We start from the raw sequence: 71694 nt of genomic DNA on the forward strand, positions 1-71694 counted from the left end.
TATGGGTCTGATGAACCGAGTATTTCAATCGTATATGGATTAGTTCGTCCTAGTCTTCATCGATGACATTTTGGTTTGCTCTAAGACTGAGGATGAACATGATGAGCATCTTAGAGTAGTGCTTCAGATTCTGCGAGAGAAGTAGTTTTATGCTAAGTTAAGCAAGTGTGAGTTTTGGTTACGTGAAGTAACTTTTCTGGGGCACGTGGTTTCTGCTGAGAGGGTTTGTGTTGATCCTCGAAAGGTTGAAGCTGTGTTAGATTGGAAACAGCATAAGAATGTGTCTGAAATTTGTAGTTTTCTAGGTCAGGCGGGATATTATCGGTATTTCATTGAGGGGTTTTCTTTGATTGCAGCTCCTTTTACTAAGATTTTTCGTAATGGTATCCCTTATGTCTGGACTGATGCACAGCAATCAAGCTTTGAGAAACTCAAATCTGTTCTGACTCAGGCTCTTGTTTTGATACAGCCTGAATCTGGAAAGGAGTTTGTAGTATATAGTGATGCGTCACATGTTAGATTGGGTTGCGTTTTGATGCAGGATGGTAAAGTTGTGGCTTATGCATCCTATCAACTTAAAACACACGAAGGGAACTATTCGACACACAACCTCGAATTGGTCTCTGTGGTCTTTGCACTAAAAATTTAGAGACACTATCTGTATGGTGAGAGGTGTATCATCTACACCGATCACAAAAGCCTCAAGTATCTCCTTACTCAGAAGGAGTTGAATCTTGGCAGCATCGATGGATTGAGCTGCTCAAGGATTATGATTGCACCATTGAGTATCATCTTGGTAAGGCCAATATGGTGGCCGACATTCTAACCTGAAGAACGATGTTTGATTTGAGGGTGATGTTTGCTTGCCTTAGTCTGTTTGATGATAGGACCCTGTTAGCCGAGCTACAGGTTAAGCCGATTTGGATTGAACAGATTCAAGAAAAATAATTAGTGGATAAGATTCTTGGTGTTCGATTCCGTCAGGTTGAGAGTGGTACTACTGCAGACTTTGGTATGAACAGTGACGGTGTTTTGTGTTTTTGAAGATGGATATATGTGCCGAATGATTCTGATCTGAGGCAGTCTATTCTAAGAGAGACACATAGTAGCCCTTATGCTATGCATCCCAACGATAATAAGATGTGTCACGACCTTCGTGAGTTATATTGGTGGCCAGGTTTGAAGCGTGAGGTTATTGACTTTGTTACTTGATGTTTGACGTGTCAGCAGGTTAAGGCTGAGCACCAGTGGCCTTCGAGTTTGTTGCAGCCAGTTAAGATTCCTTTGTAGAAATGGAAGCGAGTAACGATGGACTTTGTTAGTAGGTTGCCTTCAACACCCACTAAGAAGGATTCTATCTAGGTTGTCGTAGATCGATTAACCAAGTCTGCACACTTCATTCTGGTTCGAAATGATTATTTTATGCAGAAGCTAGCAAAGTTGTACATCTATGAAATAGTAAGACTACATGGGGTTCCAGTCTTGATCATTTCTGATAGAGATCCTCACTTCAGTTTTCGGTTCTGGAAGAAACTACATAAGGCTCTGGGTTCAAGGTTGGACTTCAGTACTGTGTTCCATCCTCAGACCGATGGTCAATTTGAGAAGGTGATTCAGATACTAGAAGATATGCTTCGGAGTTGTGTGATTGATTTTCGAGGTAGTTGGGAGGATTATCTGCCGCTAGTTGAGTTCGCTTACAATAATAGTTTCTAAGCTAATATTCAGATGGCACCTTACGAAGCTTTGTATGGTCGTAAGTGTCATACTCCTCTGTGTTGAACTGAGTTGGGCGAACGTCGAGTTTTAGGTTATGAATTGGTTTCTGAGATTGAGAATAAGGTTTGACTAATTCGGGACCGTCTGAAAGTGGCTTCTAATAGACAGAAGTCTTATACAGATTTGAAAAGACGTGAGATTGAGTACTTTGTAGGGGACTTTTTGTTTCTGACGGTTTCTCCGTGGAAGAAGATTTTTAGGTTTGGTTATAAGGGCAAGCTAAGCCCTAGATTTATTGGGCCGTATCAGATTCTAAAACGTGTGAGACTAGTTGCCTATCAGTTGAGTTGCCCTTTGAACTGGATCATATTTATGACGTGTTCCACGTCTCGATGTTGAGGTCATACCATTCCGATCCATCCCATTTTGTCTCAGTGGAGGAGATTGGGGTTGGGCCAGACTTGACCTTTGAGAAGGAGCTGGTTCAGATTCTTGATCGAGATGTTAAGGTTCTAAAGAGGAAATCCATTCTGTTAGTGAAGGTGCTGTGGTGGAATCATAACAATGAGGAAGCTACGAGAGATTTTGAGGACTCGATGCGTTAGCAATATCCTCATCTGTTCAGATCAAGTAAATTTCGGGGTCGAAATTTCTTTTAGGGGGTAGAGTTGTAACTATAACACCTTTAACCTGTAACCGCTGCCGAAATAGGTTAAGAGGCATTACCAGACTTGTAACTCAGTTCAGAATAGTTATATATCAGATAACGTTTATTCTCAGTCAATATCATTCATTCACATTCACTATGTACTTAAAACAAGCATTTCAAGCTTTAATCATGCATTCGGGACTAAATTGATAACATATAAAAATTTTCACTTTTCAAGTGTCACACGCCCGTATGAACAAGCCGTGTGCTTCACACGGTTAATAGACATGCCCGTGTCTTAAACCGTATGGAAATAGGATATATATACTGACTTGCACCACACGGCCAAAGACACGCCTGTGTGCCTTGGCCGTGGTCAAAACTGACTTGGGTCACGCGGCCGACCCGTGTGCCCTTCGAAATGGCCTTACATGCCTGTGTGCTAGGCCATGTGAAATTTAGGGGGTGTACTGACCTATGTTACACGGTCAGTCATACACCCATGTGTGAGTCAGCGTGACACACACGGTAAATAGACACACCCATGTGTCTAAGCTATGTCAAACCTGTAGGGTATACTGAATTAATTCGTAGGGTACCCTAGGGGATGCACGGCAGTGTAACTTAACTGTGTGTCACACACGGCTGAGACACACGTCCGTGTGTTTGCCCGTGTGGACAAAAATAAGTCATTTGAAAAGCCATTTTACCACCCTATAACACAAGCATTTGCAATCATATTTGACAACATTTATGCAACCCAATTGACAACCAAAATAACCATTTCATTACACAATATTTGCCATATCAAAATATAAAAAATTCATACCCAAATACCTATCCATCATTATGCATAATCTATTCATCTATCAATTACATATCAATACCTCACTTATATATTTCCATTCAAACATTACCATACCAAAACATACCATCCTTAGGCAGATATATGCAATCAAAACATGACACCACAAATAAGTCAAATCACATGGCTTAACTTATACATAAAATCATTCTCAAATCGTGATACCAAAACATAACTAGTTCCTTCAAACTAGCCTATACATGCCATATTTACAAATTAACAAGTTCAAAAGTACCAATCGGAAATTGGATAGTGTAATGAGCAACTCCGATTTGTCCAAAACGAGCGAGCTAATGAACCTCTATAAAACATAGTAAAAGAAACAGAGTAAGCTTATAGCTTAGTAAGCTCGTATAATACATAAGCTTAACAATAGTCCATAATCAAAGCAACATTTAAATTGCCAACAATAGTCATTGACAAATACATAAAATCATCCATTGATACCATACTTTACATCATTCCAAAATTCACATATCATATATATATAACACTAGTAATATTTGTAATCCGTAACTTATCCGTATAAATAGTATTTAGGCCTGTTGAACTTATTAGAACTTCAAAGGATAGTCAAGTGAACAATGACAGTAATCCGTCAATTCATCATCATACATGCTCTTTAGAGTCATGGTCAGTAAGCTCCTCTTGAGCTGATAACAGTAAGCTCTAATGAGCTAAAACGGTAAGCTCTATCGAGCTAAACCAAAATAGTAATCTTAGTATCATGTCACTCGTATCCAATGAATTCATGTAGTCCAACAGGGCTCGATAACAAGTACATTTTATCATTAAAGCATTCATACTTCAAGTATTTCAATTATACATATTCATTACATTAAATATAAGTATAGAAAAGTTTGATTCTCATTATACGAACTTACCTCGTATTTGCTTGTATAACCGTCATCTACTCGTCTACCTTTCGTTTCCCCCGATCTAATTCCAGTAATTGTTTATCTTGATCTATATATTATCAAATTCAATATTTTCAGTAACCATTTAATTCAGTTCACATATATTTGGTAAATTACACATTTGCCCTTATACTTTTGAAATTTATGAAATTTACCCTTAACCCATCATAGCCAAATTTCACATAACCTCATAACAGCCCATATTTACATTTTATTCACATTTTCAACCACAATATTTCTATCTTTCACAATTTAATCCCTAATTCTCATTTTCATCAAAAATCACATTATAAAACTTGTATATCTATTAACAACCATCAATAATCTAACAAGAAACTTAAAAATACCCAAGTATTCAACAATGGCATGTCCCAAAATCTTTAGACATTTCAAAATCTAAGGTACGAGTTAGCTAGATTGAGCTGCAACGAGCTCAAAAACGTAGAAATCATTAAAAATTGAGTTAAAACCGTACCTTAATCAAAAATTGAAGTTCCCGAAACCATGGAAGCTTCAAAACCCTTATTTCTTTCTCAATTTTTGGCAAGAAGATGGATAGAATAATATGATTTTGATTTTTTTTATTATTATTATGAACTTAATACATAAATTACCATTATAACCTTATAATTAGACTTAATATATCATGTAATTCATGGGAATAAAAGTCCATTAACCCTTAATCATGGTCAAATAACATTATAAGGACTTCCATATTAATAAACCATAGCTATTTAGTACTTTTAATCAATAGAACTCTACTTTTACGCGTTAAGCGATTTAGTTCTTTTTACCAAATTAAGCATTTAAATAGTAAAATTTCTTTACGAAACTTTTACATAATTAATCTATCATGTTTTAAATGTTATTAAAATAATAAAATAAATATTTTGGCTTCGAATTTGTGGTCCCGAAACCAGTGTTCCGACTTGACCCAAAAACGAGCTGTTACAGTAACGCCCCAAAATTCTTATTTTAGCTTTTGTAAAAATGTGTCATAAATCTGTATCTGTTTTAGTGGTTAAGTGTTTTGGGTGTGTGTGTGAGGTCCTATGTTCAAGCCCTACCTTTGAGAAATTTTGATATTTTTCTGATCCAAGCCTTGTGTTTGGGGAGTGGGCTTATATTTAATTATTGGTAGAGTCACATCAGAATGGGCCTGTTGGTTTGGTGGTTAAATTGAGTGTTAGTTTGCTGAAGCTCTTGAGTTCAAATCCCTATGTGAGCGTGGGTATTTTTTTGCTTGGTTATCAGATAGAATTTCGGTTGAACTAAAAATCTGAGAAGTGGATTAGTGGGAGAAAATCAAGGGATGTGATCATATTTTATTTAGATTTTTATTTTAATTGTTTTTTCAAAATTTTCTCTCTCATCTTCCAAATTTTCAATCTAATGTTCTCTTCAATTTTCTTGCTAGGTTTTGGCATTTTTCTCTTCCGGTAAAACTTCTTTTTCGTTCTTCTTCATTTTCGATTGTGCTGGTGGTGTTATAGTTGGATTGTGCCTTGGTTCATGGGTTTCTAAATTGACTGGTAAGTGAATTTTGTGTTCCTATGATTGTTGGTTTCAGCTTTTGAGAAATGGAAATTTATAGTAATCAATAAGTGTTAATTCCATTTAGGAGCAAATTGTGGGGCTGGGAATTGCGCCTCTTCGGTTTAGTGCACTTTTGGCAGTTTGTCATCAGGGGTAAGTCAGTTCTATTTTGATTTGAATAGTGAATTTGTTAAAGTAAGTTACTAAATCGAGGTTGGGTACTCTGTTTATAGGTTTTGAAAGGCTCGGGAGTGGTTTTACGTCGAATCGATTCCAGGTGTGTACCTGAAACGCAGAAATCGAGCTTTCAGCATAAGTTAAAAAAGGCCATTATCGCCGCCACATGGGTGTATGGTCACCCGTGTGGTAGGCCGTATACGTCAACACGGCTGAGTGATCGATGAAGGCCAGGCCGTCTACAAGACACGGCCTTGTGATGGCCAGGGTGTGGCCGTGTGAGCCACATGGGCTACACTGAATTGGGAGTGTGGGTCCACACGGGCATGTAAGCCCATTATACTAAAGCTTTCTGTAGGGTCGCACAGGTTGTCCTAATCGATTGTGGCACACCATAGGGTCGGTAAGGGCTTACTAAACTTTAAAACCTATGTCTCTGATAGACTGAGATGTGATTGTGAGCATGCCTATGATTGTATATCTATAATCTGTTTATACAAACATGTTAAGCATGACGTGTTTAATAATTCTGTATGTATGATATGATACTGTGATTGGGGTGGGATGATATATATGATGGAGGAAGTGTTCTGAAAGGCAGATTATGCCTTATATCTGGCATTATATCTTATATGTGCCGCTTCGGTACAGCATAATGTGTAGGGCTGAATGGGTGTTTTAAACCCCATATGGTGTGTAGGGATGGTCGGAGATGTTGTGTAGATGCTGAGGGTAGGATTCTATTATCTGATTGCATGTCTAAAACTGTATCTGTATCTGAAATGGGCTCCAGCCCAAATTTGTATCTGATTCTGACATGGGCTTAGGACCGATTGTGAATCTGTTTGATTTTTGATATTCTGTATGTATACATGCTTAACTCTGCTGGGTTATACACTGAGTTTACGTAAACTCACCCCTTCTCTGTTATTCTGTACAAGTAATTCACAAAGTTAGGTGATCAGTGCTGCGGAGGACTCGACTGTGACCATTCGCCAAAACTATTTTATTTGTTTTAGTCTTTATTTAAGTTTGGCGTTAAGATTTGAAAGTTTGTATTCTTTGGGACTCTCTAGATTGTTTTTAAACTGTTTGGCTTTGGTTCGGGTTTTTGATTTTAACTACTTATTACTTGAACGGTTTTCTAAAAACAATGTTTTTACAAACTTCCATTACAAACATGTTTTATCACTAAACGATTAAATGAAAGTGAGTTTTGAAATTAATAATTGCGATTAAGGCTAAATGAACTGGAAAGGGTTTTTAATTTAACGACAACGTTTTTCTTTTCAACTCATTTCATGTGTCACCTCCTAATTCGACCATAATGTCTAGGCTGGGTTTGGGGTGTTACACCTAAACCAACAAAGAAATCAAAGCAAACCATTTAAATCACAAAAGAGACTATACTTACTCTAAACCATTCCAACACTATGACAAGCGAATAAATCGAAGAACTACTGAAAGCTAGAGAGATGACACAAAACTACCAAAAGCGCAAGTAAAACAATAGAGAAAATAAAAGAAGAAACCAAAAACAAATTTACAAATGGGAAAAAAAATGGATGCAAAAACAAGAAAGATCCCAAAAATCCGAAATTGATAGAATAACACTAAAACTATTGTGAGAAGGAGAGAAAGAACGTGAGAGAAAGAAAGTAAGTGAGAAAAACGTGGAAACAAATTTTGGGATATATATATTTTTATTTTTAATTTAAAACTTAACTAACAAATAGATAAAAGCAAGGAATTAATAATTTAGTTAATATCTAACAAAACAAAACTAATTTATCTATTATTACTATTAAAATAGATTTCAAAACAAAAAAATCAATATCCAACTTTTCAAAACCCGTTTCAAAATTTAACTACCAAAAATACAAAAAAAAATCCCACAATGCATACACGTACAATCAAACCCGAGACCAAAGATAAGCTACCAAAGAGTTAGCTATTGAACCAACAGACTCATTTTTCTACTAAAGCGCGAAAACAAACATAACAGTTCCACTGAACCATTGATCCAACCAACTAACCTGAATAATTCTAACCCCAATTTCGGGCATTACAAAATAATAATTATTAAAATATATAGTAGTCTTAACTTACAATATTAATATATAACTTATATATAATTTTATATAAATATTATTTTAATACTTATAATATAATACTAGTTTTAAATGTATTTAAGCCTTAATATAACATTTGATACTTGAAATTGACACTTTTTTTTTTAATTTGGTATCTAGACTTTTTTTTGTCCAATTTAGTTCTTGGACTACACTTTTTCCTAATTTGGTACCTAATATTTAGTTTTGGTCCAATTAGATATCTGAACTTGTTAAACGTTATGCAAATTACACCAATATACTAACAATGTTTTTTTATGAAGTAACAAAAATAATTAATGTATGACTTACATGTGGCAAATCACATGTACTTTTTGTATTTTAAATATTCAATTACTTTTATTTTAATTTATTTTATTAATTTAAAATAATAAATTTTTTATTTTGAGTTTTAGAAATTTTTTATTATTCAATATTAATATGTTAAGTAGAGCTCAATGCATAATTTTTTAACACAAATTTCCTCCAATTAGATGATATTTTTTGTGGGATTGAGGGCTTTGTAAAAATCAAACTATGTTTTAAGCATGCAGTTTCATTTAAATCATTCTTGCTATTAACAGTTAAAATAATTTCAACCTCAATGAAAAATAAAATTTGAGCATATTGTTTTGTGAAACATAGGAAACTCCAAATAAATGCAAGAATTAATATATACAGCGATTCCTAAGCTTGACAACTTGGTACCTAAACTTTTTTTTTTGACCTAACTAGTACTTAAATTTGGAAATTGTAAGTCACTTAGGGTACATTTGGTTCAATATAATGGAATAGAGCTGTAATGGAGTAGAACTGTAATGGAATAGAGTTGTAATAAAATAGAACTGTAATAGCAATTCAATGGTTTGGTTGAATGGAATGGAATAGAACTGTAATAGTATTCTTGTGTTTGGTTGAATGGAATAGAGTTGGAATATCATAAGAAAAAAAGCTGAAATGGCCATAGTACCCTTAGCAGAAATTTTGTTAAAAGGATTATTATTGTTATTAAATTTTAATAGGATTATTATTAAATATAATTTAATAAAAATAATAATACATAATTTAATCCTATTTTGATAAATTTATTGTTAAATATAATTTAACAATAGTAATATATAATTTAATAATATTCATAATATAACAATTAATAAAATATGAATTAATGAAAATAATATATAATATTACACAAAATAATATACAACCTACTTTATTATTTTTAAAATATAATGCATATTTAATGTGTTAGAATATTATTAGCAAAACAAATAATTTAGCATATATATCATAATCTATATGTTGCTTAAAGAATAATTTAAAAGAGTCATTTAAAGAATATCTTGTCTCAAATATTTTCTCACAGACAGATGTTGAAATACAACAAAAGAACTAATGAAATTGTTATGTTGTATATATATATATATATATATATATATATATATATATATATAACATATTTTCATTAATTTATTTATGCTGCTAGACATGTATAATATAAGAATATCATGTAAAAGTAAAACGAATAATATAGATTTAATATTTGTAATCACAAACTCTCATGCAACTTCATTTTTACATGTGCCAAACTTCATAAAGAATATTGATTGAAAGTATCTATTCACAAAAAATAGCATTAAGGTTCCTTTAAAATATTGACCGAGAGTATTCTATAGAATCAAATATGATAATACAAGGCTATTTTAATATAATATATATTAATGGAAAATTATTGAACATATAAAGCTTTCCTACATCAATGAATGTATTTTAGAAGCTGGAAAATAGAAAGCAAGAATACTAGTGGACTGAATATACTTGAATAACATACAACCATTGGCTTTTCTTCTTGAAAATTTGTAAAGCTTTTACAGTTGCCCAAGCTACCCATTTGTCCAATGCTCCATAAATTGTCTCTTTTTCATTGGGAAGCTGAGGAACCTACTTTTACATATAGAATCAGTGTATATCTTTATCTTTAAATACTAAATACAGACTATAACTAAAAATTATACCCAAAATTGAGAATTGCATACAATTAGTACTAAGAGAAAAAAAAACATAGAAAACGGGTGAGGGTTTCAAGCTGAGAAGCATGCAAGTAAAATCAGACTCATTTTTTTTTTCAAAAAAAAAAAGAAGGATAGTTCTTTATTGTCACTGATATGAGCAATCATAAAGGTTTCTAGAAGGTTAATTATATCATAATCATAGCAAGAGTTTATTCCAAGTTTGGACGAATATAATAGACGTCTTGTGTGTTGGCTTGATTTTAGCAAATTGCAAACGTTTGTGATTAAGATGGTAAAAAATTCAACCTGAATCATATTTGAGATTGCATGTATTTTTGTTTGTAATCACGCCTTCTAAGCCAGGATCTAAGTTATCAATAAGAGAAGCATTGGATGTTTTAATTTAAGTAAAGAACACAACATTGAACTAAAAATAAAAATAAACAGAGCAACAAGTTTGCAGGTTAGATAGTATGCATTTACAGATGGAAATATACCTATTGAAAGAATAAGCTGAAGAATTATTGCAGAGACAAATCAAATAGACTAAACCATACTTCAAACCCATGAAAAGAACCTTAAACAACAAATATTCATATACCAAATGAAAAATAAAACAATAAAACTTCAGACCAATGTCAACAGTTACCAAATTTTTCTTTGATTCAACAGATGTGGTGGGTGACCTCAACCTAGCAAACAATTCCTGAATGAAGGTGATATCATTCTTGCTAAATATGACTCTTATTTTCAGTCAAATTTGAAAAATAGTCTTTCAGTTAAACTCTGTTTACTTGTTTCAATCAAACACAGATTAGTTTAGATTATTTTATTATTATTTGATCTATGAATTTAGCCTATAAATAGGCTCTTTTACAACCTTAGAAAATACACCCATTAGAGATTAGAACTCATAACACATTTAGAGAATTTTGTGTTTACGTTTTGTGGGTTCTTTGTTTTCGGGTTTTCGGGGTTTAGTTTTTATCTCCATCTTTTGTACTCTTCGTTCTTTTGCCATTATAGTAAAATTATCTTTGCCCGTAGTTTTTTATCCTCTTTGTAGGGGTTTTTCCACGTTAAATTTGTGTTTAATTTCTCAATTTATTCTGCTATTTTCTTGTTCGTTACTTAATCGGGCTAAAATCCTAACAATTGGTATCAGAGCTAGTTTAATTTTCATAGATCAGCCCGTTCAGAGATGGCAACAACAAGGTTTGAAATTGAGAAGTTCGATGGTGAGACAAATTTCAATCTGTGGCAAGTTCGGATGATGGCAATTCTAGTTCAATCAGGCTTGAAAAAGGTTGTTATCGGGAAAAAGCCTGAGAATCTAAATAAAACAGAATGGGAAGAGCTTGATGAAAAGGCTTTATCTGCAATCCAGTTGTGCCTCACGAATACGGTATTGCAGGAGGTATTGATGGAGAAGACCTCATCTGCCTTGTAGAAAAGGTTAGAAACTCTTTATGCGACTAATTCTCTAGCTAACCGTTTAGTGTTGAAACAACGTCTATTTACGTTTTGCATGAACGAATGTGAGCTTCTTAGAGATCACATCAGTCAATTCATTACTCTTTTAAATGATTTAAAGAATGTTGAGGTTCATATTGACGATGAAGATCAGGCTATGCTATTATTGTGCTCTTTACCCCCTTCATACAAGTCTTTCAGGGAGACACTGATTTATGGCAGAGACAAACTCTCATTCGAAGATGTGAAGGGTCATTTGTTGAGTAGAGACAAACTCGACAATGAGCTTCATTTGGATAGTAAGACAGATAGGCAAGCTTCCGTTTTGGTAGCATCAAAGAAACGAGATAAAAGGTATCGCTATTGTAAAAAGTTAGGTCACGTCAAAGCAGATTGTTATAAACTGCGAAATAAAAAAATTGCTGAGAGTAACGAGGAAGATGTAGCTGGTGCTAATTTGACCGATGAAAATGGGGATGATTTCTTTGCTAGTGTCAACAAGTGATAACACCAAGCTCACGTCCGAGTGGATCCTAAATTCAGGATGTTCTTTCCACATGTGTCCCAATAGAGAATGGTTCTCCACATACAGTTCGATTGAAGGAGGAGTTGTGCGCATGGGAAACGATTCATCTAGTAAGGTAATTGGTATTGGTACTATTAAAATTAAGATGCATGATGGGACGATTAGGACACTCTCAGATGTCAGATATGTACCTGATTTACGAAAGAATCTCATATCCTTAAGTATTTTAGACTTGAAAGGATGCAAATCTCGTGGAGCTCTCATTTTGTTAAAAGGTAAAAGAACCGGCAGTCTTTATATTCTGGAAAGTTATACAGTGACCGGTGAAATCGGACGTCCTCAATGCGTTCTGGAGTTGAAGTCAACTTGTTTGGAGCGGAGGCAACTTGGTCATAGGAGGGAAAAAGGTATGACTGTTTCATTGAAGAGAGGTTCTCTTTTAGATGCAGGTTTTGAAAAGTTAGGGCACTGTGTTCGTGAAAATCAGACCCGGGTTAGTTTTGATTTGGCAGTGTACAAGTCGAAGGCTAGAAGTCTTCCAGTTTCTAAGTACAAATTTGACTCAATTAATTCCCTGCATAGTTCAAGATAGGCTCGTGGCGGGCTTTGGCAAAGATGGCGTTGTGAAAATATGAGTCAATGTGGAGATTTGTTAAATATGACTCCTATTTTCAGTCAAATTTGAAAAATAGTCTTTCAGTTAAACTCTGTTTACTTATTTCAATCAAACACTGATTAGTTTAGATTATTTTATTATTATTTGATCTATGAATTTAGCCTATAAATAGGCTCTTTTACAACCTTAGAAAATACACCCATTAGAGATTAGAACTCATAACACATTTAGAGAATTTTGTGTTTACATTTTGTGGGTTCTTTGTTTTTGGGTTTTCGGGGTTTAGTTTTTATCTCCATCTTTTGTACTCTTCGTTCTTTTGCCATTATAGTTATCTTTGCCCGTAGTTTTTTATCCTCTTTGGAGGGGTTTTTCCACGTTAAATTTGTGTTCAATTTCTCAATTTATTCTTCTATTTTCTTGTTCGTTACTTAATCGGGCTAAAATCCTAACAATTCTTCAATATAGAAATAACCTACAACACATTATTGCAATTAGTGCAAAAGAAAACAAAAGGGCACATGTGTTTAACAACAGACATTAAAAATCTTACAATAGCATTGTTTGAATGAATTATAGAATTAAGACTGTCAGCTGTGACCTCATCTAATACCCTTTCCAAAACAACATCCTGAAAGAAACAATCAAAAGCAAGAGTTACATGATTAAAGACGAGTTTGAGACTCATAAATAAAGTTTTTAACATGCATACCTTCAAATAACCAACCCTGTCATAATAGAATTTCAACAAGTTGATTAGAGACTGCATTTATCAACCTTAATTATTAAAAGTACAACAACTGAAATAGCATTTTGGAGATGCATGAAGATGCCAAGCCTCTTACTGGTATCATAAAATAAGCAAAGCTGATCTAATTTTAAACCTTACAAATGGTTATACGAACATAACCCCCCAAGTGGATAATTCTTCTAACAGTAAATCACCCAAAAAGTAGTATTTTTGGCTCCTTTTCTGAGCTTCAAACTTTTGAAATGATGTTTAATCCAGCTCCTATGCTAAATTCACAATCCAATAACAAAAGCAAACTATCTGTCAGTGAAATAAAAGGCTTCTTCAACACCATCACCATGATGTACATCTATATCAATATATAATACACGAGCATGATACTTCAGAAGCTCCAAGATTCCCAAAACCAAGTCATTGATGTAACAAAAGCCAAATGCCTCACACTTCTTGGCATGATGTAAACCACCAGCCCAATTTATAGCAATATCACATAATTGATTGTTTAATCTTCTTGCAGCATCTGCCAGCCATGACAATCAATTACAACTGAAAATGCACAAATCAAATTAAGAGAAACAGCTTACCATATCAGAATTTACCTATTGTCCCACTAGTATAAATTTGACAAAATTCAAACAAGTTTTCAAACACAGGGCAGTATTCTCCAAGATTGTCTAGGAAGAAGAAAATAGAAAAAGATGGAAATCAAACTCCAATCCCATATACATCAGAAAAAGCATAACCTAATCCTTTCTCCATATGATATTTGTATGTTCATTGGAACGGGTAAAATACAAATGACAATTTTGATAGAGAATTTCTAAGAGGGGAAAGAATAAAAAAATAGACAGCGAAATGAAGAAGACTAGCAACAATCACTGATAATTGATCGGAGCCTCGCTGTTCCCACAATCGCTGGGCTGCACGGTGGGAGACGTGCACATTTCTTTGGAAAGCTCCGCCTTCAATATCGATTTCTCCATATTCTCCACCACACGGAAATCTGCCACACTCAAAATCCAAAAGCAGAGAGTATTCTATGCATTTTATGGAAAACCCAAGAAGATTTTCATCTGAATGATAGTGGAAGTGAGAGGAGATTTTTGTCTGAAATAAAAAAAAAAAGCTATTACGAGAGGCATTGAAAAGACATTCAGAGCCCGACCCTCTGAATGGTAATGAAGCGTTTACGCGTAATAGAGCCGGCATGGAATAGCGATTCGGCGGTCAAATTTCAACCAAACAAACGTGTCACTGTAGCGCGTGGAATAGGGGCGGAATGGGATGGCTATTCTGTCGAACCAAACAAGCCCTTAGTACTTCTTTTGGTACTTGACTAGCACTGTTAAAATACATTGACGTGGCATTGACGGTCAATAGCATGGTAACATGTGGCAAAAATAATTTATATTATTATTTTGAAATTTAAAATATAAAAAAATACATACATTTATAAAAAATAATATTAGAATTATTATTTGGCACTAAAATGAATCTGGACAAGAAGTTATCTAGATACTTTTAAACATGAAAAACGATTTGTCTAGATGTATTACAGACATGTTTTGTTAATAATTTTATATATTTTAATTTCTCACAAATCATCATATTTTTATATTGTTAATCATTAAAAATACATAAAATTTGATATTTTATAAAGTCATATGTTTTATACCTTTTAAATCTTATATATATATTTTATATATTTGGATAAATATATTTTACAAAGTTTAATATTTTATATATTTTCATAAAATCTGATTTGAAATAATATATTTTATAAGTATAATATTTTATATATTTTTAATTCTATGATAAAAATTAGAGTATAATATTTTATGAAAATAAAAATACAAAATGACTCGAAAACATGTTTGGAATGAATCTAGACAAATGGTTGTTTGATTTAAATGTTGGACAACCAATTGTCCGTGTTCCTTCTACGTCAAATAATAATTTTAATATTTTTATAAATTTATAAATTTTGTTTTTCAAATTTTGTATTTTATAAATTTCAAAATAATAATAACATAAAAATATGATATGCTATAAAAATTTAAAATATATAAAAATACTAAAAAAAGTATGTCTAGAATGAACCTAGTCAAAAAGTTGTCCAGATTCAAATGAGCCTAGACATCCATTTGCCTGGTTCATTCTCTAATGTAAAAAAATTATAATTATTTTATAAATTCTAAATATTTTTATTTTTACCATGTATCAAAATGTGAGACTGCCACATGTCACTATGCTATTGGTAGTCAGTGCCACTTTAGCGTATTTAAATGTTGTTAGTTAAGTACCTAAAAAAAATACAAGTTGGCTTAGAGCTAGTTCTTCATTGTTGTTAGAATTGAAAATTCCTTTTCAAAAGTGCTTTTAAAAAGTGTGATAGAAAAGTGTTGTGAAAAAGTGTGATCTATTAATTTTTAGTATTCTCCATTGCCACCAAAAGTTGTGGTTGAAGTTTAAAATGTCTTTTTTGGACATGATAGTGGAAAGTTAAAAATTAGTTAATTTATATGATATTTAAATAATTTAATATCATGGTATATGAAATATAAATTTTAAATACTTTTAAGTAATTAATATAAATTATTTCAAAATTAATGATACATAAAATATTTTAAAACTTAAATATAATAATAAATTATATTTAAACAATTTAATATAATGATAAATGTTTAAATAATTTAATATAATGTTACATAAAATATAAATCAATCTAATTTTTGTATACTTCTAAATAGTTAATATAAATAATGATATTTTAATAATTTTTGCTTTCAAATGCAAAAGCTAAATGCAACACTCCTTACCTAGTCCGATTGCTGGACCTGAGCTACAGAATGCTACAACAGTTAACAAGATCAATCACATACACTTAACATAAAAAAATAGTCAATAAATCAACAAACACAAGTCATGAATCATATTTATTATGAATTAAAGAAATTTCAAGTCTTAATTGAGCTTACGAAAGCTCTAAAGTTAACCCCGAATACAAATAATGACTAAATTACAAACTTGTATACAACTAGGGAAAAATCATAAAACAGGGTCACACAGTAGTGTGGCCAAGCCGTGTGACAGGCTAAGGCTGTGTAGTGCTAGGTCACATGGTCGTGTACCCAAACCATGTCACAAATTGAAATCGTGCAAAATAGAGTTACATGACCGTGTCACCAAGCCGTGTAACAATCTGATCCCGTGTGGACCTAAATGTAAAATCTTGCAAATATTTACATGGTCGAGTAACCAAGCCGTGTAAGAGACTGAGATTGTGTCTAACCAAAACCACCATGGTCATACAGAGCACACGGTTGTGTCACTTGCCTGTCTGTGACACAGGACTGTGTGTTAGCTCATTTGCACAAAAATAAACATTTTCAATCGAGTTATTTAACTCAAACTTTTACCTAGGTCTTATGCATACAACAATAAATTCTTACCTAAGCCATATACATGCAACTATCGATTCTTACCTAGGTCATATACATGCAACAATCTATTTATACCTATAACAATTGATTCTTATACTTGTTCCAAATGCACCAAAAAAACTAATACATATAACATATTTATAACTTCCACATCAAACATCAAACCATTATGCCTTATGCTTCAACCAAAATCTCATCTATCCAATTGTTCCATAACATAATCCAACTTACCAAATACTTATCTCATTTCATCACATACCAAACTCAAATACCACATTCAAGGCTCATATCATGATCAACTGCATTAATATACCAAAATAACCACAACTTTGAGTAATCACAAATACACTTTACATTTACGAAGCACATACATATATATATATATATATATATATATATATATATATGCACAATTCAACTCCTATTACATACCACATAATTGAAATAAAATATCTTCAAGATCTACCAAAAAGGTGGCTGGATAGTGTGATATTCAAATTGATCCGATCATTGAGTTCCTCAAAACGATAACTACATGAAATAAGAAAATGAAACAGAGTAAGCTTCAGTTGAGCTTAGTAAGTTTATATGAAAATTAATTTAACATACGTTATTGTTATAACAATTTAAGTATTGAAAACAAAAAGGCACGACATTATCTTAACGTTGGCATCCTTACTTATATTCATATACAGTTCCACAAGACAAACAAAAAGTTAGTATTTCATATTGCGGGATCTTGGTATTTAAATTCATATACATGTATAACCATACTACTTTATATCATGCCATTCAGCCTTGTTAGATATGTAAACATATCAATGAAATCCACATTCAAATCATGTTCGTTATTGCAACATAAAAAAAGTTTCATATTCAATCCTTCCTATTATTATGTTTCCTTTTAATTAACAATTTCATTTGGGGAATTATAATAACTTATCATCAAATACATGGGACTTCCTTGCTTCCACAAGTTGTAGAGTTGATTTATTTAAGCAAACTTTATTTAATGCTGCTCACTCAAGCTGTCGAGAATCCGCAACATGTGCTAGATCTTAGTCATTGACAAAGTATAATACGATGCTACTCACTGAAGTTGCTGAGAATCCACAACACATATTGGATCTCAGCCATCGTTAAAGTATAATGATCTGATGTTGCTCACTCAAGTTGTTGAAAATCTGCAATTTATGTTGGACCTCAACCATCATGGATCGCTATATAATAATTTGATGCTGCTCATCCAAGCTGTCGAGAATCCACAATTTATGTTGGATCTTAACCATCGAATAAATCTCTAATCACGATTCCCATTTCTCCATTCGTATCTAAACCATTTATTAAATTCATATCGGTTCTTTTACCAATTCCATATCATTTCAAATCTTGTAATCATATACACACATTTATTATTTCGAATAGCAATTCTATATACATTTAAACTTGCAACATCTATATACATGCTATATAGCTATTTACCATTCCCACATTCATTCAATGTCATGAATCTTTTCATATTTATCAAGTATTTCATATTTTACGATTTAATCCATTTGATGCCAAAAGTCATTAAATTTACAATTATACATATAATTAATATATATACAAACATACAATTCAAGTATAATAAGAAAATATAATAAGTTCCATACTAACTTACTCGAAAGCGACAACCACAAAGTGTAAAGGATTAATATGCAATTTCTTTTGTTTCTCGATTTCAATTGATTTAATTCCAAATCTTTAATAATTCATTACAATTTATCAATTCCAACAAACTTATAACATTTTAGTATACACATATAACAACTTATATTCATTTTACAAAATTTCTCTAATATTTCACATTTTATTCAATTTAGTCCTTAAAACTGAAATAGCTATATCTTTCAAATTCAATTTTTGATTTACAATACGATTTCAATTTCATCCTTGTATAGCCCTCTGAATTCAATAATTACAAAAATTTCTTACCAATTTCAAAATATTTTTGTTTTAGTCCCTATGCACAAAATTAACAATTTTTTACTTTACAAATTAATTCTTTTTCATATCTAAGCATCGAATCTAACCAAATAATACCAATTTCATCAAACATTCATCAATGGTAACATTTAGAAATTTTAACAAATTTGAAAACTAACACCTAAATTAACTAGATTAAGCTACAATGATCTCAAAAACATAAAATTTACGAATAACGAGCTCAAAATTCTCTTACATGCATAAACACAAGCTTGGCCGTATCTCAAAGAATTCAAAATTGCTGTTTTTATATTTTTCTTTCAGTGGAGAGAACAAATGAAGCTGATGATATTAATGTTATATTATTTCAACCTTTACTAATATCATTTTAATATAATTAACATAAAATAATTAAAGAAATCAAGCACTAACCGTACAACACATTTAAAAGGTAGTAGATTGCCACTTCAGAACTTAAATAATTATTAATTGTGTAATTTAACTAATAAAAATCAATTTTAATTAATTTTTACAATTTTTACGATTTAATTCTTATACCTTAATTAACTCTCTAACCACTAAAAATTTCATAACAAAATTAAATATACCTATATAAAACTTCGTAAATATTTAAATAAAATATTTAGGGTTTAGGGTTTGATTTAAATAAAATATTTACGGGTTTGATTTATGGAAACGAGGTTCTGATATCTCATTTTTCAAAACCATTGACTTTAGGTTTGAACCACTTATACTTTATTAACTGTTCAATTAACAAATCTATCAAACCTCGATTCACTATATTACTATATTTGACTCGTAAATATTAAATAATAATATTTACGGACTCACTCGGCAAAATTGTGGCATCGAAACCATTGTTCCCAACACTACTGAAAGACATCCTGTTACACCAAAAGCACCTAAATTGGCCCAACTTTTATGTTTAGTGGAAAAATACTTTTCCACCACAGTTTTGGGCCCAAAAGCCAGGTGTTCTTCATTGCTTCTACAAAAAAAAAAAAAAAAAAAACACTTTTAGTTTCCCAAACGCAATGAAGAACGGGACCTTAAAGTTTTCAAATTTAGGCATCAGTTAGGTCCAAAATAATTTAGTTATCTAGTATGTATAAGTTGTCAAGTTTAGGTATAATAACTCTAAATGTAACTATTCCTACCATTAAATTTCATGCCTTCTGTAACATGTTAATCATACATTAGTTATATTTGTCCTTCATAAAATAAAACAATAAACACTGTTGGTATTTTAGTGTCATTTGTATAACAATTGTCAAGTTTAAGTATCAAATTGAATCTAAAAAAGAGAACTTATATATCAAATTTAAAAAAATGTATCAAGTTTTGAATAAAAAAAGCTTAAGTATCAAATTAGGATAAAAAAGTTCAGATACCAAATCACCTAAAAATATTTTAGATTTCAAATTTAGAAAAAGTATCAATTTACACTAAACCAGTGTTTAATAACAATTTTACTAATGTATCAGGAATTGTTTGGTTTACATTTGCTTTTGATTTATGGAAAAATAAAAATTATAAAAACGTATGAATGAATATTTTAAAAAATAATTTTGAAAAATAAATAAATAAAAATTATGAAATAATAAAAATAATTTTATTATTTTCACTAAAATTAAAAAATTGAAATCAAAAGGTTTTAACTTTAAATTTAATTTATATTTATATAAATGTTATAAATAATTCTAAAAATAAGATAAAGGAGAATAACTTATCACAATAAATTAGATTTAGAAATATAATAAAATACTAAATGAAAGCTAGATAACTTTCACACTTTTAACCTATAATTTGATAGAAACACATAATATTTTGTTTTGGTGCTGTCTTCATCTATTCTTAATTTAGGCTTGTTTGTTTTACTGAAAATAGTTTTTAAAATATAATTTTTAGAAAAATTTATTTTTCTGAAAAAATTACACCATGTTTGGTTGGGGTCATTGAATGGTAAACTATTAATTTGTTTGGTTGAATGTAATACTTATTCAATGGAATGACCATTACTTCCTTATTATTTGTCTTCCTGAAATAGTTATATTTTGATATCACCAAAGAATAATTATTTCATGCAATATTGAATAAAAAAAAATTCAAATTAATCCTTTAAAACTTGAACTTAGAAAATATAAAATTAAAATATTTGAAATTATTTTAATATAATCTAATATAAAATATTTAATTTCAAAATATAATTTAAAATAAAAAATTTAAATATTTTAATATAATTTAATATAAAAATAATTATATTAAAATATTAATAAATTATATATTTTTATTTTTATTAAATTATATTTAATAATAATTATATTAAAATATGATTAAATTATTTATTTTTATTAAATTTATTTTAATAATAATCCTATTAAAATTTTAATAACAATAATCATTGACCTAAAAAATTCTACTAAGGGTACTCTGGTCATTTCAATTTTTCCTTATGCTATTATAAGATCATTCAATTCAACCAAACATAAGAGTATTATTACAATTTATTTTATTCCATTCAACCAAACAGTTGAATTATTGATTACATCTCTATTTCATTACAATTATATTACATTACAACTCTATTCCATAACATTTTATTCCATTACAGTGAACCAAACGTAATGTTAATATTTTCTGGTGTTTGGATAAGTTTGTGTAAAATATTTTCTTTTGTTTGATGATTTTTTAAAATATTTCATAAAAGTTGTTTTCAATAAAACAAACATACATTTGAGATTTTTTTATCTTTTCATTGTTTAATTGAGTTTATTTTATATCTATATTTATATTACATTTTTTCATTTTTTACAGATATTCTGTTAAATTCAGGTTCATTACAATATCATTTTTAATTATATGACTACTAAGTGAGTATTTTTATTTAAAAATGCGAGATCAACAAAATTGACAAAAAAAAAACAATTGCAACAATTGAATTTGATTTTAAATTTAAAAAGTAGAGGACTAAATTCTTGAAAATAAAAGTATTAAGACTAAATTACAAATTTGTGAAGAGTACATAGACTTATGATATATTTTAACCTTTATACTACAAAACATTTATGATTAATATAATTATAATTATAATAAATATTTATTATTCAAATATTAATATTAAATATTTTCAATAATTTGTGAAGAATATTATTAAAATTTATTATTAAAAAATTAAAATTAAATGAATTACTAAAATAATAAATTATATTAATAAATTATTATATGCTAAATATAAATAATTAAAGATGTATGTTTAATAATATTTTAAATATTTTTAAAATAAAAATAAAATTTATAATAAATATAATAATATTAAATTTAATTAACTTTACAAACAAAACAAAGACTTATTTTAAATTAAATATAAATTATTTTCTATTAACCAAATTATTTTTTATGAAAGAAACACAAAAATATGTAAAAAAAAGAAAAACAGTTTACTGAAATCTTTTACACTTAAACAATCACTTAATGAAGCGACTGCCTCTATCTGTAACATTTACTTCCCTCCTCAATTAAGTCACGTCTTCCTCTCCCTTCTTCATCAGAAGATTTGGGTGTATGGTATATGATGTTATTTACCTATTTGCCTCGTCTTTTAACTGCACCTTGAATGTTTAGAGACCATGTTACTTGAAAAAACCAAGCTCCTTGGCTTACCTAAGCCCCTTGTTTTCCACCAATTTTATCAAACATGTTACATGCATCTATCTTTCGATTCTGTTACCTACACTAAACTCGTTCAGCACTCCACCAAATCTAGTTGTCTGCTCCACGGCAAACTTGCCCATGCCCATATAATCAAGTCTGCTTTCAACCCATGCCTTTTTTTGCTAAACAATCTTTTAAATATGTACTCCAAAGCCGGTAAAATGGATGTAGCTCACCGATTGTTCGACAAAATGTTCAAACCAAATCTCGTTTCATATAATTCTTTGATCTCTGGATATACCCAGATGGGTGCTTTTGATAAAGCCTTGCAAGTGTTTGTCGAAGCTAGAAAAGCATGTCTAAAACTTGATAAATTCACTTATGCTGGTGCTTTAAATGTTTGCACTCAAACTAGGGATCTCAAGCTAGGGAAGTTAATTCATGGATTGATTTCAGTAAGTGGATTGATTGAGAAAGTATTTTTGACCAACTCCTTAATCGATATGTATTGCAAATGTGAATGTGTTGATCAGGCAAGGTTTTTGTTTGAGAATTCCCAGGAGTTGGATGAGATTTCATGGAATACATTGATTGCAGGTTATGTCCGTCTGAATAAAAAGGAAGAGATATTGAAACTATTAATAAGCATGCATCGAAATGGCTTGGAGTTGAATACTTATACCATGGGAAGTGTCTTAAAGGCTTGTTGTACAAACAATGATGTAGGGATAATGTGTGGGAAAATGCTTCATGGTTGTATAATGAAACTTGGGTTTGATATTGATATTGTTGTTGGGACGGCATTGCTCGATATGTATGCGAAAAATGGAGAACTAAATAGTGCAATTAAAACTTTTAAAAGCATGCCAAACCGCAATATTGTCATGTATAATGCCATGATATCTGGAATTATGGAAACAGAAAGCAATAGCAAGGAATGTACAAATGAAGCCTGCAGACTTTTCTTTGAAGTACAAAGACAAGGATTGAAGCCCTCAAAATTTACATACTCAAGCATGCTTAAAGCTTGTATTGCGGTTGAAGATTTTGTCTATGGCAAACAAATTCATGCTCAAATATGCAAGTATAACTTGCAGTCTGATGAGTTCATAGTAAGTGCACTTATTGAACTGTATTCCTTAATGGGATCAACTGAAGATGGTTTGAAATGTTTTATATCAACTCCCAGGCGAGATATTGTCTTGTGGACATCCATGATCGCTGGTTATATTCAGAATGGGCAATATGAAAGTGCATTGAGTCTCTTTTATGAACTGATGGCGTGTGGAGGAAGACCAGATGAATTCACTATCTCAAACATTTTGAGTGCTTGTGCGGATCTAGCAACAGCAAGATTGGGTGAGCAGGTTCACGGACATGTTGTGAAAAGTGGCTTTGGGAGCTTCAGAATTGTTCAAAACTCACAGATTTGCATGTATGCAAAGTGTGGTAACGTAAACTCTGCTGATCTGATCTTTCGAGAGACAGAGAATCCAGATGTGGTTTCTTGGTCAGTGATGATCTGTAGTTGCGCACAACATGGATGTGCTAAGGATGCTTTAAACCTCTTTGGGTTGATGAAGGAACATGGGATCAGGCCTAATCATATTACTTATGTAGGAGTTTTATCTGCTTGCAGTTATGGAGGGCTTGTCGAAGAAGGATTAAAGTATGTCACTGTAGCCCTTTATCCTATCATTACTAAGTTCATTTGTAGATTTGATGTATATTCATGAGGATGTGTTGGGTCATAGGGACAGGTTTCATCCAGAAATTTCAAGACTGAATCACCTCTAATTTTACATGCTACCCAATTTTTTTGCGATGGGAAATTGTCAGTATACGGAACATAACTAACTTTAGTAAGCTGGGGACTTAATTTAGCATATATAAAATAGCACTTTGTCTTAGGCAGATATTATAGTACTTGTAAATACATGCACTGGTTTTGATGTCTCAACTTCCTCTTTTTCTTGTGTTATTGAACTGCTTTATTTCTCCCATAAGCTTTCTGTTTTCCTATTCCATTCTCTTTAGGAGCTTCTGTGCAAACAGGTTTTATTTTTTTGCTTTTATTCATAATAACTATGTGATTTACCTTTTGAGTTTCTACTGCAGATACTTTGAAAGCATGAAGGATGATGGTGTTGAAGCCAGCATAGAGCATTATTGCTGTGTTGTTGACCTCTTCGGTCGTGCTGGAAGGCTAGCAGAGGCTGAAAACTTCATACTTGCCTCAGGTTTCAAGAATAATCCTATTGTGTGGCGAGCATTGTTGAGTTCTTGCCGGGTTTATAAGGACTCAGTAGCCGGGAAACGTGCTGCAATGAAAGTAATTGAGCTTGAACCCCAAGATTCTTCATCTTATGTTCTTCTTCACAACATCTATGCTGATGCTGCTGTAGAACCATTGGCTGCAAGGATCAGAGAACTGATGCAACAGCGAGGGGTCAGGAAGGAGCCTGGTCTGAGTTGGATTTAGGTTGGAAACATAGTTCATTTCTTTTTGTGGTTGATATATCACCCTACAAGTCAAGTAATCTAGTGAGGTTGGAAGAAATTTTGGAGAAGACGAGGGAATTTAGTTATGTTAATGAGAGGACCGCTTCTAACTCAACTGAAACAAAACCCAAATGGGAGCTCAGTTATGAACTATCACAGTTTGAATTAGCAATTACTTTTGGACGTACTAGCTATAAAAATTGATCTTCTGTTAGGTGATGACATAATTGAAGCCCTGCCCTGATTGCCATTTGCCACAGAACAATTGAAGCTCTTGTCAAAGCTGGGGATGGCAGAAATAATTCCCAGAGATCAGTTTCTATCTGTCATTCCAAGAAGATGATTCTTCTTATAGAGATTGATAACAGTTGGGTGTCAGTGTTGGACACGGGTATGCGTCAGACACGGCTATATCCTATTTTTTTCAAGTCTTTTCATGTATTTGGAGGGTCCTTGGAAGGCAACATCCTGCTACCCATGTCCAGATACGTGTCTGACATGGGTGTTGGATACAGGTACTTCAAGAAAAATGAAGTCCAAGCTTAATAGCACAGAGCTCTGCCTAAGAGAAGCCACTTTTAAATGCAAAGTGAGCGGAAATGAAGGTATGCATCCAACCTCAAAGTTTTTGTTTTCTGTATGGAAATACATAATTCTTGAGAAAGTTATATCTGCTTCTTATCAGTTTCTAAATAGGGAGATTACACTTGTTAAGGACTTTTTTTTTTTTTGGGAAACCACAAGATGCAGTACACCAAATGTGATTGGTAACAGATACTCTCATTTTTAGAATCTCTTGTTAGGCTGACAAATTCAGCTGAAGATAGGAAACCAATTTAGCTGAAGGGACGGGGATGATGTGGAGTTAGAGTTTCATAAAATTTATTCTCTTAAAAAATTGATTTAAAATGGATTTAAATATTTTCATCAAAACCACAATAAGTTTGATATATTTTGGTCTCTAACATTCATTAGAAGTAGAGTTTCATTTCATTTATACTTTTTATGTCTATAAATATAAATTTTGAAGAAGCATTATAAATATCACTATTGATCAATAAAATTCAGAGTTGTCTTGCTTCTTCTTTCATAATTTGTTAACAACATAATATTTTATTTCTTTTCCACTATTTTTAAACACATCCTGTCCTTTTTTGAGGCAAAAGAAAAAAAAACTCTGAAAAAAAAAACACTGAAAAAAAAAATTCTTCCATCACCCACACCCAAGGTTAAACCTGCAACCCTTCAAAATTAAGCTAAACCACTCGACTACTTAAACTACTTAAACTATTTGTATATTATATACGAACAATACTATAAAAGCCATTCAAAATTGGTCATTTGGAGGCAAGAAAAACAATATTGGTGTCGCCAAAAGAATTCAAATTTGAGAAGGTTTTTAACCACTCAACTATTAACAAGTTTTTGTTGTATAATGTCAATAGCTTTATAAAACTAATCATCGCTGCAGAAAAGAAGAGAGTCAAAACTGTCGGAAAAAGACTCGAAATTGTGCAAAGATTTGAAGGAAATTTTATTTAATGTTTAATATTGAGATTATTATTATTTTATTTTATGATTAATTATGATTATCTTTGTTCTTATTATTGATCTTTGATTTATTACGGGTAAAGTTTAATTTTGGTAAAGAATTTTATATTTCAACCAGTTTTTAATTGTAATATGCTTACTACTAATTTTTATTTTATATTTTGATGGTATTTGAATTTTTCTTCTCTAGATTATTATTTTTGTGTAAAAGGCATAATTTTTAGATATATTTGCTATTTAGGTGATATATATATATATATATATTGACAACTTATTTTTGTACAATAAAATTCTCTTTGCTTGATTTATTCAATTTTTTTTATATTTGAATTATGATTAGCTTTGGTATTAACTGAAATTCTTAAGTGATTTTTCGTGTGCTTTATTAATGAATAAAACGATTATGATCCTCTTTGGTTGATTTGATTTATTTATCTGATTTTAAAGAATTTATGTTATCTGAATGGTATTTATATGTATGTATTGTAAGGCAATATTCTATCCCTAAATTGGTTTCTTACATTTAGCTAAATTTGTGGAGTTATTGAATTATAGAGATTTTCATAAATTGAAATAGTTTGAAGTGGGTGCTTGTGGATGAAACATTGAGAAATTATATATTTGTGATATTATTATGAATTATGTGATTTAATTATAATTTATCTTTATGATTAGATAAAAAAAGATATGATCATCAGAATATGATAATTTTATTTAAAGTTCGTTATGTTTGGATGCACTTGAAGTTGCATGTTTTTAAAATTGTGAGTGTGCAAGATTCAAGATAAGTTCACAAATAAATTTATGTGAGAATATAACCAATGATAACCTGTTAGAGATATTCTTTGTAACTTTTCATGCTTTGGATATGCTCCAGCAATAGCAATATCGTGAAAAAGATTAATATATATTTTGAATGTATACTTGTGGGTGAATAAAGTAACAAGCTATTCAATGAAAAATAACTAAACCCGTCTCACTAGATCCACTTCATTCCTTGAAGTGAATGCAACAATATATATAATAAATTAGGAAGGCGTAATCTTGAATGTGGATATAATAAGTTGAACTATAATAAAAAAGTCAAAGGGGATGGTCATAATAATTTTCTCACCATCAAAAGTGAAAAAATGAAGATAAGGAAAATGAAGAACAAGAATTTCGAAGAGAACCATTTAAAGAGTGAAGATATATTATGTTATAGATATGTGTGAAAGGCCATTGATCTGTGGTATGCCTAAACATTTAGTCAAGCTCTATCAAATTTCCATTAAACAGTAGAGTGACAATGTGAAGATTAATAAAAATGATATTGAATCAAATTTGGCATATCAGATTGATGATTGTGACAAATAAAACTAATAAAAGGATATTGACATTGTCTTTATGATGTTGATCATTTAGGATGATAATATTTAGGATTTCTTTAATCCATATTGAAGAATTTATTGCTAGGATTTATTGTTATTGATATTCATTACTAAATTTTAAGTCTATGATTTAATTTTGATATTTATATGCAATCTTATGATCAATTTACTTAGGATTGTATGTATTTTGTTAAAGCCGAAATTTCTAGTATGAGTTGCATCCTTTTTGTGAATTGTGGCACTTATTACTTGATTCTTGGATATCTTACTAGTAATAATCCTTCGTGCCACTAAAAGAGCAAATGCATTGTTATATGAAGAAACAAAGCAATAACTAATATACAATATTCTAGTCAGTCTCAAATAAATTATTTTGTTTTAAAAGGATATACGTTGTAACAGATATCATATTGAGACTTTGGATGATGAGACGATTAATTAAGTCTGTTATATGGGGTAAGAATTTTGTATTGAAAAACTATCATTTTTCTCCTCAAGTTGGTACTATATATATGTTAGTTTGTTTAAATCACATAAGATGGTAAACCTGAAGTTTACATTAGTATCTTTAAATCATATCATAGTAAGCCAAAAGTTTACTAGTCCAAATATAATAATTAGTTGGCATGATCTATTAGACCATTTCGATCAATAATGATACGACAAAATGAGAATTTACATGGAAGTTTATTGAAGAACCTAAAGATTCTTTATTTTAAAGATTTTTTGAAGTGTTGCTTATTCTCAAAGAATGTGAATTATTAAAATCTCATTAGCAAAAGTTGAGATTGAATCTCTAGCATCTATGAAAGAAATATGGGTTTATCCAACAAGTGGATGTTTGGATATAATTTAAGTAGATGCATTTACAAGATACTATATGTGAGTTATGAACGCACAATATGTAGTTTGTGAGATTACTTGTTTAATGATTAATGCAAGAACAAAACTTTTAGTTTATGCAATTGAGAAAATTCTTGCTAATGTTGGTAACTTTATTACTCAAGCTTTCAATAGTTATTGTATGCTAGATTGTCAGTGCGAGTAACTATCACAAAAGCTTCTTGTTTATATGTATAAAATGATTTAGCAGAATTAATCATTAAATAACTCCAGTTAGTGGCTAAACCATTACTTTTGAGAAAAAACTTTTTGTATATAATATGATATTTTATATGAATCAACACTTGTACGTATTTTGGTCAAGAGTCAAATACAACCCATTTTGGAATTTTTGAATGTGTGATATATGTTTAAGTTGCTCCACCACAATGCACAAATTATGTATTCAAAGAATGTTGAGAATATATTAATTATGAATCTCCTTACATTATTAGTTGTTTTGAACAAATTAGAGATTCAATTATGACATGACTTGTATTTTGATTTGATAGTTTTCCCAACATTAGGGGGAGAGAAATAATAGCTAGATAAAATAAATTACTTGAAATTAATTATCATTATTTAGATCCCCAAAGAAAGTAATTTGAATTAGAAGTTCAAGAAGATAATTCATTTTATTACAACTTAACTACTAGATGCATTTATTAACTTTGATGAGAATAATCGAGTGTTGTATACCGACTAATATTTTGATTTAAATTGAAGTCCCAGTAGGACAACTTATTAGAATAATTGAAGGTAATTCATGCTTGAAGCAAGACTTGTAAATGAAAATAATAAATCTAGATGGTCAAATAGTGGAGAAGAGACCTAAGATATAACTAATTATTCAAACTCCAAAAGAGATTTAAGTACCTGAATATGAAAATGATGAAAATAAAGAAATCTCAATATATTAGGTCAATACGAGAAAATATGGAACCATAAAAACAAAAGTTGTCGACAATGGTTTTGCATGAAATAGTATTATTGAAATAATTGAAAAAAATGAGAATCTTGAATAGTGTCGAGAAATATATGCATGGAATAGATTAATCAAAATAAAAAGACACAAATCAAGTAGAATCAAATTAGTGAAATTTTTGGACTTATAGTCCAAATATCTAAAGGTATGAAGACAACGAGGGTATAAATGAAGTAGTTTTGTGAAAACAAAATAAGAAAATGAAATTTTTCGGTAAATCCTGACATTGGTTATGAAAAGATTCTTTTGTGGTGGATCCAATAACCTTTAGATATCTTATTAATTTTCTAGTTTATGAAAGATTTGACATGTGTCTTATGATTGTTGTTACAACATTTACATGAATCACTATACAATGGAAGTTTATATCAAAATCCTCGAAAGATTTAGAATGTTGGAAGCATAAAGAAGTTTCCATGAATTATTCACTATATTTGTGTAAATATTTATTGGTTTGATTTGAACATATATATTATTATTGAAGGATCATGATCAAAAGCTTTTATGATTATTGTTGGAACTCCTAAAAAGATCAAAATATTTTTCCTTAAAATTTTTCCACACTCATGACTTTCAAAAGAATGGCGATATAAATGTTTAACAAATTTATTCGAGTGATCATTTGAAAAGTTAGTATTCAAGATTGAATATGTAGAATATGAGATATCATGTGATGTTATCATGAGGGGGAGTAAATATGCACTGTACTCTTTTTCCCTTAATTGAGGTTTTGTCCCACTAGGTTTTCCTGGTAAAGTTTTTAATGAGGCTGTAACGCCCCAATTTTCGAGAATCCTGTGAATGTTGACATAGGTTTAATTATGTTAGTGGGCCTCTAGAAAGCCCAAACTTAAGATAGAACCCGACAATTTTAGTTAATTTTTGTTCCATAACAAAAAGGGGGTGAAATTATGAAATAGAACCTATGTGAAAATGTTTGAAAATGCTATAGGCTAAATTGAAGTGGCCAAATAAATAGGAGTGCAAAATAGGAGGATTTGCATGACAAACCTCCCATTTTACATGAAGTGGCCAGCCATCATGTTGTTGTAGACAAAATGTACACTTGATATCCATAATTTATGGTACAAATTGATACAAATTAATAATAGGTTAGGTAAATGTTCCATGATAATGGGTTAGGTAAATGTTTCATGATAATGGGTTAGGTAAATGTTTCATGATAAGAATTTTATGTCTTTTGTATTAAAGAATTAAATGGATGAAATATGAAGTTTTATTAAAAGAAAAAGGGGTGAAAAGAACAAAGTTTTGTCCATCTTTGTTCATCATAGCTGAAAGTTAGAGAAGAGAAAGGAGAGGAGAAAGCTCTTGAGTATTCGGTCATTAGGAGGAGGAAAATTGAAGGTAAGTTCTTGGTACCTTGCTTCTATTTTGAGGTTCATGAGTTCTTCTTGATTCTACCTTAACTCTTAAAGCATATTTTGGTTTTTAGTTGTGTTGTGAGCATTTAGTCATGAATTAAAATGAAGGAAATGGTTGTTGTTTCATGTTCTTTTGATAAAAAAAATGGAAGATAGGTGAAGTTGAGCCAAACAAATGAGCATGCATGTGCCTTAGATGTTAAAGGGAAAAAATCAACTAACATGTTGTGCTTTAAAATGATGAAATGGAGATTATTCTTAAGTAAAATCATAGATATGTGATGATTGATTGGTGATATACATGTTTAAATAACATGCATGCAAGGTATGTGTGAAAGAGTGATTTGGTAATAAATCTGCTTGGGACAGCAACAGTAATGTGACTTTGGAAAATCACCATAAATTGTGGGAGATGAATTAGAAGCTGAATAAATTATGTAATTAAATCTTATTGAGTCTAGTTTCTAATGAAATAAACAAGAACATATTTTGAATTCTGTACAATGAGAAATTTGATTCGTAATGAAGAGTGGTCAGATTAGTCAAACAGTGAAACATGGGAAACTTTTAGAAAAATCTGGTATTGATTGGCTAAACCAAAAATTCTGAAAATTTTATGGATAGAAGATATATGAGTCTATTTTCAGGGAAAATTAATGGAACTTGATTTGGAGTTTCGTAGCTCCAGTTATAAATAATTTAGTGACTGTTGCTCAGGAAGACAGCTTGCAGTGAAATTATGATTATGTGGTAAACATTGACAAAAATTTGTTAATCAGTTGCTTATTGATTTCTTATAAGCTTACTATGATCTGTAGGTGTGGTTGGCTGAATATTGTAAGGGGTTAATATGTAGTTTGTATTTGAATAGTTAGATTAACGTGTTAGTAATCCAATTGTAGGCGGTTCGTGTGTGGATCTCGTCAGTATATAAATCGCAAGCAGTGTGTGTAACTAACACCCTCTTTCTTAGTCTAGATCGGCAAAAGTCGAAAAGCCAAAATGCCGAAAACCAGTATTTTGTAGATTTACGAGTGTGCGAATGCTCGTGAGGTAAATCGATTAATGTTTTTGGTAAGCTGCAAAATTTGGACTGCAAAGTGCATGATTTCTGTGCCCTCGATATTTTTGGGCTTAATGGGCCAAAATTGGAATGATGGGCCAACGGGCCCAATTCAGTAAGAACCCTCGGTACGTGATTCTGTTAGTACGTGAAAAGTAGGAATATGCATGAAAAACCCTAAAATAGATAAATTACTGAAATACCTTTAAAAGTAGAAAATTTACAATTTTACCCCTAGTAGATAAATTACCGAAATACCCCTAGGGTTAAATTGACCTAAATGCATGTTTGACTGTTGTTATTTACTGCATGCCATGTTGTTATTATCTGATGCATGGGATTGGGATATTGACGAGGAAGTCTTGAAAGTGGCTTGTCTATATATTTGGAGGCTTTGCTTCAATTCTTTGATAATCGAAAAGCAAGGCAAGCAAGCTGTGGAGTGTGTTTTGGGTGGATTGAGCTATTCCCCACATGGAGTGTATGGCTGGTACGGTGGAGTGTAGTGGTTGGTGGGTTGAGTAGTCTCCCAAATGGGCTTGCATATGTTTATTGATGTTGCATGTATTTTGAAATGGGCCTATGGGCCATATCATTATCTGAATAAGGGCTAAGGCCCGGTTTATTATAATCTGAAAAGGGCTCGATCCAAGACCACTGTTACCTGAATGGGCTTAGGCCCAATAGGCTTGAGCTAACTTAGGCTTTGAATGGGTTTTCCTTACACACTGAGTTTCCCCAAACTCACCCTTTTATTATCATCCACGTAGGAAATCCCCAACCATAGTGGGCTTGGAGCTGTGAGGGAATTCGGAGTGGCCACCCGTTCTGAAAGTTTGATTTTCTTCTGGTGAACTGGACATCCTTTTATTTACGTTTGAAGTTTTTGGGCTTTTAAATGTAATAAGGCCACTTAATTATTTTTGATGGTTTTAATATGTATTACTAAGATAGGTAATACTTATTTTAACTGTTGAAATTGGAAAGCTTTAGGGCGCGTTTTCAAAAACAACAGTTGATTTCAAAATAACACGACTACAAGCAAAGCTTCCGCAATGAAAGTATTTTCCAAAATTAATCACTTTTCCTAAAAATGACTTAATCAAATCGGTTTCCTAGAAATATCTATGACGTTAAGGTGTGGTAATGACGGTATGCATGTCTAGGATTGGATCCGAAGGAAGCTTGGTACTTAAGCAGTCCGATGACTCACCACCTCTTTTCCAGTTTCCTACCTGGTGCACAGCTTCCATTCACCTTAACCCTTAATGAATTAATCTTTTGAACATCAAGTACGATTTTCTGGACATAGAATGAAATTTTTTTTTTACGTTTTTGATGTGGCATGCCGGATCCGGCCATAACTTCTGGGCCGGGTTTGGGGTGTTACAGAGGCAATATGTTATGCGTATCATAGATAAGTGTACTCTTTTTCCTTCACTAAGATTTTTTCCCACATGTTTTTTTTTTAATCTTAGTAAGGTTTTAACGAGGCACATTATCTTCCAATGGACATCTTAGAAGAAGTGTTATAAATATTTTATCATTAGGTGGATGTCCATCAAGATCAAGATAAGTTTGATGTACTTTAGGAATCTAATATTCATTAGAAGTAGAGTTTTATTTCATTTATACTTCTTATGTCTATAAATATAATATGGGGAAATCACTATTTCTAATTGAAAATTGATATTTCTAATTCAAAAGAAAAAAGAGCTCTATCATATATAATGAACTACTACTCCAGGTTCTCATAAAAGAGAATCATTTCTTTCAATATTTTCGTTAATAACCCTAGTGATTGTATCTAGTATACGTATTCTGAGAGGAAATAAAATATTCAATTGATTTTTCATCGAATAACTATTCATCTACTTTCATGGAAATAGAGGCAAGAAAGCTCTATGGAAAAACCATGGTTCAATTTGATCTTGTCTAAGGGAGAATTGGAATAAAATGTGGCTAAGTAAATCAATAGATAGCCGCCTTGGTCTTGTTGAAAATACTATTGTAAACGAAGACCCAACTAGAAATGATACGGATAAAAAATTCATAATTGTAGTGGCAACTCTAGTTATTACAGTAAGGTTGATCATTTAGTTGATGTCAAAGACATTTAGAATTTCATTTCTGATGACACCTTTTTAATTAGAGATAGTAATTAGGACCATTATTCCATATATTTTGATAATGAAAATCACATTTTTGAGCTTAACAATGGTCATTCTTTTCTAAGTGAACTAGAAAGTTTTTTTTATAGTAGACTTTGAAGAAACATTGTAAACTCTATTGATCAATAAAATTTAGACTTGTCTTTCTTGTTTCATAATAAAATATAAATTGTTTCCAATTTAAGAGTGATTTTAAATATAAAGCAAATATTTATATTCATTCCCCAAATTAAATGAAGTATTATATATTAATTTAAGATGTGGCTCGATAATTATATTAATATTGTATTGGATGAAGTGTCACGTAATAAAAGTGTCCATTGGTGCCACATATGATTGTTTCCTAATATACTTACGTACCTTACTGTAACACTCCAAACCCGGCCTAGACGTTATGATGGAATCCAAAGATGTCATAAAGAAGGGTTTGAAAATAGAGTCGTTACGATAAATCATTCCAGTTTTATGCTCATACTCATTTATGTCTTTTGTCGAAAACATTATTTGGTTGATTTGTTTGCCAAAACGTAACTTACAGCGGAAGACATAGTAAATGTGATTTTCTTAAAATTCCATTCGTAAATTTGGAAAACCTTTGTTTTAGTAAATATCATATTTTTATATAACCATCGCAAATAAAGTTTTAAACGAGAAATCCAAATCCCAAAAATTAAACCAAAAATCTTAAGAGTCCAATTAATACAAAACTCTCAAAAATAATCCTTAAATAAATAAAACCTTTATTTAAAGTCAGTTTATAGACTAGTGGTCACTGTGAGACTCAGCTGCATCGATCCGCCTAAGTTTGTGGATTACCTAAACAAAACAGAAAAAAAAAGTGAGTTGACGTAAACTCAATGTGTAATCTAACAGAAATAGACATGCTACACATACAGAAATCACATTCAGAAATCACATACACAGTCAGATTTAGATTCGGACTTAGGTCCTTTACAGATTTAGATAACAGAAACAAATATGCGAACAAATGTATAGAATCCTACCCACATCCTTTACACACCAACTCCAATCATCCCTTCACACCATGTGGGGTTAAAAACATCCACCCAACCCTACATACCATATCGTGCCATTACGACACATGTCAAATAATGTGCAGTCAAGCTGCCAGAATATAGGCGATGGTCGCCATACAGAACACTTCCTCCACATATACAAATCTCGCCCCAATCAAATATGTATATTCAGAATTATCATGCTTACATGCTCATATACAGATATCAAATAAAAATAATCAGAATAATCAGATATGCATAACAGTGTCATACTCAGATTAGAATATCAGATCTCACAGTGTTAGGGTTTGGTTAGCCTTTACCGACCCTACGGTAGACCCACAGTTGATCGGAATGACTCGTACGATCCTAGGGAAAGTTTCAGAATTACGGGCCCACATACCTATCTGGGCCCACACGCCTTGACCCAAAACCCACATGCTCGTGTGGCATGCTCGTGTGGGCTTACACACCTACACTCACAGCACTACACGATCGTGTCTTGCACACGGCCATGCCTTCATCACACATGGTCATATCTTGCACACGACCAACCACATGGCTAGACACACACCCGTGTGGCGTCGATAGTGTGGTTTTTCAGCTTTTGCCGAAGCTTGATTTTTTATGTTTTTGGTACACACCTGATATAGTTTTGATGTGAAACCACTCTTGAGCCCTCCGAAACCTAAAAATAGAGTACCCCACAGCTTTTAGCAACCAATTTACAAGTCTAATACGATTTAACCAAATTCAAAAAACTAACTTACCGTTAACGAAAACGATCCAAACCTCGAATCAAGCTGTTGAAGTGAGATTTTTCACCTTATAACCTTCTCTTGATCACAAAATCCATCAATTAACACCATAATCTAACATCTCTAAATCCAACCCAGATGTTAAAGGGGATGTAAAATTACTTACCCATCGAATAAAGAACTAGGAACTGCAATAACAATGATTGAACGCAGGATTCACAAACCGAATCAAAGGAAATGAAAGAAAGTTTACCGAAAAGAGAAAAATGTCAGAAGATGGAAGAGGGAAAAATATTTGACATAAGAACTTTTGGGGATTTTTGGAAGTGAGAGGAAAGATAAAAAAATAAAAATCGAAAATATGCCAACATATCCCTAAATTTTCTTTTTCTCTTCCCACTAACCTAGCCAAACAAAAATAAACATCCATGCTCACGCCAAGACTCGAACATGAGACCCCCAGTACACTAATTCCTTACCATTCAAACCGACAAGCTCGTTCTAATATAAATTAACAAAATTTTTTAAATAATCCCACTGAACAAGGGTAAGGCTCAGATCTAAAATAACAAAATTTTTAAATATGAGACTTGAACTCCAGACCTCATATACACACCCAAAACACTTAACCACTAAAGCAAACAAATTTTGTATCAAGTATTTACAGAAACAGAAATAAATTATTCAGGGCATTACACTTACTTTATATAATATGTATGTATATACATGTATATATATATGATGCAGAAAAACTTTAAAAATGTAAAAAAATTGAATTAAAATTATAGATATTTAATTTATAAGGGATTTCTACCCTGAACAAAGTATACATTATTGCTTGTGCTTAGAACTTTTTAAACTTTACTCACCTTAGAAGTTTCCTTCATTATTTGAGCAAGTGCTCAAGTATTCTAATTTTATTGTCCGCACATCTTGACCATTTTTTGGAGCTTATTACTCATGTGATTGTCTTTGATTCTTTTTCTTGCTCTTTGTTGGTCTCTTGCTCATTGTTCTATGTTGGATTGATGTTCTCACTCAACATCCTTATGTACTGAGATGCATGCGCTCTACATTTCAACTTCATAAATTTATTTTTCGTGGATACAAATGATTTTGGTTCTAATTTCACTACAGCAAAACTGACTTTTAGCGGCGTTTTTTTAGGCCTTTAGCAGCGCTTTTAAGTGCCGCTAAAACTATTTGTGGCGTTTTTACAAGCGCCGCAAAAAACGTCGCTATTGCTAACGCCGCTAAAGGTCATGACTTTTAGCAACGCTTTTACCACAAACGCCGCTAAAGGTTATGACTTTTAGCGGCTCTTTTACCACAAACGTCGCTAAAGGTCATGACTTTTAGTGGCGCTTTTCCTGTAAATGCCGCTAAAGACCATGACCTTTAGCGGCGCTTTTTCTAAAAACGCCGCTAAAGATCATGGTCTTTAGCGACACTTTTTCTAAAAACGCTGCTATATAACAGACCTTTAGCGATGCTTTTTTGACAAACGCCGCTAAAAAATATAAACTTTAAAAAATATATTTTAATTAAATAATATTTATTTTCTATGATAAATATTATATTATGTTTTATTTTTGAAATTTGAACTTTAAACTATACACAATTTTTAAAAAATCATTTATATGTAACTCAACAGAAATTATGTTCAAAGATTCGTTGTGTCACTAAACAAAGAAAAATGATTTACACAAATAAATAAAAGACAAGAGAAAATGAAGGTTTTAATTAGCAAACTATTTTATAAGCAATAAGAAAGAATAGTACAGGAAATTCTTAGTATCCTACTTGAAGAAAGCATCGAAAAATATAAAGAGGATGAGAATGAGTACAAGGAAGCATCTTTAAGTTGAACGATTCTTGATGTCAGGTTCCTTGCCTGTCTCAAGGAGAAAACACTTGCACACAACAAGGACATAATGTCCCTTTCTCCATTTGACTTAATCACCTACATTCTCTCATACCCTTTCTGCCAATAGCAATTGTTCAAGTTCTTCTCTTCTTCTCTCCATTTCCTGCATATAAATGTCCATGAGATTATGGTATTTGATGAGAAAATTAGTTCACAGCTGTGATACTTTCACAATATTGGCCTGAAATACCCTACAAATCAATACCACATTGCAAAATCTCCAATATTCTTATCATGTTAAGGTGTTTATTGATAAATTTCTTAAGAGAAATGTTAACCAATGCCGTGTAATTAAGCATCACTTTTTTCTTGAATTCAGTTAAAGTAAGCAATGTATTAAATGTTAGAGAATATCCTTAAAATGAACTGTTCAAGACTCCTGAAAGGTTGTGGGTTCAATATCTTAACAACAATCACTTGTAACGCACGACAAGAATGGATTCTTACAGTATATCTGTCAACTTAAGAACACTTGATTATAATGTGGTAGGAGAGGTTTGAATATAAAAAAAAAGAAGCATTCAGAGTATGACTAGACCTCCAATTGATCAAACAAAAGAATACATAAATAAGAAATCATCAAGGCAAGATGTAGACCAAAAGGCCAGCTTTGAACAACTCTCATAGCTTACCTCCAGATCTTGAACTGCTTGTTCCCTTGTAATTTCCTTTTGCTGGCGAGAACATTTGAGAAAGCCAATGCATAGGATTCCCTGACAAATTTATTATCAGTACAATCAAGGAGTAAACAAGTAGCAAAGAAATGAAACAAATTAAAACATTATATCAATTATTCAACGGTATTTTTAGGAAGGATGTTCAAAACCAGAATCCACAATAGATCGAAGCAGCTCCGGTTTCAGTAGAAAGTCTCTGAATCCCGAACTGTGAATTCCAACATACCCCCTACACCACATAAAAAAGAAATGAAACAAATTAAAATAAATTGCTTTACACTAAAACTAGCAGATTATATTAGAACATTGTTTTCCTTAAAAATATTTACAATAAGTTAAAAGAAATATTTTAAAATTTGATTATGTATATAATTATATGTATTTGCTTTAATTATATGTCTTGAAATAAAGTTTGTATGCATAAATAACTCCCCATACACAAACTATTTCAATCAGCATAAATCAGATAATTTGTGGCTTCAACATGCTGACTTTACCATAATTTTGTCTAAAATTTACAATCTTTAACATGGCACATCACTAAATTTAAATAGATGATTTCACAATCATTATATCTACATTTGGACCTTACTAAACCTAGAAATTATCCATGTCAAAACACATTTAATGTGTCCAAGAATCAGACAGTATAATGCAGCCATTAATCAAAACGAACTCTATTCAATCTATTTGAATTTGAACAACATAAAACATACTAGACTCTTCTACAAATACTGGAAAACTTGTCCTTACCAGGCTACTTAAACGGCATAAACAAGGTAAAATCATGAGATTTAATCCGGCTTTTACTCATTAATTTTTTTCAAAGTCGAACCGCATCTTTCATGTCCCAAAAATCATAAAATTCAACATGCAGTATCATAAAATCAGTTTGAGCTCCAACCTTTAAATTTTCAAAAGAATATCACATCAAAAATTGGATAGAAATAATATTGACTATTTCAGCCCAAAACTCTCTTTCCCTTTTGTCTTTTACAGTTCATTTTTTTTTCATGAAATAGTTTTTGATGTCACGAATTTACAAACTAAAGTTTAAACGACTTTTTTCACTGATATCCAATATTGACTGTTAAATTGACTTAAATTTAAAGTATGTTCTTTTACCTATCAATGAATATTGATTTACTATACCAATCATTGAATTATTACTTGAAGCTTAATGGCGAACTTTAAAAAAAAACTTAACAATCTAGTAACTTAAATAAAAATTTTGTATAGTTCAAATGATAAAATTATATATGTTTTAATTTAGTGGTTAAAATAAAACTCAGTGTTGTATTTATAGCAAAAATTTATGATTATATTATACCAAATTTATATGGAGATTTTGTGACAAATAAATAGTGGATACTCTTGATAACATTAACATGTAGTTTGGCAAACACCGAGGATATTGTTGTTAATACATTTTTCAAAAAAATAGATATTTCTTAGTGCCGACTTTTAGATGCTTATATTTTGAAATATTAATAAAATTATAATTTAATTTTCAATATTCTTTAATAATTATATACTAGAATTTTACTGTTAAAATAATCATAAAACTTGAATTTAAACGTATATTAAATCTGATTGTAGATAGCAATAGAAATCATGTAACATTAAATCTGATTAATGCGTTAGATATTGTTCATCATTTTCATATAATAAACTGCAAATTTTGAAGTGCCAATAAATAAGTTCAGATGAAAGCATAAAAACTTACAAATACCCTTCCATTCAAAGGAACCTTTCAAAAGGAAAGGCAACCAAAATAGAAGGTAAGATGGTTATGAGAAAAGGGAAATTTAATAATCAACTAAATCAATTGTCCAGAGAAAAAAAAATCTTGAGGTAGTTCAAAATCAGAGTATAATTTCAGGTCAAGTAATTATTAAAAAAATAATCAAATGAGTATATAAAATTACATACCTTCACGTTTGTGTGCTTCCTCTTATTCTCTCCTCTTCAAACCTCACATAGAATATTTTCTTCCTCTTGATATCCCTTTCCTGCTTCCAGGCCTGAATAATTTTCTAACATGCGTGCCAACCTATTCTTCTCTTTCAAGTCCCCATCATGATGCTGCCTACTCAACTCAACTTCCAGCTACAACATAGAAAAACAGAATTACGAATGATTATATCAAAAAGGTTGACAATGGCAAAAATACAAAACAAAACAGAACCTCTCATAAAGAAAGACTGCGACATATAAACGCTGCTCTTCCCTTCAAGATATGGAAATGCAAATGAAGATAGAACATCTGTTGAGGCAGACTTAAGATAACAAATCAAAGTCTTTGATATGTTTATAAAACATGAAAGGTCATATGTTACAAGACCTGGAAAGAGAAGCACTCAAAACAAAGTACTTCTTTCAACTGCAAAACAAGGAATTAAAATTTTACCTGTTGTTCACGTTCATGAAGCACCTTCTCTTCTAGCAGTCGTCGTTGAAAAGTGGCTTCAATCAAAGGTGCTGCTTCCTCTCTCTTAGCTCTTTCCATATGGTTCATTGTTTTTGCAACCTTTTGTAGTCTCTTCTCCTGTTCCTGCCTCTCCTTTAGCTGCTCACTCATCGCCTGCTCAAGCAAGGTTTGCTTTGTTAATTTCTGCTGGACACATGCATAGTCAGAACTTAAATAAAAAATAAAAATAAAGAACAACTTATAGGAGTCGGAAACTTAATGAAAATAAATGGTTGTTCACCCCATCTAAAATTGGCTTCCTTTTCCCTCTTTTCAAATGCTTTTCAGTTTCCTGTAGAAACACCTATGCTTCTTTAAACTCCTGCTCCTCTATTTCCTTATAGATTCTTTCAGCTCGCTGTTGCTCAAATACAGTAGCAAGCCTCTTTTTCAAGTGCCTATAAAATTCCTACCAAGCATGACAATCTAGAAAGAACTATTGATATGAACTCATGAGAGCAAGTTTTGATTAGGCTAGGGTTCAAGAGTCTTCACATTTATCTATTTTAACTATAACATTTAAGCTTTTATAGTTTAACTCAGGGACAATACCATTTCAAGTATTTATCATCACACTTTTTCAAACTCAACATCTTTATTAAAAGGCAGACTCAACATACCAAACAGTTTAACCTCAAATTTGCATTGGTTCAGATGTCTTTACTCACATCTTTATTGACAGGTTTTATGGAGACTAATTGTTCTGCTTCAAAGGACAAATAGAAAGTACTCAATTTATCACGTAGACTACATTACTTCAAAGGACCCAGAATTGAATACAAATAGAATCGCATGAAATTCAAAGAAAACATACAGTAGAACCTTGGGGGGAACAAATAAGCAAGAGAACAGACACATATGTACCATTGTTGGAGACTAATTATTCTACTTCAAAGGTCTTGCACTAGGAAAGGGGGCGGCGGCCGCAAGTGCAGGTTTTGGAGTGGACCTAGAAGATGCTGATTTTGCTAAAATGTTGGAGAGCATCGACTGACACTTCTCTTGCTGCTGTTTAAATCTATCTAACTTCTCTTGTAATGCCATCACTCAAGACCTTAACCTTCACAACTCTCAAATCCCAGAGACAAAAAAGAAAGAAAAATCAAAGCTGAAAATCAGAAAAGCTTGTCAATAGAACTACCCAAAATCGCTGAATCTTAAGAATATTTCTTTACTTTTCCCAGCTTTTGAGGTTTTCTATCAAACTTTAATTTCGAGTTAAAACACTTCAAATCGCTGAATCTTAAGAAAATAACCTGGGTAGTTGGTAAGGGATTTCAATGAGCTTTCGGCTTCAATTTCCGTTTAGATGACTATCCTTTGATAAAAGGTTGAAGAGAGAATGAGAGTCCTAAGCGAAAACGCAGAAGAAGAGGGAGTAACGAGCGGGTAACAAAAAATTGGGATTTTGATTTTCCTTGTTTGCGGCGTTTCCACTAAAAACGCCAGTATAGCTTAACTTTTCACGGTATAGTTTAAATTTTTGTGGCGTTTTGTCTAAAAACGCCACTATTGCTTAATTTTAATTTTTTTTTATTTTTAACATATTTTTTCTATTCTTTTTCTTTCAAAATTTTTAACATATTTTTGTGGTGTTTTGTTTAAAAACGCCACTATTATAATTTTAATTTTTTTATTTTTAACAAAAAATTAGGGATTTTAATTTTCCCTTTTTTGTTGTAGTGGTTTAATGTGTAATTGTAGACGTGAAATTTTAACGTGGCTTAAATGTATAGTTGAAACTTTAATTTTGATTTAATCATACACATTTAAAAAATAAATACATCAATATATTTTTATATTGAATAAATATAAATATTTATGTATCCATGCAACATATAAATATAAAATGATGTTATATCAATAATTGTGTAAAAAACGAAAAAACGTGAAGACACAAATATATATTTTAAAAAGAAAATGAGTTACAATTAAAAAACGTGGAGACACAAATGAGTGCAGAAAATTTTAGTTCAGATAAATAAATATATATTTTAATTAATCAGTATAGATAAATATTAAAATAGTATAAACAAAAACTATTAATAAAATTTAAAGGTAAACTTATCATTTAAAACGTTTTCCACAAATCCCTTCAATCCATTAAACAATATAACACCTTATTAATATATAAAAATATTTTTTATCAAAATCAAGATATCTATTATCGATAATAATAATTAATTATAGGGTTTAGTATTTAATTATTGAATATGATTCACTTGAGATTAACATACTATATATATACCCATGGCCATTAAACCTTAAACCATAAAACCCTAAATCATAGACCTTAAACCTTAAATATTAAACCGTAAACCAAAAAATAAATTTAATCAATATTAAGTATTGCTTCCATTATTTATTATGAACATAAGCTTTTACATTAATATATATGTATATACACATCAACATCCATGTGATGTTTTTAGGGGTTTAGGGTTTTAAAAGTTATAGTTTAGGGTTTAAGGTTTTTAAGATTTAGAGGTTTAGTGTTTTAGGGGTTATAGATTAGTGTTCATGATTTTTTTGGGGTTTTAAGGGGTTATATGACTTTTAGCGGCGTTTACCAAAAGCGTCGCTAATGCTCCGACTTTTAGCGGCGTTTTACAAAAAGCGCCGCTAATGCTCTGACTTTTAGCGGCGGTTTACCAAAAGCGCCGCTATTGCTCTATTTTTAGCGGCGTTTTAGCAAAAGGCCGCTATTTCTCTGTTTTTAGCGGCGTTTTTAGTAAAACGCCGCTATTGCTCTGTGTTTTACAATTTTTGCGGCGTTTTTTGATAAAACGCCGCTAAAGCCCTATTTTCCTGTAGTGTTTCCTAAAGTTTCCTTTGATGAAGCACCCATTTGATCATAATCTACTCTTGTTCAGGAGCTATAATGTGGAAAAAGATAAGATTAAGATCCCTAGAATTATTTATTCTTATATCCTTTGGGTAGGTTCTGTCTTCATCTCATTGATTATGCAAGTGGGTTGTAGTAAGGTTGTAGAATTCCTCATAGAGAGTTAGAAGCAACCAAATTCAAAGGTGGGTTAAACTCACGTATGTAAAGGGGAGATTCATTCATGAAAAAGCGAAAAGTCATATTATGAGTCCTATTACAATTAGGGGTGATATCAGTTTGGTTCTTAGCTTTTTATACTAATTTTTTGTTTTGAATTTTAAATTTATTTTGATAAAATGAGTTTTTTTTCAACTTTTGAATTTATTTGACAAAATTTTAAAGTAATTTTCATATATATATATATATATATATATATTTCTAAAAACAATACTTTTTAAGTAAATACAAATAATCATTAACTTTTAAATAGATTTAAAAAATATTTTTATATAGATTATTTTCACTATTTTAAATATTAAATATTTATTTTACATAATAAAAATTAAAATTAATTCTAAATTAATTGAAAAATAGAATTCAGTTTAGTTTTGGGTAATCACAAATTTTTAACTTACACTCCATAAACCACCAAAACACTTTAATTCAGATTGGTTTTCAATTTTCAATTCTTCTTACTCAACCCTAATGAAAAGCATTGAAAAAGGAACGAAGACAATCTCTTTACCTTCACAATATATCAGAATGAATCATGTTCTTACCTACCCTAAAATTAAATGAATTGATTTAGGTCAACAATTTAAAAAAACCTAATGACAAGCATTAAAAAGGGAGCGTGAATAATCTATTTACCTTCACAATAATCCATTATATATCATGCTCTTACCTATCCTAAAATTAGATGAATTGATTTAGGTCAACGATTTAAAAAACCCTAATGACAAGCATTAAAAAGGGAGCGTGAATAATCTATTTACCTTCACAATAATCCATAATATAACATGCTCTTATCTACCTTAAACTTAGACAAATTGATTTAGGTCAAAGATTTAGAAAAAAAGGCACCATGATATCTTCTTTGAGTAAAAGTTTGAACTTGCAATTTTAATGCAGGAGAGTTGCCGATACTACATTAATATCAATTGAGACATTGTTAGAGTTCACATAGTAGGCGTTAGCTGATGCAGTTAGGTAGTTAGCAAGAAGCTATTAATACAACTAGCAATTGTTGAAGAGTTGGTTTAAGAGCAGTTATCCTAGTTCTCTATAAATACTGTATGTACAAATGAACTAAGTCAGATATTCATTCAAGATACAGAAATAGAATTGTTTGTTCTCTTTCATTCTCAAATATCAATATAGAAGTCTTGCATACCTTCTAGCATGGTATCAGTCGCCTTGTGATCCTTGGTGTTATGGCTGCCATGGATTCCGCTGAATCTGCCTTAGTTGATGTGGTTGTGCTCGTTTCACTGGTGAAAAAGTTGTAAACTACTTCCCTCGGCATGATCTTGTGAAACTTGATGAAGGAACTTTCATTCAATGGCAACAACAGGTACGCTTCATATTACGTGGACATGGTTTGATAAGATTTCTAGACGGGACCTTACCTCCGCTGTCGAGGTTTATTTAATCACCAGATGGTTCCCTTACTCCTAATCTGTCTGTGCTGGTCTTCACGCAACAAGATTAGTTCCTCGCTTCGTGGTTGCTATCCACGATAAATGGCTCTTTGTTGACTTCCTTCACGGATGAAAAAATGGCATGTGATGTATGGACGACGACAACAAGTTTGTTTGCGGCTGACATCGGTGCTAAACAATCTAGGATTCGTCATGAACTTCATTCCTTAAAGAAAGGTATGCTTTCGATTAAAGATTATGTTGCTCGCATAAAGAATTTGTGTGTACTTTTGAAAGCTTCAAGTACTTGTATTCCCGAGGCTGAGAAGACAGAAATAATGCTTACCGGATTACCTCCTAAATTTGATGCCATTGTCTCCTCGGTGTCTGTTTCGTCCGAGCCAGTGTCGTTTCAGAAGCTTGTCAATGCCTTGGTTGAGTGTGAGAACCGTCAATTACGAGCGGTTCAAGAGGTGACCTTACATGCTAATCTCGTCGAGGGAGCTCTGTCGCTAACACTAGATGGCCCCGTCCGTGGTGGTCACCCTCCGTCCAGTGGCCGTGGAAGAGGATTCCCTGCCGCGCGTGTAATGCTAAATCTGCAACAGATTTGGACACCTTGCTCAATGATGCTTTTATAGACTTCATCGTGACTTTGACGACTTGCCGGTGATAAATTAGGCACCTCAAGAGGGTGATCAGCCCGTACATCAGGGCTCTGTGTCACAAAGAGGATTTTTTGAAAGAAGAGGTTGGTCTTCATCTCAACGGCTAAAGTTTACCCATCCGAATGGCACAATTATTTTGGTCAAAATCAATTTAGTCAAAATCCCTGTTCAACTGGAGCAAATGGTCACGTGGGTGCCTTAAATGAAGATTCGGCTCCTCCTAATATGAATTGGCATCAAGGTTGGATTGGGTATGCGCATAGGCCTGCATCATATGGGCCAAATAGGCTCAATGCATACCAAGTAGGCTGAATATTAATGCTCCTTTACATGAGCAACATGGGTTCAATAGGCTAGATGTAAATAGTAATGCTTTTGGGCTTGAAAATTTCAATGGTGTTGGGCCAATGAGTAATTGCGTTCAAGTGGGTTACCCATTGAGCCGTGGTCATATGGTTAGGCCTTCCAATAATGAAGGGTGTGATGCTTCGGCCACATTTGTTCCTTGGAGAACCAAATCGCGAGGTCTATACTGGTTTAGACTCATGTATTGGTCTTCCTCGAGTCGGTGATTTGCATGCATTTAATTTTTTGGAGTCATCCGAGTCACATGTCAACACCATATTTGTATATACCTGTGCCTGTTGGTACTGATTCATGGTATCTGGACTCGGGTGCTAGCAACCATGTCTATTGTGATGCTTCGATATTACGTGACTCCACTCCGTACTTAGGCACATCTTCCCTATTAATGGGTGATGGGACTCCCGCTCTGATCTCGTCTATTGGTAATGATGTTTTACCTACATATTCTAAACTACTTCGACTATCTGATGTTTTATGTGTACAACGAATACGAAAAAATTTATTGTCTGTGTCTCAATTTGCCAAAGATAATAATATGTATTTTGAGTTTCACTCGGCGTATTGTGTTATTAAAAACATCATGACCCGGGAAACACTACTGAAGGGCCATATTCGTGACGATTTATATCAGTTTTCTCTGCTAGATATGTCTAATGAATTTGCTCAAGCCTCAGTTGCTACCTCCATTATGCTTCAAAATAAGTCTAACAAAGGTGATGTGTTTTTTTTGTGGCATAAACGTTTTGGCCATCCGTCTATTATTGTTATTAAAAGTGTTTTAGACAAAGGTAATATTGTATCGAATAAAAATGGTCTTGATGGTATATGTCCGGCGTGTCAAAAGGGAAAGTCGCATAAATTGTCGTTTTCACTTTCTACTATTGAATATAGCACTCATTTTGACTTGGTTGTCTTTGATCTTTGGGGTCCTGCCTCAGTTGCTTGTAGGAATAATTGGTATTATATTACATTTATTGATGTATGTACTCGTTTCACATGGATTTACTTACTTCGTCAAAAGTCTCAGGCAGTGCAATGTTTTGTTCATTTCACAAACTTATTAAAATTCAGTTTGGGAAGAATATTAAAATGTTTCAGAGTGATTGGGGCGGAGAGTATCGAGGCTTCACGCCTGTTCTGGCCTCTCAAGGAATTATTCATCGAGTAACTTGTCCGTATACTTCTGAACAAAATGGAGTGGCTGAGCGTAAACATCGCCACATAGTTGACATGGGCATCACTCTTTTAGCTCAAGCTGGTATACCTATGGAATATTGGGGCTATACGTTTTGCTGTGCGATACATCTCATCAATCGACTTCCTACACCAGTTCTGAAAGGTCAGTCTCCGTTTCAGGCTCTTTATGGATGCGACCCCATCTATGATCATTTGAGGGTATTTGGGTGTTGTTGCTTTCCGTATTTACGCCTGTTTCAAGCACATAAGTTGGATTTTTGCTCCCAACCATCTACTTTCTTGGGATATAGTACCCAACACAAGGGGTATCATTGTCTTCTACCAACCGGTAAGATAATTGTCTCACGGCATGTGGTGTTTGATGAGACTAAGTTTTTGTCAACTGAGCCCGTTCTTGAAAAAAATATGTCGATACAAAGTCAAACTGTCTCAACGTTCGTCTCACTTGTTCGAACCGATGCTCCTCACTCTGCAGAGCCTTCCGTTACTCAACCACCTACACTGAGTTCTCAACAAGACATTTGCTCATTCACACATAATATTGTCAACGCTCAACCTGAGGTTGGAACTGCCCGTGAGTCTTATAGTCCTTCCCAGCCTAGTCATGATGATGATGGTGGTATTGAGTCTTCGTTTGATGGTCAGTCATTGATCCACCCGTAACCAATACTCACCCAATGCTGACTCGATCAAAGGCTAGTATTTTCAAACCCAAAGTGATGTCTGTTGAAGCTGTGGAACCTTCTACAATTGAGGAAGCCTTGTCATCCTCCGAGTGGCATGCTGCAGCTTAAGTAGAATATGATGCTCTTATTCGCAATTCTACCTAGGAGCTTGTTCCACTACTACCAAATCGCAAGGTTATCGGGTGTAAGTAGCTCTTCAAGATTAGCGAAATCTAGATGGTACCCTTACCCTGCGAAAGGCTCAGGTAGTTGCTAAAGGATGTTCTCAAGTTCCTGGGTGTGATTTCGAGGAAACGTTTAGTCCTATAGTAAAACCTGCCACTATTCGGATTATTTTGTCAATTGCAGTCTCCAAAGGGTGGCCACTAAGGTAGGTCGATGCCAACAATGCCTTTTTAAACGGTGATCTTGATACTGAAGTTTTCATGTACCAACCTCCGGGGTATGAATAGTATGATTGATAATACTCTAAAATGACGTGTTTTTATATATTAATCATGTGTTTATTTTGAGCTTGAGCCTACTAATTTAAGCTATTTATGTATTTTTATCTTTTAGGGACTAAGTTGGAGGCGAAGAGTAAATTCAAGGGAAAAAGCATCAATTTGGAGATTAAATGGGCCAATATGCAACGCGGGACAAATATGGTGCCAAAAGTGCGAACATGGAAGACACAAGGACTTAAAAGCAAATAGAAGAGATTTTATTTTGGAAGACTCTATTTTATTTTATTTTATTTATAATAAGATAATTAATATTAAGATAAATATTAGGATTATTTAATTTTAGGATTTTATTTTAACTATCTTTATTTATCTTTAATTAAATGTATTTATCTTTTAGAATTTAAGTTAAATTAGACTATCTTCCTAGCACTATAAATAGGGGGTGAAGTGACTCTATTTGGAGGTTCATCTTTTCTGTAAACACTCTCTCCCCAAAAGTCTTTTGTTTTTTCCATATTTTTTTTCTTTCAATAAAATTGCTTTTTCCATAATTTTATTTACTTTCCCACCATTATCATGAGCCACTAAAACCCTTCTGGCCAAAAGTTGTCAATATTTCCCCAAAAAGGGTTCTTGAGGCTTAGAATCCGTACTTAGCCTTCTCGCCAAGTATTCATCGTTTCTCCGCACTATGCGTTGATGCTTCCGTCCATGGCCCTTAAGAAGTAAGCTTTTCAGCATATGCAAAGGCGGCCGCTTTGTATGTTTTGGAAGGATTGCATAGTCGGTTCGTTAACTTACTGCATTAGAGGTTGGCGAGCCAAAGAGACAAAATGGCGTGGGATTTGCCATTGAGAAGCGTTGATCTACAATAGATTACTGGCTAGAGTCAGGTTCCCTAAAAATTGTAAGTCTAATATTTGGAGCTGGTAGTCGTAGGCGTCCTCTTCCACTGTAACTGGCTTACTTGAGTCGAGAAGGATCATCCAAAAGCCAAGGATTGAGCCCAAGACGGAATGACACAACTGGAGGCTGGAACTTTCCCATAAGAATTTCTTTTCTCTTAAAACTCTTTTTATTATTTTTATTATTTTCGTAATCATAATTTCAGTAAACTTTAAATTCTGTTTTTATTTTATTTTCACTTCCAAAATCAATTCTTAAATTCTATTTTTTTTTATTTTTTCCTGGAACGCAAGTTTTCTTGGGCACGATTCTGCCTAGGATTTCGAAAAACAAGCATTCGTATAATTCGGTCCCTGAAGATTCGACCCTACTTCCCCTTTACTATTTCTTTTTCGCTATTTTACAGGGAATAGGATATTTTTGGTGCTCTCAACGACCGCATCAATGATTTAGATCGAAAACCTTTTATGTGCCGTATGAAGAAAGCTTTGTATGGTTTCCGTTAGGCTCCTCGTGCCTGGTTTGAGAAACTGAAACAGTTTCTTGTCTCAGTTGGGTTTGTTGGTTCCAAATCTGATTTATCTCTGTTTGTGTGGGTGATAGATGTCTCAACTCTTTATGTGCTTATGTATGTAGATGATATTATAATCATTGGAAATCTGTCTACTTCTATAGATTAGTTTGTTCAGTTATTAAATAGTGAGTTCTCACTTAAGGATATGGGTGATCTGCATTATTTTCTTGGGATAAAAGTCACTCGTTCTTTTGGTTTTCTTCATCTTTGTCAACGAAAATATATCTGTGACATACTTGATCGGTGTTTGATGCTCACGGAAAAGAGTGTGCATACGCCTATGATCAACTCGTCTACCATGTCCAAGGATGATGGAGAGCGGTTGGCAGACTCGACTGAGTACAGGAGCCTTGCTGGAGCTCTTCAGTATGTGGTTATGACTAGGCCCGATATTACGTTTGTTGTAAATAGAATATGTTAATTCATGCATAGTCCTACTAATACCCATATGGTGGCACTGAAACGCATTTTACGGTATTTGAGTGGCACCTTTGATTTTGGGTTAGTCTTTTATCCATCTACTCGATTGTCTTTGGTTGGATATGTAGATGCCAACTGGGGGTTAGATTTTGATACCGACGATCGATGTCAGGTTACTGTGTATACTTCGGTCAAACTCCCTTATCACGGTGTTCTAAAAAGCAGCCAGTGGTTTCTCGTTCCACGGCTGAGGCGAAATATAGAAGTCTTGTTGCAGCAACAAGTGAGGTAACCTGGTTACTGTCATTACTTCAAGAGCTATAGGTTAAGTTTATTGATACTCCAACTATTTGGTGCAATAGCTCTAGTGCAGTAGCGGTTGCGGCCAATCCGGTTTTACACTCAAAGTTTAAGCATGTAGAACTAGACCTATTTTTTGTTGATGAGAAAGTTGCAGATAGATCTCTTCTGATAAATGAGGTTCTTGCTTGTGACCAGGTGGCTGATGTCCTTACAAAACCCTTGCCAGTGACGGTTTTTACTTGATTTTGATGTTTTCTTTGAGTTTTACACATCGAGAAGATGGGTGAATGTTAGAGTTCACATAATAGGCATTAGCTAATGCAGTTAGGTAGTTAGCAAGAAGCTGTTAATACAACTAGCAATTGTTGAAGAGTTAGTTTAAGAACAGTTATCCTAGTTCTCTATAAATACTGTATGTACAAATGAACTAAGTCGGATATTCATTTAAGATACAAAAGTAAAATTGTTTGTTCTCTTTCATTCTCAAATGTCAGTATAGAAGTCTTGCATACCTTCTAGCAGACATTGAGCACTTATGAAGGTCTTCACTCAACTTGAAAGGTATTACCTCTTCCAATCTGACATTAAGAAATATATTATCTATTTCATGATTCTCCGATCCTATATTATTAAAAGGTTGATGATTCATTATATATACATAAAAGGTAAACTACTTTAGTTGGTCACCTAATTTGTTGGGTGATTACATTTTGATTTCCCAAATAAAAATACTTGCAGTTTGATTACCATTGTTAGAGAAAATTTTCATTTTAGTCACCCAAATATTAAATCCCTAACTGTAATTGATTATGAACACTATATCATCATTTTTTTACTTTTTTTTACCCTCATTACTACTGTTCATCATCTTATTCCCTTCAACACCACCTCTACTTCTACCATTCTTCTTCTTCCTTTGCATCCAACTTCTAGCATTACACTAAACTTAGTTGTGAGAGGAGGGATGAACTCTATGAAAGGTTCAATGACTCAAATCCAGGGACTATCAAGCACTACCTCTGATGTTTTTAATGCTACAAAATTCACTTAAATAGGCTAATGACTCACTTCATGCCGAGTCAACTCGCTTATTGTCTTTTTTTGATCAACTTGACCCTTTCAAACACTCTCTTGGTTACCTCTATTTCTTTGAGTTATTTTTAATTTTTCTTTTCACAAAAAAATATAAATAAATAAATAAATAAATACGGTTATTTTATATGGAATTTTTTTGTGGTTGTTGGGGTTTTGACACATAAAGGAAGAAAATAGAAGCAAGTAACTTGGATGAAGTAAAGTTAAACTTCAATACTTGAATAAGTAATATGCCATATATATAAGTAATTTGGATAACATATGTTGGATTTTGAGTAAAAAAACAGAAGAAGAAAAGAAAATGGATGCCAAAAAAAAATTTGAACAAGAAGAAAATTGAGTTTTTGATCTCCAAAAAATCTAATCTTTCATTAACTAGAGATGCATTCATATTACAAAGAAATATGGCAGTTAACTAATGTTTAACTGCTCCCGCTAATACATGACTTAAGCCTAGCTAGAATTAGAAACAAAATGTAGCTGACATATCTGCCTTTACATCACATTCAAATCTTTAACAAATCCTACTAACTTTAAAAGTCAAATTACAAAGGAACTAAATCAAGTTACAAATAAACAAAATAAACAAAATGCTACTGCTCCTCTGGTTCAGCTTGAATGCTGGTTTCCTGTTGCATTGCAGGCCAAAGTTTTACAGTGGTTTGTAGATCTTTTTCAAAATTTGATGTTTGGTTGCTGGGAAATAAAGAAATATTAAATCTATTTTTATATGTATTTTAATATTTAGGATGAAAAATAATTGCTAAAAATTTCATTAATGGTTGAACATTGAGGCATGCACTGCTGGTCTAGTTACAAAAGAGAAAATTAGTTCATATGTGCTAATCATTGCCAGGTTTCTCAGTTCAAGTGTTTCTGAGCAAATTCGGTTGGCTTCTCATAAGTGCATAGCTCTTACTTTGAACCAAATTATATATTAAGATTGCCAAATCACTTTCTTGTTTCATGTTGGTGTTGTTAATTTTGAACTCAACATGATTGTCAGTTATATATGTTTGTAAGAGGTTCAAGGACCAAGTTCTATTGCTCACGGAACCCTTGCATGGGGTTGCTCCGATGCTGACCGCTATTCGACGTCTCGTATGGATTTAACTCTGTAAGTTTTGAAATAATGTGGTGGTTGAAAGTAGGGAGTAAAAGGAAGAAAAATAGTGGTGTGGAGGAGAAGAAGATGATGAACAATAGTAATAGGGAAAAAATGAAAAAAAAAATGGTTATATGGCATGCGCAGTTAGTTGTCTTTAAGATTTAATGTTTGAGTGATTAAAATGTAAAATTTCTCCAGTAGTGGTGACCAAACTTAAATATTTTTATTTGAGTGACAAAAATAAAAACACCGCAAAAGTTGGAAGGTGTGTTTTTTTGAAAAATCCGGAAGAGTGTAAGCCTAAAGCAAACAATACCTTAAATTGGGTGCAATCCACGTAAGAATGTGGAGCTTGACTAGCTTATGGATGTAGAGATTTGAGGAAAAAAATACTCTTTGATCTTATCACGTAGTGGAATCCTTAAGAGATAAAAGATATGTTGCATAAGGAAAGTTGTTCAAAACAAAAGATAATGATTCCTTTGTATCAAGGGATATCATTTCCTTTTTCTTTTCATTATTTTCTGTAACTTTTTTGAATTAATTAAAAATACTTTCTCCTTGTCCTAAACTTACATATCAGGGCCAACCTTTTTTTGTTGACTTCTATTAATGGTCGAAATAGTCAGTTTGACAATAGTTGTTCCCAACAATAGTTACTCTTACACATAATGATTTTTCTAAAATTACTATTAATAGAAACGTTAGTAATTAAAAACAAGAATTTACAATTAAATGATTTGCTTAATTAGGTGAACCTAATACATGCGACTCATTCAACATCGTAAAATTAAAAGATTCGACGTGTGTCAAGTTTACATGTGAAAGCTTTAACTTAGTAATAATTTTTATATTCCAAGTTGAATCGAGAAATTGGGTTTAAAAATAATGAGTGTTCAATTGTTAGCAATTGATTAAGTATTATATCACTAATTCATTCATCACACTTCATTAAACGCAACATTAGTATTCAATTAGAAGATTCACTTGAGACCATTAGTTTTAGCTTAGTTTAACTAATTTATTCATACCCTTTCCTAATATTAGGATTGATAATTATTATGTTTGCTTATTTGGTATTTACTGGAGTTGGTTTAACAAAGTAAGCATTTGTGTGAATTGGAACTCAATTTGAATTTCCAAATTTTTATCCCTTCCCAAGTAAGTGTTTCACTGTAGCCGATCATCACCCCTATCTGACCTAAATTCCCTCAGCTGGGGATAGCGCTCCGCTTTTTCCCGATGTTCAGACTTCATTACTAATTCTGCTAAAGCTGGGAAAATCGAATAGAATCTGAGCATGCCAATCATAGGCCTTATGTCTTTAGACAGGGTCAAAACCCTTTTAGAACCGCTTCTGTCCTTTAAGAGGACTAAGCTTCTAATATAACAACAATCAACCATAGAGAAATTCTCTAAAGTTCGTTCCGGCTCGTTTTTATCCATGAGTCATGGAAGTTAATCACATCAAGGGTGCAATTTGGAGAGAATTTTTGTTTTTAAATTTCACACATTTTTTATGGAAAATGTTCTAACAAAGAAAGGGGTAAAACCTAATGACTTTCATCTACTCTACATACAAAATACTCAACACTTGCGACAGAAGGTTCTTATATGATCTCCAACAAGTAGGTTGAAGCTTAAAATGTGGGTTTCGATAGGAAGAGAAAAATAAATAAAGAAAAAGGAGTTGTGAACTGAAAATTTTACTAAAAAGTATAAAAACATTTACTTCGCAGTACAGAGAAACAAGTGTTGCAAAACCAAACTGTCCTAGACTAGATATTTACACAGGATCAAGTAATTATGTTACAAGACAGAAGTGGAAGTATCTATAGCATCCATCTCATCAACAGTTTAAGGTTAGGCGTTGGCCGAGGTAAACAAGATGCCAGGTGAGAGCCATTAAAGTGAGAATATTAAGCATTGATGAGTTTGTATTTAGCTTCTTCAGCCTCTCATTCAGCCTACCCATTGTGCGCTTTATCACTTCCTGTTCTGAACTAGTGGGTGCTACTGCTGGTGCTGGTGCTGGTGCCGGTGCTGGTGCCGGTGCCGTTGAGGGGCCTTTCCTGCTATTTTTAGCTACTGGATCTGCAACACTTGGTGACTCAGTGACCCTGCTTCCCTCCGCCACAAAGTCATGTCTTCCTCTCCCTTCTTCCTTCTCCATTTTCATCCTCTCAAACATCACCTACAATATCATGTCCAATGTGTCAAATAAAAAAGATTTGGAATATGCAATTAGGAGCATCAGAAATTAAGCAGGTTACCTTTGTGGCTTTAGGCTCCAAATACAGTCCATTGACCAAAACCATGAAAAGGGTTGACAAAAGATTAATAGCTTGAAACACCTCTGGCGGGCTCGAGATCGATCTTTTCCTGTGCCACAATAAGTGCCCCAACAAAGCCATCCCTATGCTATAAGCCATTGCCCTGAAGTAAACAGGGTATATCTTGCTCTGCACCACCCCAAACTGCAGTCTTGGTAGCTGTCCTGCCAGGATATAGCTGGAAATGAACGTAACCCACACACTCATCCCATATGCTGTAGCTAATCCAAGTAAGTTCGCTATACCCATCACTGTATTCAATGCCTCCATTGAAGTCATGTTCTTCAAACCATCAAGAAACTTGTTTGCACTAGTTTTAACCTTGTTCGAAGCTCGGCCTGCTTCTTCCATGGCCTTTTCCTGAACGTTCTCCACTTGCTCTGATGTATTTGTCACTATATCAGCCCCCATCGTCTTGGCCGTGTCTTTCGCTGTTGTCACCGCCTCCTTGGCCTTATCAATGGACTCTTTAGCCCTTTCTTTAACATCTTGGCCCTTTTGCAAAACTGCCCCTTTTGCTTTGCCTAAAGCATCGCCGATAGCTCCCTTTGTATCTGCGACCTTGTCTCTGGTTTCGTGTGCAGTCTCTGAAACCTTCTCTCTAACCTCCTGCGCGGTTTCCCACGCCTTGTCTTTAACCTTCTCTTTGGCTTCATGTGCGGTCCCTGAAGCTGCTTGTTTAAGCTTGTTAGCTTCATGTGCGGTGTCTGAGACCTTATCTTTGGTTTTACCAAGGGCAGTGGCGACCCTCTGAGTACATTTCCCGAAAGCATCGCAGATAAGTTCCCCAGGTGAATGTCGTCCGGAGCCAGATTTTCCTTGTGAAATGCCATGGCCAACGTTGGGAAGCGCAGATGCGGCATCTTTCATAGTTTCCTTGCCAAAATATTCCCCTTGGTCTGTTTGCTGGTGCAGCGACGGGGATGAGATTGAGACTTTGGTTTTATGTTTGCCATCTTGGTCATATTCAACAACTATGACCCTATGGCCTTCTTTCAATATAACATCGTCCCTTCCAACGGCAGCAGCCATCGCCAGTGAACTAACTACAAGAAGACTCAAAACCAAACCGTTCCTCATCTTTGTCTTAGACGGGGTTGCTCAAGCTGGGTTGCATTTTTAATGGAGGTTTGCTTTAATGAACTGGAAGATATGGTTTCAAATTGAGGAGGAAGAAACGATACGCATTGTGCATAGTCCACGTTGCCTGTAGTAGTCGAGAAACCGACGCGTTTGCATTGACTCGACCACGTTCTGATTCAACGTGGCTGCATTTCAGGGCTTTTTGAGGCTCTTATAACAACACCTGGAAAGAAGAGAAAATTCAAGAGCGGCTCCCAAACTTTTGTAATGGATAAGAAATAAATAGAATAAAAGCTTTTGTTCCATGCTACTTCAGCTGCCTAGTTCTGCCAACTATGCTGGGGTGACATGTAAGCATAGGAGAGATCATACCTGTCATATTAACTTTTCCATTTGATCTAGTAAGATATTAGATTTTACGGATTTATAGAAATATCATTTAGTTTGATATAGGTCTATGTGTGTAGAAATGTAGTAAAACTTAAGTTATGATGGATGGCCTATAAGTATTAAGTTCACGGCAATAAAATTTTCTTTCTCTGAGTAGAAACTAACATCTTGATTAATTGATTGAATTATTTCTTAAATAAATCAAAATAATTTTTATCAAAATTTCGACTACTTTCTCAAATATAATAAAATGTTGAATTTAACTTGTTTAAAATTAAGATAACATATATTTAATAACATATATTTTTGGGAGTTTTGATGATGCTAAAACTTTTAATCACGTGTAATTGATTCTCAATTTTTTTGAACTTTAACAAGTAATTTTGATAATAAAATATATCTATTAAATAAAGTATTTCTTAAAACAAGGAGACGATACCACTCCTTTTCCTTGAGTTAAAAATCCAACAAAACATCCCAATAAAAATTTTCACCCATTAATCCAATGAAGGTAATATAAAGTTAATTATTACAAACCCAAACTCCTGATAGTATACGCACAGTTTGAATGTGTATTATTTCATGAAAGTAGCAGGGTATATAATGAGAAATATAATCTTTAGTGGCCAAGATCACTAAAATTCTCAACATAAGTGATTGGAACATCTATCATGGAAGCTTCATTAATGATTGGAACATCTATTGGTGCAGCTTTGTCATTTATTGCAACATCTATTAGGGCAGCTTCATCATTGATTGGAACATCTATCGGGGTCGTTTCATTATTCTGTTCGACTCCAATGCTGGTTTCTGCTTCTAAACTCACCACTGTTTTCATCTTTCTTTTTCTTCCACGCCTACCTGTTGAATGATGAAAAAATAATGATTGAATAACTCTCAAAAAGTACTAGATAAAGATATGTGTTTTAGTTCAGAATCATATTGCCGAGTGTTTGAATACAAAGTAGATATGGTATTTAAGAAAATATGAAAGTTGGAGTTAGGGTTAGAATATGCTTAAAAAGTGAGTGGAAAGAGAAAAATACCTTTTGGTGCAGTTGAAGTTGAAGTAGTAAGATTGGACATATGCATATTCTCAGAATTTGTTCTCTCCATAGTTGAAGTCTCTAGTTTTTCGTTCTATTTTCCAGTTTCTCCATAAGTCAATAACTGCAAAAGTTGAAAACCAATATAACGATGACCGGGGAAGAAACTCTCAAATCACGAAAGAATCGTTACAAAGGAAAACATAAAAAAATCATGTAAAGAAATATAAGAAATAAACTTGTTTAGGGTTTAAAAAAATAGCATGCTTTCTAGAAAAGGTGCTGGTGATTCACTTTGGTCGTTGCTCTCCTTTTTCTTCTTTCCACGCACGGGGAGAATGCCATCCGTTTCATACCTTTTTACCTTAAGAAGTGATCGAAGAGTAATATTGCGCTCTTTATGGTGATATTTCTTCAATAATAAGATATTATCTAACATCAGTTATAAATGAGATGTATATATTTGCCTACATATGAGAAAAAATAGATCATAAGAGTTCTAAAAGTCATTTAAAGATAATTACTTTATCAATCCTCCCATTTTTGCGTGGACTTTCTGTAACAATCCAATTGTTTAGGAACTCAGGCAGCGGCTTTAACTGGTATGCAAAGCATTCAAGATAACAGTGTAAGAAAATGGTAGTTAATAGAGCTATTTGTTTATGTTTCTAAGGTGTGTGGATGCTTACCTTGTTGTATCTTCTCTTTGAAGTAGGAGCTTGAGCTTCAGGAGGCAGCGTAGAGACAGGGGTTGCCTCTATTATATAACCAGTTGTTTCTGCGACTACCAATTTCAAACCATTTAGTAAATTTTGTCAGGACAATAACTTTGTTCTACTATATATGTAAAAAAACTAAAATAGTTTATACAACACACACGTGATAAGTAGTTAACCTTTTGAAATGAAAGAAGTACAAAATGAATATGACAATCTACCTAAAAAAACCTTAAGGGTATCTAAACCAGACATAACATATGTGGAAAAAGTTTAATATTAAAAACCTTGTGTTGAACAATTTTCATAAAATATTTTTAAACCTTAAACTACCATCCAAAAATAAAATTATAAGCATTCATTTACTTCAAAAAATATTTTTTTTTGGAAAACTAAAATCGTTTTCACTATTTGTATGAAATAAATTTTACCATTTTTTATTTTTAAAAAAAATTATGAATTGATATAGAAAAGTTTAGGGTTAAACTTAGGGGATCTCTTTTTCTCTCACTCTTATTTATATTATTGGGGCATTGCTAATTTACTTTATTCAAAATGCTTTCAGGTGGTGCAACCTAACTAAAAAAAAAAAATCTAAATGGTAGGAGGAAGACTGATGCTGTTGAATAGAAATCTATATACTCTTATTTGGATTGTTGGTGCATGAGTCAAGTTCTCATTCTTCCTCTATTTGTTTTAGTTTTGATCTCATGGACTTATTTCATGGGAGTTTATAGGAAACATATTGATGTGACTGAACCATAATCACAATCTTGTATTAAATAGGTACATATATTTCAGTTGGAGAAAGTTTTACTTTTATTCTTAAATGCAACTTTAATTAAGCTAGGTTTTGTTCAACCGTGTTAAGCTTATGTGGACCAAACCAAAGAAAGAAATTCAATCCTATCTCTTTTTTTTAATTGAAATATGAATTATTATAAAATGAAGAAAATAAAACAACACTCACTAAATCTTAGCACAACAAGATAGTAATAGCTTATTTCTAAAGAAGAAAAAGTAGCTCTAAATAAAAAAAATTAAAAAAAAGAAAAAAACCCTACCCTAAGAGTAGGAAGTCTCGATTGCAAAACAGAAACAGTTTAAAGCTAGGCATAGTCAAATTTACAACCTAAAAGGAAACTTGTATTTCCTAAAATAAACTTTTGGCTTTATGGGTGCAAGTTATTTGTAGGATTTACAAGGTTCAACAACGAACAAAGTTTTGGAGAAAGAGTAAAGCATATTATGAAGATGAATGGAAAATAGACTCAAGTGATGACTGTAAGGAGATTGAAAACCCATGTGTTGTTCATAAATTTGATACGGAGAATATGCAAGCCATCAAGGTTGATGATGGTTCTTGGCCAATTGTACAAGTGTTTCGTGGGGATTACGAAAGGGTTTTATGAAGTTGAAATTGTTAAGGAGAATGGAGTCTTTGACATTAATGTCAAGAAAATGCTAGGGAGGTAATTCTTGATGGAATTTGAAGGAATGGTTCGTTGAGATAGATTATTGGTCTTGTTTCACCTTTCTCAAGCATAGAACTACATGGGTAGCGATTTGTGGTATTCCCTTAGAAGCTTGGAACTACAAAACATTCTAGAAAATTGCTAGAGCATGAGGTGATCTTCTATCAATGGAAAGTAACTCTCTCAAATTTTAGGATTTAAGGAAAACAACAATGCTCATTAGTGGAAACCAACTTAAGAAGATTGGTAATATGATTCATCTCAATTGCAACAAGATGCAATACCTAGTTATAGCTGCAAAGTTAGTTGAAGGGAATAACTTCTTCTTTGGGTGTAAAGGCTGTTGCATCAATCTATATATATATAATAGCCAGGTGGAAGGCAATTTCCTACGTCAGAGATAGCTTTAAAGATTCCTTAACGGACTTGGATTTCTTGAACAGAAGTGAGTCTTGTATCATGAGGTAGAAGAAACATGGCAGATGGGAAAAACTCTTAGGCTAAAGGCTAGTTGATTCGATGAGGTATTGAGCAAGGCATAGATAGGTAAATTTGTCTTCTAAATAATCTTACTTATAAACTCTATTATTATTAGGTGAATTTCTTAGGTTGAAGATATGATATTGGCCTTAAGAATTTAAAGAGTAAATAGGAAGGAGTATTCATGGGTACAATGTTTTATGGATGGTTTACACTATGATTAAGAAAATTAATACTTTCCAAGGAATATATATATATATATATATATATATATATATAGAGAGAGAGAGAGAGAGAGAGAGAGAGAGAGAGAGAAAGAAGGGGGTATGTAGTAGATATAAGAATTCGATATGTGTACGTTGTGAAAATTGAAAAGTTGGAGTTAGTGGTAGAATATGCTTAAAAATGAGTAGAAAGAGATACCTTTTGGTGATGAAACATTAGCAGGATTAGGCATGTACATATTGTTGCAAGGTTCTGTCATGTGACATTGTTCTTCAGGAATACGCATTCCCGTCTTTGGAGAATTGTAGGTATCCCCATTTTTAATATTCTCATAAATTATCACCTCCTTAGTTGAAGCATCTAATTTTTCTATATTCAATTGTTCAGTTCCTTCATAAGTTAATGCCTGAAAAAGTTGAAATGCCAATATAACAGTGACATGGGAAGAAACATTCAACTCTCAAAATGATCATCACCAAGGAAAAGTTAAAATTTTTATGTAAATAAATATAAGAACTAAACTTGTTTAGCTTTTAGAGTTTATGAAAATAGCACACTTACTAGCAAAGGTTCATGTAATCCAAGTTGGTTTTGGTTCTCCTTTCTCTTCTCTGCATACCTAGGGTAAATGCATCTCGATTCATACCTTTCCACCTCAGCTAGTGACCGAAAATTAATATGCAACACCTTGTGTCGATAGTACTACAATAAGAGATATTATTAGACAACATTGATAAACAATATATATTTTTGCGAAAAAATAGATTGGAGGAGTTATAAAATTCATTTAAAGATGGTTACCTTGTCAATCTTCCCATCTGGGCGTGGCCTTTCAGAGACAATATATTTATTAATATATTCAGGTAGCGGCTTTAACTGAAATGCAAATCATTCGAGACAACCATAATTATAGCATAAAATATCTACAAAAAATGGCAGTTAACAGAGTTATCTGTTCAATTTCTAAGGTGTGGCTGCTCTTGAAATTAGGTTCTTACCCTCTTGTTTCTTCTTTTTCGGTACCTGGACTTGAGCTTCAGGAGGTGCGATAAGAACAGGGGCTGCTGTTCCTGGGTCTATCAATTTTAAACCATTTGGTAAATCATGTCAGAGATAAGGACAATAATTTTGTTCTACTATATAACTGTAAGTAAAATTGTACGACACATTGCTATATATTTAAAATATGAAAGAATAAGAAAAATTACCTGAAAAAACCTTAAGGTAATGATAGAAAGTAAGAAACTATGTGTTTTTTTTTTACTTTTTCAAAATGAGACATGTTTTGGACAAATAATGGTATCTAAACAAGACATAACTTATATGGAAAGTGTTGAATAACTTTTATAAAATCTTCTTTGGAGTTAAACTAGCTTCCAAAAGTAAATTTACTATTAATTTAAGTGTTGATTTACAAGTAAACAATGGAAAGTGTTGAATAACTTTTATAAAATCTTCTTTAGAGTTAAACTAGCTTCCAAAAGTAAATTTGCTATTAATTTAAGTGTTGATTTACAAGTAAACAATAGCTTATAAAATATAATTTTGAAATCCTAAATTGTTTTACTATTTATATGAAATAAATTTTACCATTTGTTATTTTTAAAAAAATTATGAATTGATGTAGAAAAGTTTAGTATTAAACTTAAGGGATCAAATTATTTTCTCCTCATCATCTCTAGCGTTACACTTATTGATATTAAAGATGCAACCAATTTTCCTACAGTTTAATTTAGAGATTATAGGGTTGCTTTTGCATGGGTGCAACTTGGAGACATTATAAACATTGCATGTCATTGAGGGAGATTTTATCTCTATGGAAGAGAACACTCTCTATCTTTCTAATTTCTCTAAAGTTGCGGTGTTAATCATAACTAACCAATTGAAAAGTTGATGAATTGTGATATTAGAATGCGGTGAGGAGTAGTATCTAATAAGAGTGCTAAAAATTGGTGATATCTTAGATTTCAAAAAACTGTAATGTTAGGGCAAAACTGTTGCCATAGTGTTTGAAGATTCTTCCGTGGAAGATGAGATGGAGGGAGACAAATATGTGCAGGAGGACTAGATTGGGTTGGTTATCGTGGTGGGGGAGTTTTATGCTAATGCCTTAGTGAGTGGAGGTGGATGTTCAACTGCTTTTAAGGTTTGAATTTGTTCAATTTTAGTTTTAATTATAAATATGTTGTCAAGGATTATGCATAGGATTGGCAACTTGTTGAAGAGCAGTACGTCCATTATGTTCTACTTTAGTCTAGGGGTTTTATCTGAGTGGCGCAAAAGTAATGTTGAATTTTTTATGATAGAATTTAGGGAAAGGGCTCTTGGAAGGTTTTTTTAATGTCTAGCGAGAGCCTAAAGGATTTTTAGTTGCCTTAGCTAATGTATGAATTGATCAATTAAGCATGTTTTCATCTCAGATGTTGGTGTATCTTGATTTTGGATAATGATTTGTTTTGATTGTCAAAGCCTTTTTTTTTTGTGTGTGTTTTTGTGCATACTGGAATCTAAGATAAATTTCTAAAGTTATCTTTATAACCATCTTTATAACTAGCTTTTGACTTTCTAATTAATAAGTATAATTTCCTTGTTGAGAAAAAAATACTATATGGAATGTAAAAATTTTTCACAAGGAAGGTTTTTAAAAAATAATTAGTGATGTAGATAGATTGATTTTGGTACAGGTGGCAAAAATGCTCCGTGCAGGAAGCGCTTTTTGCTAGCGTGGCAGGAGAGAGAAGGAACGGCGCCTTGTAGGACGCACTTTCAGTGAAAGCCTATGGGACTTCTTATTGACTAACTTGAGAAGGCATGGAGTGCCACAACTCAATATATGCATCGTTTCTGATACGACACCTGTAATACATGTTATGATCGATCGACGTGGAAGCTTATGGGATCATGTACACCTTAGGTATTATATATGTCATATCAGGAAAAGTTATGAGCCAAATCCACAAAGATGAGGAACGACAATGATTTTATTTTAAAAAATTATGTGCAGTGTGCCTATTGCCATGTAGGTGCACCCTGCTGGATACGCATTTTGGGGAAGCACGTCTAGCAGGGTGTGCTTTTGCCAATGTGGTAATTGCACCCCACAAAAATAACTTGTTTTCGTAAATTAAAAAGAATGGTCTAATCCCTTAATTTTTCTTTCAAACTAGCATATATGCCTAATTTTCCAGGAATAAGAGAATGAAAAATTAATGGAATTTTCTCGGTATATATTCCCTTTTTGAGTTCTTTTGTTGATGTATATTCGCCAAGGTTTAGGTTATAACTTTACTTTAATAATGTGTTTTGTTGATCTAGTCTAAGTTTTCTTTTTCTTTCTTATTGATTAAGCTATCAATTTGAATTGTGTATGAGGTGGATTAGCAATTCTATTGCATCTCCTTGAGGAAGGCTAGCTATAGTTGGTTGTTGTACAGTCTTAATGTTTTTGGTTGTTGTTCTAGTCTAAGGTATGGTTGTTTCTTAGGTTTATAATATGCATACCTTTTTCCAAGGTCTATGTTGGATTTTAGTTTTTGTAGTTTGTCAAAGGAAAACAATAGGATAATAGATAAATTAGACAAATGAAGTATATGTATTTAATGAAATATCTTATCCAAAATATGTACATTTTATGTCTCCGTAATCATTCTTATCCCATTTTTTTTATCAAATTCAACAAGAATAAATCTTCATCGGATAGAACTAACAAGTTTTAAGATTTTTTTGGTAATTAGTACAAGTAAGGATACTAAAGATTGAACCTAAGTTTTCATGTCACACAACACAAACATCTTGACAATAGTTTGTTTTCCATTCAAGAGAGTTCTATGTGATAACAGTGCAATTATTCTTCACTTTCTTTTTCAAGGAACATTTCTATTACAAATTTTGATCTTTCTAAATCACTAGTTGACTTTTCTAAATCACTAGTTGACTAAGTATGTTTATATTTTTTATTATAGGACAACACCATTGTGGATTTTAGTGTGAAAGGTATTCAGTAGTAAATAATTCTTCTTGGCTATTAAAATTTTCCAAACAAGGAAATTTTCTTGCAATTATAGTAGTATTTCTAATAATTTTGGCATCTTTGTCAATAGGTATGTCTTTGTCACTAACCTATTTAGGAATCTTTCCAATAATCGGTAAAAAAAAAAAGGTATAAGCAATGTGATGGGTTTGGTGACATTTTTTTTGTTGGTTTTTAAAAATAATATTATATTATTCTATCTGCCAACAATTGTGCTAACTTATATCACTACACCGAAATAGGGTTTTAGCGGCGTTTTTAGCGGCGTTTGAATAGAAAATGCCACTAAAATTCGAATAGATTGAGTATTAGCGGCGTTTTCAGTAAGGCACCGCTATAGATCCACCTATAGCGGCGTTTTATTAAAAACGCCGCAAAAGATTAATGTGAATGACGTCGTATTATGTAAGCTTCAGTTCATTAGCGGCGCTTCTCAAAAAACGCCGCTAAAGATCGAGCATTAGTGGCGTTTTTTAGAGAAGCGGCGCTATAGACCGACCTATAGCAGCATTTTTACGTTAGCGCCGCTAAAAGATTAAAGAGAACGACGTCGTTTTCTTAACTACCAATTGCATTAGTGGCATTTTTTAGAAAACGCCACTAAAAGATTAAATACACAATATGAATTAACTATGGGAAAGTTAATTTCATTTTAGTTACTTAATTATGAAAAGTTACACTTTGATAAATAAACTTAGAAGTTTTCATTTAATTAAATTATGAAGATGTTAAAATCAATGTTATGGCTTTCTCTAAACCTTAATTAACCCCTAACCCCTAAAATCAATAACCCTTTTACATCTCAAACCCTAAATCTCTAGTCATAAACCCTAAATTGTAAACCTTAAACCCTAAACATTAAATCTTCAATCCAAAACCATAAAACCCTAAACTATAGACACTAAACCCTTAAGCCCTTAAATATAGATTCCTAAATCATAAAACTATAAACCTAATATCACTAGACCCTAAATTATAAAACTTAAAACTATAAACCCTAAATCTAAAACCATAAAACCTTAAACTATAGACAACAAACCCTTAAACACTTAAATACTATATAAATCCTAAATTAACTCAGAAGAATAAATAATATATATATGGATATATATATTGATATATATAGATATTAATGTAAAAGAACGACACAAACATATAAAAATAGAAACCACATTTCAATCTCTATTCTCTAAATATTCAAATTATATATTACCATGTAATGTTTTATTAAAAAGTCAATAACATTAACTGCTTAGATTAATTAATAATATTATAAAATATATAGACTAAATGATATTAAAAATTAAAGTATATGCAAATAAATCTAAAATTTAAATATATTAGAGAGACCAAATTAAAATTTAACCATGTATTAATAGGAAATAATAATAATAATAATAAAAGAGAAAAAAGGAGAAAAATTATTGTCATAATTAGTGGCGTTTAGAAAAAACGCCGCCAATATGTTTTAATAGTTTAAACTCGCTGCTTTTGAAGCTTAGTTATTAGTGGCGCTTTCTAAACAACGCCACAAAACATCTATTAAAAGAATGTAAAACGACGCCGTCTACACCCTTGTTATTAATGGCGCTTCTATAAACGCCAGAACAGTGAGAATTATGGCGTTTTATCCAAAATGCCACAAAAATCATCAATGATTGCAAAACGGCATCGTTATTACCTTGTTATTAGTGGCGCTTTATATAAAAACGCCACAAAACATTTAAAGTGATTTCAAAACGTCGTCATTTCATTGTCTTTTATTAGTGGCACTTTAATAAATGCCACAAAAGGTGTGAAATACCGGCATTTTCTCTAGAAACGCCACAAAATCTATTAACAGATTGCAAAACGGCATCGTTAGTACATTGTTAATAGTGGCGCTTTCTATAAAAACGCCACAAATATTTATTAATAGATTGAAAACGGCATCGTTTTTTGGAACCCCAATTTCCCTTTACTTTTCCCCAGTTCAGTTTACCCCGACTACTTTTCTTTTTACTTCGTCTGTTTCAAATTTCCCTTAAAATTTCCCATTACTTTCAAGCCCTAATTTTAGAAATCCCCTATAATTTCCCCCAAAGAGATATCCTCAAATCGCTTTCCCAAGTCCTTTGATTTGCTCGCTATCGTAGTTTTCCCATAACCCCAAATCAAAATTTTTGATTTTTGAACCCTAATCTGCGTCTTCGCTGTGGTTCCGCTCTTCTCTCGCCACGCCATTGGAATTTCGAGTCCTATAGGTATTGTTACTACTTATATGGACACTTTATTTAGTTTAATTTAGTCTCTTTGAAAATGGATAATGAATGTCATCTTTGTGACTACAATGTGATGTTACTGTTTTTTCAATCTTATGATTACGATTGTTGTTATATTGATGTATATTAAGTTATCGTTATTAATAACCTCAATCATGATTGGAATAATTTGGATATTTTATTCTTCTTTTTGTGAAAGTAGATTTAAAAATTAAGTTTCAAATTTTGGAGTTTTAATTTCGATGTTCATAGAGTTTAAGTTTTAGGATTTTGTGTTTCTATTTCAACTGTTAAATTTTGGGAGTTGAGGGTTCAGTTTTGTGTTTCATACATTCCCGCTTATGTATGTGAAGTCGTTCTACATCATATCATGATGATGTACAATTGTTATACTTGCTTATTTCAAAAGATATGGAATTAATGTTGAGAAATATCTTGATGCTTTCTCGTAATATCTCATGGCCAATGTTGGAGGCATCAATACTTTGCTTCTAAAGCCATGATGGGTTGAATATGTCATCTCTCGCTATTGATCGGGGACAACATTCATGGTTTATTCCTAAAGGAACCCTTAAGCCCGCTTTTGGTACTAATTATTTCTAAAATATTTGAAAATTTTGATTTATCTATGGAAATGTTGGTATAGGTCATTGTATTCCTTGCTGCAGAAAAACAAGATAATCTTAAAAGTCGCCCTACAAAGTGAGCATGTAAATTGATAGGTTGCAAGTGCACTTATGGAAAGACATATCTGTCTTATTCCCCATCCCCTTCTTCTCATCCCTTCTATAGAGTACATGGAAATTGAAGTTATATCCCATAGTGGAAAGTTTTGTATCTCTAGACTGTGCATATCCAATATGATTAAATAAATGTGTGTATATATATCGATAATTGATTGATATTTTTTTGCAAAGGCTTCTAAATTTAATGCTTGAGTATTGACAAGAAGATGTTACCATCAGTTATTTTAATTTTTGAGAATGAAATGCACCCACTATACAATAATTAATTAAGACTCAGAATATTTGATTTTCAAATTCATTCACCACTATAATTTATGGTAATCTAAAACCCAAATTCCTTTTCGGATGTGTGAAGTGCATTTGTGTGTTTTGTAGGTGTTTTAAATTTGAGATTGGTTTGTGATAGGGTGAGATATAGTTGGGTGTTTCATGTGGAGCATGTTTGTTGACTTGGATGTCATAGTTGGGACGTATTATCTCCTTTTTGTCCATTTGTACCGCAAGTTATGGTGTTTGTTCATGGGCAACTTAGAAATTTTAGTGGTTCTCAATTAAATGCAAGATCATCTTCATCATTATTATTAATTTTATATATATAATTTTACAAATATACTATAGTTATACCTTATCTATGAATAATTTATTCCTTATTAAGAAAAATAAAAATTGAATAGCGAAGAGTTTAATTTATAATATATTAAGTTTTTATAACTTGTATAGATTTTTAGTAATGATTAGGAACTTTTATTGGTACTCATTTATTATTTTAAATAATATTGCTTGGTATTGATAATATGAAAGTAAAATGATATTGTATATATTTTTAGCCATTAATTATATTGTATATTGAATAGTATGACAAGAGCAACCAGAAAATTTATTAAAATGAATGCAAAAGTAAATCTAATGACTTGGAAAATAAAGCTATGAATAATTAAAAAAGAAAGAAATTGTAAAAACTTCTTACATCACCCTTTTCTTGTGAATAAAACAAGATATTCTAGAAGTGGACATGGTTACCATCCTAGACCTAATTAAAATTGAAATTGTCTGTATTTCTTTTAACATCAGAATATAACAACAATTTCACACTCGTTTTTGAAGCCAAGAAAATCATGCATGTAATACATTTTCCTTGAAAAAGGATGATTTGTGTAAGAGGAATCTCCTGTGGAGTCTTCCTTATTAGTCTATTCTCACCATTAAATCTATGTACATTAAATCTATAATTGTATATAATGTATGTACATTCTCACCATTAAAAGGACAGATATAAATTACTTAATATGTAAAGGATGATTTGTGTAAGAGGAATGTCCTGTACAATTATAGAATTGCTTTTTGCTTTTTGCGTTTATAAGTAATAGTTGCTTTTTGCTTTTTTAATCTATTTTACAGATTTGCCAACTACTTCAAACTGGGTGAGAAAGGTGTGGAGAATGATATAGATGTTGATGACAGCACTTCAATAGAGGAAGTCTGAATCAATTTGGTCATTGACTAAAAGATTATCTTCGTGTCACTTCTTCTTCTTCATTTGAATAGCTATATGCTGGGTTTTAGTCAGAGAGATTATCTGTCTGTATTTTATATATGTGCCTAATAGTAATTTGCTCGAGTAAATTATCAAAAAAGAATCTCATGTTTTTGAATTTGTGCACAAACAACTGGAATGTTTTATTTTTGCAAAAATTTCAATTAATGTTTGTACAATTGCAAAGGCATTTTCACGGGGAGTGGTAGCTGAATCGAGTCTATACGGATATCAAAAAGAATAATATGAAGTATAGTGTGGTGGTTGCTCATTTTATTCATTAATCATATGGTTAAGTTTTCAATCTCTACTAATAAGAATGAAGCACATTTTATGACCAACTATTTTATGAAGTAAAATTATATTGTATACTAAATATGGTACATATACTTTAATTCCTTGGTACTGATATAGATAAAGTTTTTATATTTGCTTAAACTGAAATATATTTGGTGCTACTCTTATAATCTTACATCTGTTCTAGGTACTATCGAGCACTGAATTAATATTTGGGGCAACTAAATACACCACGACCATTGACATCTGCTTTTAGGTATGTGTTTAGTTGCTAAATTTTTTCCTTATTTCTATGCATTTTCACTTTAAATTACTTAACAAATATTACTTTGTTGACTCAAATTTCTATTTGTTGGTGAGAGTGGAGTAGACCAAAGTTGTTGAAATTATTAAGGTACGTTTTATTTCAAAATTCTAATCAATAATAGTTTTATCATGATGATTTTGGAAAATTAATATTTTGGGGTTGCGATTTTGTAAAGATTTAATTGCTAGTTCTGCTTTGGAGTAGAACTATTTTGTTTCCAAATTAATTTTAAATATTTGGTTCAACTTAATTATTATTTGATTCAACTTAAGTATGAATAGGTATGAATTAATTTTATTACCGTAGCTTGCTTGTCCATTAAAATTACAACAATAGCTGACTTTTCTCCAACCTTATTTTAAATATTTTAAAGATTCTAAGTATATAGGTCGGAAACTGACGGGTTGCCTTATATCGAAGTGCAAGATATAATGGATCCTCCTAGGTGTAACAACGCCACGTATGATGAATCTTAAAAATTCAAAAGACTTGAAAAAGTTCTATCGAGCTCATTTACTATTGAATATTTATATAACCTTAATTTATTTCCAATTTACTTATAAAAATTAAACTACGATTCTTTTTGATATTATTATATTCAAATTACTATTTTTTATATTAATAATGTTTTATTTTAATATTTAATATTTTAAATTTCTTTAAAAGTTATAACTACTTTTTATCAAAACTTACAACAATAGCTGACCTTCTCTCCAACCTTGTTTTAAATATTTTAAAGATTCAAAGTATATAGGTCGGAAACTGACGGGTTGCCTTATATCGAGTCAAGATATAATGGATCCTCCCTAGGTGTAACAACGCCACGTATGATGAATCTTAAAAATTCAAAAGACTTGAAAAAGTTCTATCGAGCTCATTTACTATTGAATATTTATATAACCTTAATTTATTTCCAATTTACTTATAAAAATTAAACTACGATTCCTTTTTGATATTATTATATTCAAATTACTATTTTTATATTAATAATGTTTTATTTTAATATTTAATATTTTTAAATTTCTTTAAAAGTTATAACTACTTTTTATCAAAACTTACAACAATAGCTGACCTTCTCTCCAACCTTATTTTAAATATTTTAAAGGTTCAAAGTATATAGTATGGAAACCTGACGGGTTGCCTTATATCGAGCTGCAAGATATAATGGATCCTCCCTAGGTGTAACAACGCCACGTATGATGAATCTTAAAAAATTCAAATGTTTCAATTTAATATGTCCCATCTAATATACAAATATTTAATAAAATATTTTATATAGTTTTTAACTTAAATTTAAATTATTATTGAAATATTCTCGTCTGCTTTATCACAAATATTATTCTCCG

The 71694-nt window shown here is 32.2% G+C and overlaps 2 protein-coding genes and 2 long non-coding RNA genes across 4 annotated transcripts; 2 read left to right on the forward strand and 2 right to left on the reverse strand.

The window, feature by feature from the left end:
• Positions 1 to 22238: 22238 nt before the first annotated feature.
• LOC108463170 (pentatricopeptide repeat-containing protein At3g13880) lies at positions 22239 to 25884 on the forward strand. The gene is made up of 2 exons (XM_017763116.2): positions 22239 to 24101; positions 24551 to 25884. The coding sequence occupies exons 1-2, from the start codon at positions 22408 to 22410 to the stop codon at positions 24912 to 24914; spliced, it is 2058 nt and encodes a 685-aa protein (XP_017618605.1). The 5' UTR covers positions 22239 to 22407; the 3' UTR covers positions 24915 to 25884.
• A 5055-nt stretch (positions 25885 to 30939) lies between these two features.
• LOC128286944 (uncharacterized) lies at positions 30940 to 33149 on the forward strand. Its single transcript, XR_008277634.1, has 2 exons — positions 30940 to 31090; positions 32941 to 33149. It is a non-coding gene; the product is annotated as an uncharacterized LOC128286944 (long non-coding RNA).
• A 4630-nt stretch (positions 33150 to 37779) lies between these two features.
• LOC128286599 (uncharacterized) lies at positions 37780 to 38950 on the reverse strand. The gene is made up of 3 exons (XR_008277211.1): positions 38869 to 38950; positions 38675 to 38755; positions 37780 to 38145 (listed from the first exon to the last, which is right to left on the reverse strand). It is a non-coding gene; the product is annotated as an uncharacterized LOC128286599 (long non-coding RNA).
• Positions 38951 to 55115: 16165 nt separating this feature from the next.
• On the reverse strand, positions 55116 to 57097 carry LOC108461764 (uncharacterized). The gene is made up of 2 exons (XM_017761695.2): positions 55699 to 57097; positions 55116 to 55619 (listed from the first exon to the last, which is right to left on the reverse strand). Exons 1-2 carry the CDS (start codon positions 56836 to 56838, stop codon positions 55275 to 55277), a joined length of 1485 nt encoding a protein of 494 aa, XP_017617184.1. The 5' UTR covers positions 56839 to 57097; the 3' UTR covers positions 55116 to 55274.
• Positions 57098 to 71694: the final 14597 nt, after the last annotated feature.

The sequence above is a fragment of the Gossypium arboreum genome, chromosome 13 (assembly GCF_025698485.1).
Source record: "Gossypium arboreum isolate Shixiya-1 chromosome 13, ASM2569848v2, whole genome shotgun sequence".
In the NCBI taxonomy this organism is placed as follows: domain Eukaryota; kingdom Viridiplantae; phylum Streptophyta; class Magnoliopsida; order Malvales; family Malvaceae; genus Gossypium; species Gossypium arboreum.

Bases quoted from the DNA above. Each gene is read 5' to 3' on its own strand.
- LOC108461764 (XM_017761695.2), bottom strand. From the start codon at position 56,838: ATGAGGAACGGTTTGGTTTTGAGTCTTCTTGTAGTTAGTTCACTGGCG. The intron at 55,620-55,698 runs GTAACCTGCTTA...ATGATATTGTAG, and splicing joins TGGAGCCTAAAGCCACAAAG to GTGATGTTTGAGAGGATGAA.
- LOC108463170 (XM_017763116.2), top strand. From the start codon at position 22,408: ATGTTACTTGAAAAAACCAAGCTCCTTGGCTTACCTAAGCCCCTTGTT. The intron at 24,102-24,550 runs GTATGTCACTGT...TTTCTACTGCAG, and splicing joins CTTGTCGAAGAAGGATTAAA to ATACTTTGAAAGCATGAAGG.